Source organism: Lynx rufus, unplaced genomic scaffold (genome assembly GCF_022079265.1).
Source record: "Lynx rufus isolate CCGP_SWC_20201006 ecotype Redwood Valley unplaced genomic scaffold, mLynRuf1.p SCAF_1, whole genome shotgun sequence".
Taxonomy (NCBI): Eukaryota; Metazoa; Chordata; class Mammalia; order Carnivora; family Felidae; genus Lynx; species Lynx rufus.
This window is the reverse complement of record NW_025814823.1, coordinates 195,379,984-195,451,306: the sequence shown is the minus strand read 5'-3', so window position 1 is coordinate 195,451,306 and position 71,323 is coordinate 195,379,984. Positions and strand designations below refer to the sequence as shown.

The 71,323-nt window shown below is 41.9% G+C and overlaps 2 protein-coding genes across 5 annotated transcripts in view; one reads left to right on the top strand and one right to left on the bottom strand.

Annotated features, from left to right (window-relative positions):
* ATOX1 (antioxidant 1 copper chaperone) overlaps positions 1-7,879 on the bottom strand; it is a 13,864-nt gene extending 5,985 nt beyond the window's left edge. Inside the window, exons 1-2 of the mRNA XM_047092248.1 lie at positions 7,803-7,879; positions 800-875 (exon numbers count right to left, since the gene is read on the bottom strand). Of these exons, the coding sequence (XP_046948204.1) occupies positions 800-875; positions 7,803-7,808 (82 nt within the window). The 5' untranslated portion in view covers positions 7,809-7,879. The remainder of the gene's footprint in view (positions 1-799; positions 876-7,802) is intronic.
* Positions 7,880-22,821: 14,942 nt separating this feature from the next.
* G3BP1 (G3BP stress granule assembly factor 1) lies at positions 22,822-58,871 on the top strand. Of its 4 annotated transcripts, XM_047092241.1 has the most exons (13): positions 23,201-23,566; positions 26,216-26,328; positions 33,903-34,015; positions 39,303-39,384; positions 39,848-40,021; positions 41,787-41,877; positions 43,290-43,383; positions 45,235-45,436; positions 46,686-46,787; positions 47,416-47,527; positions 47,733-47,861; positions 48,543-48,652; positions 51,769-58,871. In XM_047092241.1, exons 3-13 carry the CDS (start codon positions 33,921-33,923, stop codon positions 51,973-51,975), a joined length of 1,398 nt encoding a protein of 465 aa, XP_046948197.1. In that variant the 5' UTR covers positions 23,201-23,566; positions 26,216-26,328; positions 33,903-33,920; the 3' UTR covers positions 51,976-58,871. The 4 variants fall into 4 exon arrangements, with proteins under 4 accessions (XP_046948193.1, XP_046948197.1, XP_046948194.1 ...); XM_047092237.1 differs by lacking the exons at positions 23,201-23,566; positions 26,216-26,328 and adding an exon at positions 22,822-22,921; XM_047092238.1 differs by lacking the exon at positions 26,216-26,328.
* The last annotated feature ends 12,452 nt before the right edge of the window (positions 58,872-71,323 follow it).

The following is a 71,323-nucleotide window of genomic DNA, read 5'->3' as shown; positions in this document are numbered from 1 at the left end:
AGCCCTCTCTGGGCTTCAGTTTCCCCAGCTGAGAACTGAGGACGCTGGACGAGAATAATCGTTTTCTTTTTTATTTATTTTTTAACATTTGTTTATTTTGAGACAGAGATAGAGCATGAGTGGGGGAGGGGCAGAGAGCGAGGGAGACACAGAATTCAAAGCAGGCCCCAGGCTCTGAGCTGTCAGTGCTGAGCCCCACGCAGGGCTCGAACTCACGGACCGCGAGACCATGGCCTGAGCCAAAGTCGGACGCTTGACTGACTGAGCCACCCAGGCGCCCCAAGAGTAATCACTTTCTAAATACGTCCAAAAGGGGTGTGTTAGGAGTTCTGCACATGACTTGAGCCAAAGTTTATTTTTTTTTAATATTACAATCTTAAAAACGTTAATAGAAAATGACACTCAAATGTATCATCAAAAGTTACCACACTGAAGATCACCAACGTATTAACTAGTTCTGCCAGGACTCTGAGCTAGATTGTGGGGCCAAATCCCAGCTGTGCCACTTACTGTGTGATCTCAGCCACATTGCTTAACCTCTCTGAACTTCAGTTCCTCCTGCTTATAATGGAGATAGTCCAAGAAGCTACCGAAACGGTTGTGGTGACAGGTAGATGACTTGATCCTCAGAAGCCACTAAGCAGAATATTTGACACATGCTAAGTACTCACTACATCGTAGTTTTACTGTTGCTATCAGCTTCAACTCAAGCTTCTGCCCCACCTCTGCATGCACTTGAGCATGACAGAAGTGCCTCGGTCTCCCCCACCTCGCTCCTAACCCTGGGCCGCTCACTCACCTCCCAGCTTGTTGAGCACCCGACTGACCGCATTGGAGCAGCCTTCACAGGTCATGTCCACAGAGAACTCGTGTTTCTAAAACAGACAAAGGGGACCATGAGCTAAGTCGTGCAGAGCGACCCAGATACCCCAGCGGTGCGCAGGTCCACCCAGAGACCAAGACAAAGGGCAGAGAGGGCAAGATCTGTCATCAGACTCACCAGTGGCCTGGTTCTGAGCCCTTCTAGTAAACTGTAAAGTGGAGGAAGGAAGAGTTTCTCCATCTTACAGGTTGTTGTATTAAATGAGGTAATCCATATAAATCCGTTAGGAGTGTCTAGCACACGATGAGTAGAACCACGTGAGAAGCTAGTTTCAAATGTTGGTTTCTAGTCTTACCTTCAAAATCTTGATTCTTGAGTTATGGGGTTGTCTCAAGACATTGATAAGTCTGATATGGGGTGGGCCCACGCACTCTGAGCAATGCTGATCTGGTGGTCTTATCTACGCATCGGAAGATCACCTTCTGCATTAGAATCCCTTGAGAACTTCCAAAAACCACCAGTTCTGATCAACAAGTCTGGGCTGGGGCGTCTGTTGTGGCTAATAAGCTTCCCTGGTGTTCGGATACACAGAGCTCACTGTTGTCATCCACATGCCTCACTGCCAGAGGCAGCCCCTGAGTCCTGGGGAGGGAAGGGATTTGCCTGGGCTCCCAGTGAGTTGGAGGCCGGGCCAGTAAGGGGACCCAGACTCCTGGACTCTTCATACAGGCTCAACATCCTATAGTCTCCAGGGTATCTGACAAACCAAGTGCATGAAGGCAAGCTTTGTTCAGTTCATTGCCGCAATCCAATACTTGAACAGTGAGTGCCTGGCACAGAGTAGGTGCTTGAGTTGAGTGAATGGATGATTGACACAGCTGGTTGACGGTCTCTGGGTCCTTCCTTTGCTTTCAGACAAGGATTACTTATACCAATACATCCTTTATTTTAAAATCTCTGAAAATAAGATGAGCTTCAGTTCCCAGGTCTAGCACTTACAAGCTGTATGACTAAGTTACTGAACTCCTCTTGCCTTGGTTTCTACATCTGCAAAATGGGGATGAGAGTCCCTTTCCAGGTTAGTGAATGGGACAAACATTTTAAGTGTGCTGGCCAGCATCCAAGATGGCCCCAGTGATCTCCAAGTCCTGAGTATTTATGCCCTTGAGAAGTCCCATTCCACTATGTCTCAGGGCTGGGTGTCCAGTAGAATATGGTTGAAGTGATGTTATGTGACTTCTGAGACTAGGTCATAAAAGACATTGTGGCTACTTCCTTGCTCTCTCTCTGGGATCATTCGCTCTGGAGGAAGCTGGCTACGACATCTTTTTTTTTTAATTTTAGGTGTGGGGAGGGGAAGAGAGACAGAAAGTAGGAGAGAGAATCCTAAGCAGGCTACACACACAGTGCGGAGCCCGACACGGGGTTCGATCTCACTACGGTGAGACCATGACCTGAGCCGAAATCAAGAGTCGGATGCTTAACCCAGGTGCCTCTGGCTGCAAAATCTTAAAGACCCTCAAGCAACCCTATAGAGAGGTGCTCATGTTGAGGAACTAAGTCTCCAGCCAACAGCTAGGTGAGGGAGCCATCGTGGAAGCAGATGCTCCTTAAGATGAGTACAGTCTGGGGGCACCTGGGTGGCTCAGTCGGTTGGGCGTCTGACTTTGGCTCAGGTCATGATCTCACAGTCCGTGAGTTCGAGCCCCGCATTGGGCTCTGTGCTGACAGCTCAAAGCCTGGAGCCTGCTTCGGATTCTGTCTCCCTCTCTCTCTGCTCCTCCCCTGCTCATGCTGTCTCTGTCTCAAAAAATAAATAAAAACATTAAAAAAAAAAAAAAAAAGATGAGTACAGTCTGGGCCAACATCTTCATTACAGCTTCACCAGAGACCCTGGGCCAGGAACACCCCACTGAGCTGCTTCCAGATTCCTGACTCTCAGAAACCATGAATTAATGAACATTTATTGTTTTAAACTACCAAGGTTTGAGATAATTACTCAGGAGCAACATATAACTAAAACGTGAAGTAAAGAGGTTGGAGCCTACCAGTAGTTTCCACGGGTGAAAAATTCGTTGTTGGATTATTATTTTTAGTTTGTTCCAATCTTTTTTTTTTTTAACTTCAAAAAAAATGGCTACATTTTTCATAGAGCACTTCAAAATATTTCAAATTTGTTATCTCAGTTGGAATTCTGGACACAGCAATGTTTCTTGCTGGAAGACCCCAGGCAAAAATCCCTGTGCCTTACTGGCCCCAGTCAGGGGTATATAATACCTTATCCATACCAAAAAGGTATTAGCCAACTCAAGTTTTCTCAACCTCCGTGCACACAGGAATCACCTGGGGGCTTGAGAACATGGGACTCTGCAGGTGGCTGCCTCAATCTGCATTGAGGCTCCGGGGTGGACCCTGGGCCCCTCCATTTTTAACTCACTGGGGGGACACCAGGAGGCAAGACCACACCCCTGCAAAAAATTAGACTAATGGCGGTGCCTAGATGGCTCAGTCTGTTGAGTCTCTGACTTCAGTTCAGGTCATGATGTCACGGTTTGTGGGTTTGAGCCCTGCATTGGGCTCTGTGCTGACAGCTCAGAGCCTGGAGCCTGCTTCAGATTCTGTGTGTGTCTCTCTCTGCCCCTCCTCTGCTTGTGCCTTCTCTCGATCAAAAATAAATAAATTTAAAAAAATTGGACTGGGGCGCCTGGGTGGCTGTCGGTTAAGCGTCCGACATCGGCTCAGGTCATGATCTCGCGGTCCGTGAGTTCGAGCCCCGTGTCGGGCCCTGTGCTGACGGCTCAGAGCCTGGAGCCTGTTTCAGATTCTGTGTCTTCCTCTCTCTGACCCTCCCCCGTTCATGCTCTGTCTCTCTCTGTCTCAAAAATCAATAAACGTTAAAAAAAAATTAAAAAAAAAATTGGACCAATGGCTTCTCAAGCTCTTTCCAAGTCTCAGAACATCTTTGGGTCTGGCTTATCATCACGGGGTCCACGGGAAACTAAGACCAAGAGTTAGGAGTTTGGTTTTCAACTATTTTATTGAGGCCAGATCTGCAAAAACTGCCTTAAAGAAAATGGTCAGTTTTTCTTTTCTTCTAGTTAAACCCCACTCATTCCTTCAGCTTGTTGGAGGACACTATCAGCATGACCTGGGAGCTTGCAAAAATGCAAAATCTTAGGTCCCACCGCAGGCCTCCTGTATCAGAATCTTCATTTTAACAAGACATCCAGGGGGCACCTGGCTGGCTCAGTCAGTGGAATATGTGACTCTTGATCCCGGGGCGGTGAGTTTTGAGCCCCATGTTGGGTTTCACTTTAAAAATAAAAATAAATAGGGGCGCCTGGGTGGCTCAGTCGGTTGAGCATCCGACTTCAGCTCAGGTCACAATCTCCCAGTGGGTGAGTTCCAGCCCTGCGTCGGGCTCTGGGCTGATGGCCCAGAGCCTGGAGCCTGCTTCCGATTCTGTGTCTCCCTCTCTCTCTGCGCCTCCCCCGTTCATGCTCTGTCTCTCTCTGTCTCAAAAATAAATAAACATTAAAAAAAATAATAATAATAATTTAAAAATAAAAATAAATAAAAATTAAAAAGACACCCAGTTTATTTCTACCCACATTACAGTTTGAGATGCTGTTCTAGAAGGTGAATTGGCAAACTACAGCCTGCCTGTGACCTGGTCTTATGAGGTTTTACTGAAACACAGCTAAGCTCGTTGGTGCACTTTCACATTGGAATGGCAGAGCTGAGTAGTTGTAATGGACCACGTGGTTCATGAAGCCTAAGGCATTTTTTTTTTATTTAAAAAAATTTGTTTTAACATTTATTTATTTTTTAGAGACAGAGAGAGGCAGAACATGAGCAGGGGAGGGGGAAAGAGAGAGAGAGATACAGAATCTGAAGGAAGCTCCAGGCTCTGAGCTGTTAGCACAGAGCCCGACGCGGGGCCCAAATTCACGAACTCCAAGACCACGACCTGAGCCGAAGTCAGACGCTCAACCGACTGAGCCACCCAGGTGCCCCAAGCCTAAAGCATTTTTAAGTATTTACCTGGCCCTTTAAGAAAAAGTGTGCTGACCCCTGCTCTAGAATAACCATCAGACAATCGATTTATCGATTGGGTATTTATCAATACCCAATCAAAGCTTTAAAGGGTTCACAAGACCAAGATAATACCTAAATCTATTTATTGAGTGCCCATATGTGCCAAATGCTCTTTGTACGGTATCTTGAGTTAGTCCTCGCTCAGCTTGGAAAAGGAGCTAGTCACCCTGTTTTTCTCCTGAAATTCCCAGGGGTTCACTGAGCTGCCCATGGTCACGTGGTAAGTCTGTGCTGAGGCTTGGGATGTGAACCCAGGCCCTCCTGGCTTCAGGGCCATTTTAGCTGTGGAGCAGCCAACACACTGCCAGGTGCCAGTCCATGACCGTGACTCTCAGCAGGAGCTCTGGGAGTGGGACACCTTGCGAAAAAGCACAAGTTTATGCTGCCCAAGAACCTAAAGTCAACAAACACGGGCAGCTTTCTGCTGCTGACTACAGAGAGCATGCCCCCTTTCAGCCTCCACAGTACAGAGGTCAGAAGCCAGAAGGCGGCTTCTGGGTGGCAAATGTTACAATTCAGTGCTCTTCTCCTCTAGTCGGAGTTGCAAAAGTCGATTTGGGGGTGGGAGAAAAATCTACTTAATGGGCAGAATATCTATTCTTTACAGAGAAGCCCAAGGCCGGCTGGCCCCCTGTTGCCTCAGTCCCTCAGAGCCTCCCCACATCACCTCTAAGACGGGTCCTTGAAAGCAATGAAAAAAAGTCTAGTAAACTGTACAACTCCTTAATTGAATCTCAGAACTGGAAGGGCAGGAAAGCAGTGGGGTCACATTGTCCAGCCCCCTCCCAGGGAAGGGACTCTTTCTCGAAAATCCAGGCTATTCAGTCTTTAAGCACAATGTCGATAAGGAGTTTACTAACGCTAATATTTGAGTGCAAACTACATGTTGGGCATTGCTCAAAACCCTCTGTGTGCATTACTGTGTTTAATCACCACAATGTTCCCAGGAGATGGCCTCATTATCCCTTCTTGACAGAAGAGGGAGCTTAAGTTCAGACGTTAGGTCACTCACTCAGGATGACACAGCTAGTGAGTAGCAGGGCCTAGACTGAAAATGTCTCTTCCAAGCATAACCTCTCAACCACTGTGGTCCTTGTTAAAGTGGGGTTAACACTTGCCCACCTCTAGGTCCTACCCTATTTGTCCGATGTCTACACAAGAGCTACCATTTCTTGGGGACTAGCTATGTCAGTGGCTATGCTACATATTTTATATTTTACCTGGCATTTTCCCAGGTAATACTAACAATAGTCCTCTGAGATCACGGTTTTTATTCCCATTTTACAGATGAGGAAATCAAGGCACAGAGAGGCAAAGCAACTTGCCTGAGGTCACCCAGTTGACAGGTGAGGGCACAGATTTTTCAGAGGCTTCTGAGATTCCAAGTTTTTGTTGGAGAATCCTCTCGTGTGACACGCTCTTCCCCTCTCAGTTTTGACCACGGTCCCCTGAACTAATACCGCCTTCCTTCAGCTGCTCTTCTTGTGATATGGTGCCTTCATTCTGATCATCCGCTCTGGAGGGTCTTTCGCTTGTCAAAATCCCCAGAAGCGAACCCAGAATAGAGTGATTCTCAAGCTGGCCTTTCCTTCACTGCCACCCCCTACAAAAACCATCACTATCCCAGTCCCAGGGGGATTAATGCTGTCCTCTTAACATTGCTAAAGGCAGATCTGCTCAAGTAGGAGGGCTGATTCTGTCAGGTTCTTTGTCCATACTTTGTGTTGTCTGAGGATTTGTCTCAAGGCACTTGGCAAAACCCTAGGGAAATGACACCTGAGATGTTTGTGGCTTGGCCCAGGGAACTTCTTGCTTACCTGTCAGCTCCCCAAAGCTAGGCTGCTAAGACACAGGGTATCTGTGGGACACATCTGCGTATACTCTTGAAGCAGAGCCATTAACTAGGCACCCTGGAGGAAATTGGTAAACACCACATGACCCCAACCAGGATCTACAGGATGTAACTGACATCACAGTTTATTCCCAAGCCGGTGTGACCACTTTTGTCTGGCACTTCCCAAGTGATCAGGCCAGGAGAGACTGGGAGACTAAAGATAAGGGGCTTAATCCTGGCTCCACCCAACGCCTCCGAGACCTCCCTCCAGTAAATTACTGGGCTTTTTCTTTTTCTTATCTGTGAAAGTCCTTAATTCCTTATCTACAAAATGAGGCCTTGGGCAACCACGTATGTGCTTTAAGACTGAGTGAACTTCAAAGGCGGCTAAGACCGGCTCATTCCTCCCCCAAACTCTGTCATTGAGCAACTGGCAACTTTGAGCAGGTCCCTTAACCTCTCTAGGGCTTAGGGGTTCAGTTTCAAAAAGTGATCTGTAGGAAAGGTTAAAAGCACGGTCTCCATTCAGCGCTGAACTGAAAATCGGCCAGAGTCGGCAGGGGAAGGGAAGGAAACCACGGACCTCTGAAAACCTGCCGCGTCCCGGAGGCCACAGCCACCCTCCCCCTCCCCCCCATCTTCCCCCCTCCCCCATTCCCCCTTTCAGGCCAGGTCCGCCGACCGGCACAAGCAGGGTGAAGGCGCAGGGACTAGACGTCCCAGTTCCAGCTCGCCACCCGCTCGGCGACTGTGCCCTTCCCTGGGTCTCAGTTTCCCCATCTATGCAAGGAAGGGCTGGGCTTGTAACCACTGGAGGCCCGCAGCTCCAATGTCCTGAAGCCTGACTCCTACATAAAACCCCTTTCGGATCGGATTTTCTGGAAGGTCGCAGAAGCTGGGAGTAGATGGGAAGAGAGTGAGAAGAGAGACAATAACTCCGGCTGCGGCCTGAGCCCTTGAAGAGCGACGTGTGGCCGATCGGCGGTGCAGCGGAGGCGCAAGCCGGGGGCCCGGGTCTGCGCGGGGCGGGAGCTAGCAGGCACTTACCGGCATGACTGTGGATGTGGTGGTAGCGACGCCTGGGCTGGCTCTGAGCTCTAGCGCCGCTGTGCTTCCGGGGCTGGGTGCCGAGAAGCGCCGCCCCTCACGCGAAACCCCGCCCCCTTCGCCGCGGCCGGCAGTTAGGCCCCGCCTCCCTGGCCGCGCGGCCGGGAAGCCGCGGGACCGCCGTTGGCCGCCACTCACCCTTTGAGCGGGCGGGGCTCTGGGATTCCGCACGCTTCTGCAGCCCCCGGGGCCAGCCTGCAACGCCTACAGACCACGTTTAGACCACCTGCTCAGTGTCAGGCCTGTATTAGGGGCTGGGAATACAAGGACCCGGCAGTGAACACGACAAACCCCACACCTCCCTAAAAAGGACAAACATTTCTTGACTCAGTCAATATTGAGTTGAGTCCCATCCGTGAGCCAGCACTGTGTGCTAGGTATCCAAGGCGCAGTAGTGAAAGAGACAGCCTGGCAGGGAGCGGAGGAAGCAGGCGATGAAAATGCAGTGTTAAAGGGATGGACGGTATCACGGGTGCAGAGAAAGGATCTCGAACTGGAGCCTGTTGGGGGGCGGGAGAGGGGTTCTGGCTGACAGTAGGTTTCAGGAGGAGCTAATCTGAGTCACGGACGGAGAGTACACGTTTATCTGATGAAGGAAGATGAGCTACTTGGGAAGGAGGGAGGCAGAGGGGACAGCAAGTACAAAAGTTGGAAGACAAGAGTGGGCAGGGCTTGAGAGGCAGTTATTCAGACTGAGAGGCAGGGACAAAGAGAGGTGGAGAAATGAAGCGACAAGGATATGAGACCCACAGCCATGGGTGAAGACAGATGGAGGCAGAGATGCTCTAGGACACTAACAGAGAAACAGGCATGGCAAGACTCAGAACTTCGGTCACACACACCCCTCTGCACACACACACACAAGCATCGGGGAGGACTTCTTCTTGGAATATCCAAGGAATTTGCCAGAGGAGCCCAGTCTGAGTTACTAGTTTCAATGTTTGTTTTGAGAGAGAGCGAGAGAGAAAGAGAGCAAGCCACACAGGTGCACATAAGCAGGGGAGAGGTAGACAGAGAGGGAGAGAGAGAATCCCAAGCAGGCTCTATGCTGTCATTGCAGAGCCCAACTGGGGCTCAATCCCAGAGAGATCATGACCTGAGCTGAAACCAAGAGTCACGTGCTTAACCGACTGAGTCACCCAGCCTCCCCCGGAGTTAGTAGTTTCAAAGCCGTCTCATCAACAGAACTGCTTGGACAGCCTACTAATAACCCAGATTTCTAGGCTTCATCCTAGATTCACTGCCCCTTAATTTCAAGGTATACTTTTAGTACCCCTCCCCCTTTTGGTTTGGGGAACCACTGGTTGAGGAAAACTAAAGTCTTAATACATGAAACGTTTTTGAGAAGGTGTGCTCATAATTTAGTGTCTCACCTCCAATTCATCGTTTTTGGGCTTGCTTTATGAAAATGGATCTGGACCCTTTAAATATTTTTTTCCTTTCCCCACTGGCAGGATGTTAAACCTTGTCAGTGAAGGCTCTGGAGAGGCACTGGAAGGGGAAAGGTTTTCCTTCCTGGTTCCAGTGTGTTCACTCACCAGGTCCTTGCAGTGTGTGTGGTTGCCTCATGGCCAGCTTCTGAGGACAGCTTCCTCAGCACCGGACTCCTGCTGTGTAACAGGAATGGGCCAGCAGCTTCCCTCAGAATCTGCCCCCCTACAGTGAAGTGCCTCTCTTTGAATAGCTTTTTCCGGTACCCTCGAGGGAAATTTTCCAGCCTAGAGTGTGGCTTTCTAGCAAGTTCCACCTGCATGACATCATAACTACTACTCTGCCATTCAGTGGGCCACGAGGCCTGGGATCTCAGCCTAGCATGGGGATTGGGGGATTCTCCCTTGGATGCTCTATGTTACTGTCTTGGCCCTACCAGCAGTGTTTGCTCCTTGTACCTGCTGTTTCTATATTCTTCAGAGTTCTCTTTCCTTCTTACAAGCCAATGCCTCATTATCACAGACTCATTATAATCTTTAAACTCTCCTTGTTCAAATTATGGTGTGGTTTCTCTCTCCTGATTAGACTCACGCTGATACAGGGAGTGGCAACAACCTGCCTACTTTGGTTTAGGAAAGAGGATAATGGATCTATCCTTGGTCTAGGTTCAAGAACATGAAATGGAAGGGATAAATCTAGGCCACTGACTCACGCCAGCTCTGAATGAGGAGGTCCACTTCCAGCATGGTGAGTGGTAAAGCATGGAAATTGGAGCCTATGTTAGTCTGCTCAGGCTGCTATAACAAAATATCACAGACTGGGTGGCTTAGACAACACTGATTTCTCAAATCTCATGGCTCTGGAGGCTGGAAAATCCAAGATCAAAGTGCTGGCTGGTTCGGTTCTCAGTGAGATCTCTCTTCCTGGCTTGCAGTGGTTGCATTCTTGCTATGTCCTCGCATGGCAGACAGAGTGAGCTCTGGTGTCTCTTCCTCCTTTTATTATTTTTTAAATGTTTATTTATTTTTATTTAGAAAGAGCAAGAGGGCAAGGGGCAGAGAGAGAGGGAGAGAGACCAAGCAGTCTCCATGCTCAGTGTAGAGGCCACAGGGCTCGATCCCATGACTGTGAGATCATGACCTGAGCCAAAATTAAGAGCGGGGTGCTTGACCAGCTAAGCCACCCAGGTGCCCCTCTTCCTCCTTTCATAAGGGCACCAGCCCTATTGGATTAGTGCTCCATGCTTAGGAGCCCATCTAACCTTTATCAGCTTCTCAAAGGCCCATCTCCAAACACAGTCATTTTGGGGGTTAGGGCCTCTACATGTGAATTTTGGGGGAAGAAATTTCAGTCTACGCAGACCATACAAAGCCATATAGACCAGAGTTTGAATTTAAGCCCTTTCATTTGCAGCTGTATAACCTTGGGCAGATTTCTTTACCTCTCTAAGCCTTAATACCCTCATTTATAAAACAGGGATAGTTAAGGTGACTTTACAATTTAAGTTTATTTATTTAGAGAAAGAGCATGAGAGCAGGGGAGGAGCAGAGAGAGAGGGAGAGAGAAAATCCCAAGCAGGTTCCGTACTGTCAGTGGAGAGCCCGAAGGGGGACTTGAACTCACCAACCCTGAGATCATGACTTGAGCTGAAACCAAGAGTCAGACATTCAACTGACTGAGCCATCCAGATGCCCCAAGTGACTACACAATTTTTTATCCAAACCTTCTGAGAGCGAAAGGGGATACCAGGACTATAGGGCACATACCATGACTGTTCCAGGCAAACCGGGACGTATGGGTTCCTCAAAGCAACCTATTTGTGGTATTCTTGGGAAGAATAGGTAGGATTCTGTATGCAAACCCCTAGCACATTACTTGGCACAGGATAGGCGTCAAAAACATTAGAATTCTTCTTATAATTGCTGGAATTTCTCCTTGCTTCCCTGGCACTGTCTCTTCCCCTATGGGCAAAATGCTCACCCCTTAGCCCTTCATCTCCTTCCCACCTGCCAGGCATTTCCTTAGGTCCAGTGAAGGCAAGGCTTAAAATCTTGGTAACACTGGGGTCAACTGTGCACTGGGGCTGGGAAAGCAAGATCACTGCAGAGGGGGGAGGGGTGGAGGATATTAAAGGAAAGGCAGAGGAAGACTGAACAGGTTAGAGAATTGAGGAAGAGGGAGGTTAAACAGAGAGAGCACAATTTAATGACAGGCAACATTATGGAAACTCATTAGATAGGACAAATGAAGGTTGATCAGTGAAGAGGGGAAATGTATAGGATTATAGTTCTTATATGCAAATATCTGCATAAATTCCATTTATTTACATACAAATAAGCCTGAAATGCACTGCAGCAAATGTTAATAGAAGTTATCTGGCATGCATGTAGGATTACAGGCAAAATCCCAAAATTTGAAAAATTTCAATAGGTGTGCCCGGGTGGCTCAGTCGGTTGAGCGTCCAGCTTCAGCTCAGGTCATGATCTCATGGTTTGTAAGTTCAAGCCCTGTGTCGGGCTCTGTGCTGACAGCTCGGAGCCTGGAGCCTGCTTCTGATTCTGTGTCTCCTTCTCTCTCTGCTCCTCCCCCGTGCTCTGTCTCTGTCTCTGTCAAAAATAAATAAACATTTTTTTAAAAATTAAAAAAAAAAGAAATTAAGTCCTCAAACACTAAATTCCCTTAAAAAGATGAATACATAAAAATTTCAAATAGCAAAAAAGGGTATTTTTTTTCCCTCGTCTACCCTATTTACCCCTTTTTAATTTTGGGGGGGTTCATTTCTTTATTTTTGAGAGGGGGGACAGAGAGAAAGGAGACAATCCTAAGCAGGCTCCATACATCAGCACAGAGCCTGATGAGGGGCTTGGACTCACGAACTGAGAGATCACAACCTGAGCTGAAATGAAGGATCAGCTGCTTAACGGACTGAGAAACCCAGATGCCCCTGACTACCCCTTTTTAAACAGAAGGCATACTATACACAATTTTGCAACTTGCTTTTCTCACTTTACAAAATATCAGAGTTTATTCTTGTACATATTCCCTTTGTTCTGTTCAGTGATACATAATGTTATATTATTCAGTTGTACTATAATTTATTCCACCAGTCCCTGTGGCAGAAACCATTGGTTGGCTAATCCAATACTCATTCCCAGTCTTTTCACTCTTGCTCCTGTAGAGGTCAGATCCCAGCATCCCCTAAATATTTTGCTTTCCCATCCTCCCTTGCAGCCAAGTGTGCCCTGGCCAATGAGTCAGAAGCAGAAGTCTGCTACAAGGTTTCTGGAAAGCTCTTGCTTTCTTCACAAGGGGAACAGATACCACTCCTTTCCCCTTCCTGACCAGAATATTGATGTGATATCTAGACTGTAACCATGAAAGAAATGCCAAGAGAATCACAGAGACGCTTGTTCTGACTGTGTGCTCACTCAACCAATGCCCACTGCAGCTTGCCTCCAGACTTGGTATGTGAGAAATGTAATTCCTTCTTTATTTCAGTTACTGCTACTCAGACTTCCTGGTACTTGCCCCTGACACATTCTTTTTCTTTCTCTTTTTTTTTAATGTGTCTTTTTTTTTTTTTTAAATGTTTTACTATTTTAGAGAGAGAGAGAAACAGAGCCTGAGCGTGGGAGGGGCAGAGAGAGAGAGGGAGACCCAGAATCCGAAGCAGGCTCCAGGCTCTGAGCTGTCAGCACAGAGCCCATCACGGGGCTTGAACTCACGGACCGAGAGATGGTGCTGATAATGATTACATAACAATCCATATACCTAGGTCGTTGCTTAAAATTTTATGCAGGATAGGGGTGCCGAGGTGGCTCAGTTGGTTGAATAGTCTGACTCTTGATTTCGGCTCAGGTCATGCATGATCTCAGGGTCATGGGGTGGAGCACCTTGTACTGAGTGTGGAGCCTACTTAGGATTCTCTGTCTGTCTGTCTGTCTCTCTCTCTTCCTCAGCCCCTCTCCCCAGGTTGTGCACGGTCTCTCTCTCAAATTAAAAAAAAAAAGTAAAATAAATGCCTAATGTGAAATTGCTATTCATTTTCAATTTTGATAGAGTCAGATTGCCTGTTAAGGAAGGTTTTCTTGGGGGCACCTGGGTGACTCAGTTAGTTAAGCATCTGACTTCAGCTCAGGTCATGATCTGATGGTTCATGAGTTCTGATCTGATGGTTTGTAAGTTTGAGCCCCACATCGGGGCTTGGGATTCTCTCTCCCCCCTCTCTCTTCCCACCCCCCAACTTACATGATCTCTCTCTCTCAAAAATAAACTAAAAAAAAAAAAAAACTTTTTTGCCTCTCAAAGCTTTATTAACTACATTTTTATATCTTCAGATCTATGTGTACTACCATTACCAGTTCCAATATTATAGGTGATTTTTCTTTCCATTTTTTTCTACCTTTGCCACTTTTTCTATAATAAGTATGTATTAAGAATCACAGTGAAAAATATTTTTTAAAAAGCAGAATTTAGGAATTCTGAGTTCTAGACTACCCAGCAGTCTTACTAGCCTTGCAAACTTGGATAAGTCACTTTATCATTAAACCAGCAGGTTTGAGAAATGGGCCCTCTCTGGCCAACAGTGTTGTGAGGATAGGAATGTGTAGGTGACAGGTTCACAGATAGTGGTTAGGTAGCTTCGTCCCGGCAGACCTTACGCCTGGACGCCACCTACGCGAATATTCGGCCCTTCAGCAGATTCTGGGGTTAAGCTTTGCATAGAAAGGCCGTTGTAGCTGTTGTCTACTGCCTCCGGAATATTGAGTGTCTGGTTTTTTGTGTTATAACACAGGTATGTGTTAGCTGCCTCACTGCTTTATCCACCAAGAAATCCTTAGCCTAGGTCAAATGTTCTGAGATGCAAGGGTCCACAGAGAAGCCCAGGCAAGAGAAGAGAGAGGCCGCAAAGCACAGGAGGCTTAGGGTGCAGGCTTGGGAGTGGTAGCATGGCATCAGGCAGAGTTGCAAATTGCCTGAAGCTGGCCTACAGCCATATTTTATTTAGTTCCTAAAGTGCTCAAAATATTTTTTGATTAGTTGACATTTATAAACATTGAGTTCGGTTGCATGACAGTATGAATGAACATTTAATGCCACTGAATTGGACATTTTAAAACGGTTAAAATGGTAAATTTTATGTTCTTTAAAATCCATTTGTGGGGCGTGTGAGTGGCTCGGTTGGTTGAGCACCTGATCATCCGACTTTGGCTAAGGTCATGATCTCACGGGTTGTGAGTTCGAGCCCCGCGTTGGGCTCTCAGCTGTCAGTGCAGAGCCTGCTTCTGATCCTTTGTCCCTCTCTCTGCCCTAGCAGGGAGGGGCAGAGAGAGAGAGGGGGGGAGATAGAGGATCCAAAGCTGGCTCTGCGCTGACAGCAGTGAGCCCGATGTGGGGCTTGAACTCACAAACCATGAGATTATGACTTGAGCCAAAGTCGGATGCTCAATTGACTGAGCCACCCAGGTGCCCCTCAAAAAATAAACAGTAAAAAAAAAAAAATCCATTTGTAGATTGACATGTAAATGTAGTTATTTCTTTGTTACAAGACCAAGAAAAGCATTTTAAAAAATAACAATTCCAAACAAAGTTTCAAAAAGGAATACATTCAACTATAGTCCTCTTAGAAAGAATATTTTCATTGTATTTTTAAAAGTGAGAGCCAAACACTTTTATACTGTTAATAAAATGTTAAAAAAAGAACAGTGGGTGATCCAGAGTTTGAATGTCTGCTGAAAAACTGGAAGATCTAGAAACTTATCTGTAACTGGTAAGACAGGCCAGGTTAATGCTATTGCAACAAATAATCACAAAACCTCAATGGTTTAAAACAACAGATTTACTTCTTGTTCCTGTCATATGACCATTGCCTGTTGGGCAGTTTGGAGGAATGGCTCTATGCAAATAGTTTTGCTCAGAGACCCAGGTTGAGGGACCCCAAATGGGGTCCCAAATGGATCTTGAATATGGGGGCTAGTGTGCAGAGGGAAGACCTGAGCAAATAATCACAAGCTCCAAAGACTTCTCTTCCTGGAAGAGATATATGTCATTTCTCCTCACGTTGTTTTGGCCAAAGCAGGGCCTGTGGTCACGCTGGTCTTTAAAGGGGGCAGGAAAGTACAATCCTGCCGGGCACCTGGAAGGAGGGGAAACAGCTATGTCAGAAAACAACACAATAAAATAAATCATACAAATGAAAAGTACAACATAGGGAATACAGTCAATAATATTGTAATAGTGTTATATGGTAAGTATTTATCGTGATGAGCACTGAGTAATGCATGGAATTGTCGAATCACTGTGTGATATGCCTGAAACAAACATAACATTGCATGTCAACCCTACTTCAATTAAAAAAAAGAACAAAACATACATGGGGCACCTGGCTGGCTCAGTCAGTAGAGCATGCAACTCCTGTTGTGAGTTAAAGCCCCACGTTGAGTGTAGAGGTTACTTAAGAAAATAAATAAAATCTTAAAACAAAAACATAGTCAAACGACCACTAAGGACTCTTTAGATAAGGCATGAGCTCTTTGGGCCACCACGGTCCTCCGTACTCCTTAGTGAACTCCTAGCACTGCAGCCAAAGGTCAGAGGACAACTGTCATGCTGTTCCCTGGTGCCTTTATTCTATGCCAGACTTCTCTGGGGATCAAGGAGTTGAAGTTGTATTTAGTGACATAATCTAGACAAACCTGTGTTCAATGCCTGGCTGTTGAGGGCAATAAACCTCTCTGAACCTCGCTTTCTTTCCCTGTAAGATAAAGATAATAATTAGACCAATCTCATAGCATTATTGTGAGAAATAAGGCAATGTTCATAAAACATTCAGTTCAGTGCCTGGTATATAATAAGCACTCAGAAGCCACTCTTAGGATTATGCCAAGTTAGTTTTTATTTTTTATTTTTTTTTTATTAAAAAACTTGCCAATGCAATGAATTTTATTTTTTTTTTAATTTTTTTTTCAACGTTTATTTATTTTTGGGACAGAGAGAGACAGAGCATGAACGGAGGAGGGGCAGAGAGAGAGGGAGACACAGAATCGGAAACAGGTTCCAGGCTCTGAGCCTGATCAGCCCAGAGCCTGACGCGGGGCTCGAACTCACAGACCGCGAGATCGTGACCTGGCTGAAGTCGGACGCTCAACCGACTGCGCCACCCAGGCGCCCCGCCAAGTTAGTTTTTAAATCACATAATACATAGAAAGTTTCTTAATGTAAACATTCAAAAAAATTTGTTTTAATGTTTTTATTTATTTTTGAGACAGAGAGAGACAGAGCATGAGCAGGGGAGGGGCAGAGAGAGAGGGAGACACAGAATCTGAAGCAGGCTCCAGGCTCTGAGCTGTCAGCACAGAGCCCGACATGGGGCTGGAACTCGCAAACCATGAGATCATGACCAGAGCCTAAGTCAGATGCTTAGCCGACTGAGCTACCCAGGTGCCCCTATGTAAACATTTTTAAACAATCCAGAAAAAGTGAAAGTTTCCTTCAAATCTTTATATTATTGTCTTCCACAGAGGCAGTAACTACTATCAGATTGCTGTGCATTCTTTCTAGACCTTGTTCTGTGGTTTCACAAATGCTGATAAACACATATGCATATATAGGTTTTGGTATATTTTTAAGCATATATACTGTATGTAATTTGCAAGATGCTCTTTTTTTTTTAACTTTTTAACGTTTATTTATTCTTTAGAGAGAGAGAGAGAGAGAGACAGAGAATCTAAAGCAGGCCCACGTTGTCAGTGCAGAGACCAATGCAGGGCTTGAACTTATAAACCACGAACCATGAGATTGTGACCTGAGCTGAAGTCAGAGGCTCAACCAACTTAAGCCACCCAGGTGACCCTGCAAGATGCTCTTTTTAATGAACAACATGCTCTGGGGATTTCTGTTATATATGTGTAGTCTTGTAATATATATTTAAAAAAAAAATTTAAATCCTGCAGATTACTAGGATTTCCCATGGACCCCAGAACTCTCAAACCACCTGGAAAACTGTCTCTGTTGCATTACCTGGTGGCTTGCTTAAGGGCATGAAAGAATATTCCAGCCCTTCAGGGGTGTCTGAGGAGGCCAAACCCCTTTTCCTACTGGGGGCTATATTCTTCTTCCCTGGGCAGTAATGACAAGTAGGTAAATGAACAAGGACTTGAAGTCAGAGTCCTAGTTTCCAGTCCTAGCTGTGAGACCTTGGGCCACTTGCTTACCCTCTCTGAGCCTGTTTCTGAGAAGTGAGAACCGTGGTTGTTGTGAATATTAAATGAGATCATCTTTATAGAGAATATTAGTAAGGTTGCCTGGCTCATGGGCAGCATTCTGTAGAGTTTCAGGAGGTGATATGTTTGCAGAAAGTCAATGTCAGAGAAGGGAGGCATGCATTTCTAAGCCAGTAAGGGTCTCTTTAGACTTTTATATGGTAAGGAGCAAAAAGAAAAGATGTTAGCAGTCTGGCAGGCAGGCCAATTAAAACATTCAGGCTGGCTTTTCTTTTTCTTTTTTTTTTTTTAATGTTATTTACTTATTTTGAGAGAGGGAGGTGTGAACGCTGGGGGAGGAACAGAGAAAAGGGGGAAGGAGAGAATCCCAAGCTCCAACTCATGAAGATCGTGACCTGAGCCAAAATCAAGAGTCAGATGCTTAACCAACTGAGCCACCCAGGTGCCGCAGTGACTAATTTTCAAAATCCCTCAAATACCTAAAGGGATAATGTGTAGTATTCTATCCTGTTTTATTTATTTATTTATTATTTATTTATTTTAAAGATTTTATTTACTTTTTAAAGAGGTATCATTAGTGTACTAGGTTTTTTATTTTTAATGCTTATCTATTTTTGAGAGAGAGAGAGAGAAGAGAGAAGATAGAGAGAGAGAGAGAGACAGAGAGAGAACATGAGTGGGGAGGGGCAGACAGAGAAGGAGACAGAATCCAAAGCAGGCTCCAGGCTCTGAGCTGTCAGCACAGAGCCCGGGTTCAGGGCTCAAACTCACAAACGGTGAGATCATGACCTGAGCTGAAGTCAGACGCCTAACCGACTGAGCCACCCAGGCGCCCCTAAAGATTTTATTTTTAAGTAATCTCCACACTCAACGTGGGGCTCAAACTCACAACTCCAAGATCAAGAGTCACATGCACCATCCACTGAACCACCTGGGCACTCCTATTTTATTTTAATTCCAGTGTAATTAACATACAGTGTTATATTAGTTTTGGGTATACAATACAGTGATTCAACAAATCCATATATTACTCAGTGCTCCTCAAGAAAAGTGTACTCTCTTTCCCTGGTTTTCCTTTTCTTTTTTCTTTTTAAAAAGGTTTCACACCCAGCCTGGGGCCCAATGTGGGGTTTGAACTCATGACCCTGAGATCAAGACCTGAACTGAGATCAAGAGTCGGACGCTTAACCAACTGAGCCACCCAGGTGCCCCAGTAATCTCTGTTTTTTTTTTTTTTTTTTTCAACGTTTATTTTTGGGACAGAGAGAGACAGAGCATGAACGGGGTAGGGGCAGAGAGAGAGGGAGACACAGAATCGGAAACAGGCTCCAGGCTCTGAGCAGTCAGCACAGAGCCTGACGCGGGGCTCAAACTCACGGACTGCGAGATCGTGACCTGGCTGAAGTCGGACGCTTAACCGACTGTGCCACCCAGGCGCCCCCCCAGTAATCTCTGTTTTAAAGATCAAAGTTTCCATAATTGTATTATGGAAAATGTATATGTATTAAAATCTATCCTTAACACTGAATTTCTTTTAAAAAATAATACATGTACATGTTTAAAAAATTGTCAGTTCCAAAGGGTACTCTGGATGAATGAAAACTAAGCTGTTCTCCCACCCTGGCCCAAGTTCACCCCGTTAACAATCATTAACAGTTTCTTATGACTCCTTCCAGACATAGACATAACCTGTGTATGTACAGCAAAACCATCCAGATATGTGTAGAGGTAACTAGAGCAATAGAATATACCTTAATAGAAGTAATCGCCCCATGGCATTGGTTCCCCTTCTTTACTCTTTCCATTTTCTGCACTTTGCTTTCTCCATCTACTGGTATCTCTTGGAAATTGCTCTGTGACTGTGCACATAGATCTGCCTCATTTTCTCTATGGCTGCATGACAGTCCACTGTAAAGAGTGCATTGTACTGCAGTCCTATATCTAACCAGTTCCATACAGCTCTAGATTTGGGTTGTTTCCTCTCTTTCTAGTAGGAGCAGTGTTGCAATCCATGTTATTACATTAGAGCTTTGTTCGCAGGTGAGAATTTAACAGTGAAAGATACACACAGGCATGTATTTTTAATTGCCCTTCATAAGTGATTAGCTATGTTTGGGAAAAACTGATCCACTTGATATTCCTAGGATCATTCCTTTCCTAATATTCCCTGTTCCCCAATTTCCTCCACCACCACCAGGCTGAGTTTTCTGGGATTTTGCCCATGTTTCTTCCTTCCCTGTTTCTCATAGCTTTGGGGAGAATTGGCAGGAAGAAAGGGTGAGGTAGTGTAGAAGAGGGGTATCCAGCTTTTGCTTGGCAGTGGAAAGAGAAGCAGGAGGCTGGGGACTCTCCCCTCGCTGACTCAGATAGCCAGATCAGGGTCTCTCAGCCTTAGCACTATTGACTTTTTGGTCAGAAAGTCCTTTGTCATGGCAGGGGCGTGGTGGTGGTGGTGGGGTCTCTCTCTTCTGCGTCTGTGAATCCCTGGCCTTTGCCCACCGGATGCCAGCCATCCCTCTACTCGGTTGTAACTAAACCTGTTAAGTCCCCTGGGGGGAAATCTCCTCGGACTCCCCTGCCTTGACAGTTCACTGGTGGTAAATCATTCACTGAACATTTACTAAGTATCCAGCACCTGGGGCCTGAGGGTTTCATGATCTGAGTGGGGAGGCTAGCACAGGAGAGTGCCAACTTGCTCTCTCCTTTGGAAGACAGTAACAGCCACTTGAGGGTTCTTGTCTACATTCACCCTCTGGTAATCCGTTTCCTCTTCCTTCCTTCCTACCTCCCGTTACACAACACAGTACATAAATACGGTCTCGTAAAACTTTCACATAATACATTGTCCTCATCGCTCCCAAGCTCGGAGATTCTCTAGGGGCAATAACTATTGTTTTAAATTTAGAACCCTTCCTATGCACTTACATACTGATTTTCACATACAGAAATCAGGAGTTTTGTTTTTTGCTTTGTTTGTTGAACTTGATTTTCTTTTTTTTTTTTTTTCAATTAACAGTCCAAATAACAAATGGAGACTCATCCGTATCTGTGTAATTCTACCTCATTACTTTTTAAACTACTGCATGGTATTCTATATTATGTGCATATCACTAATCACTTTGCCAATTGATGAGCAATTACATTTTTAGTTTTTAAATATTTTAACAAAGTTGACAATGCTGCAGTTGAACACCGTGGTATAGGCTTCTTTGTTAAAAAAAAAGTGGCTATCAACCAAGAAGTGCTATTATTGTTTTGGGTGATACACAATTTTAATAGTGATTGCCAAATAGCCTTACGCAAAGAGCCGTTTCACTTAAAATTCCCTCCAAACGTGATTAAGAATCGCCAAGACTGTTATCATAGGCCATCTGGGTTCAATTACAATCTGTAAATTTAAAGTTTTGCGAATCTGCTCTCATTAGCATTTCAATTTGGAGAGTCAATTTGTAAAAGGCAAATCTCTCAGTCCACCCTTTAAGAACTCTTCCAGGGGCTCTTCATTGCCAACAGAATAAACTCCAAACCCTTAGCATAGCTGGCACGATCCGGGCAGAGGGGTGCGGGGGTGGGATGGAATGGGTGGGGTGTTGGAATAGGTGGGTGGGTGTCCTTACTGTAGAAAATTTTAGCAGCTTTTCTCTCTGGGTTAAATTTCATCCGAAGCTTTCTTAGTCCCAGATGCCTGGTTGGGGGCTCCGGGGCCAGCAAAGTGCCCCAGTCTGTTGGATGGGTGACGGAGAACAGAGACGGCATCCAGATCATCTCTGATCCCAGCCCTTAATAGGAACCTCATAAATGCTGAATGAGCTAGGCCGATGCGGCAGTGGGCCCTGGAGGGGGGCAGAGGGACGCTCTCACTTGGCTCCTGGGGCGGCCGCGAGTCTCCAGTCTGGGGCCAGACCCTGCTCAGGGAGCGACAGGGGACGCGCCCGGGTCTCAGCAGGCTGCTGCCGGTCTCCCCTCCACGGAGACGCTCCAGGTGCTCCTTTACCAAATTCTCTGCAAAACTTAACGGGAGACCTCATGCCTGGAATGAGAACTGACCGAGGCGTCTGTGTATTGCCTTACAGAATGCTCATGGTGACCAACAGAGGGCCCAATAACACACCGAGGGACGTGGACAGGACCGGGCTGGAGCACCACTTAGCCCCTGAAGTGCTTCGGGCAATCTTTGGGGGGTCCGTGTAGGAGTTTGACAAATTACCTTTTAAAGTAGTAACGACACGAAAGGGGCCCCCACACCCCCAGCAATTCGAACACTGAATGGCAATGGGGGTGACGCACAGGATGTTGCACTAAAGGACCAAGCCGAGCGGAGACTTTACGGTTCCTTGGCAGCAAGAGAGAGGGAAGACCTCAGCGAACTCCCACGAGCCCGCCATGGGGCCGGCCTGCCGCAGCACTTGCCACGAACAGCAGGGTGGACATCTGTGTCCTCAAACTCGGCAGCAGTTTTCACGGGCGACCTTTTTACACGATCTTTTAGGTACGCGACGGCCGCTACTTTCCCCTTCGGTGTTCCCTTCACTGTGGTCCAACAATAGTGCTGACTAATGGTGAGAGCCAGCAAGTGCCCTTAGGCGGCCGTATGGAAATAAAAAAGTTGCTATAAGAAGAAAAAACCCAAACAACGGGAACTTTACCACTTGGCTTCCCTAGTACCAAACTGCAGAACAGGCAGGAGAGGGGGCGGAAGAGGGGCCTCAGGGCCAGACCCAACAAGTGGGGGAGAGAAAGGAAAGAGGACGGAAGCCGGGGCCAGAAAGAGCCTCAGGATCTCCCCAGAGGGCACGGAGGCCCTGGGGCTCGGTCTCCTTGGCACAGTCCAACCCCCGCGTCAATCAGCTCCTTCTCGCTTTGTGATTGGCCAGGGGCTCCCTTGGCTTCCCTGGCGCCCACCTCCTAGTTGCTTGGGGTTTACTTCCCCAAAGTACACGGGCCCCACCTTGTGGAGCAACCGCTCCTGCATGGAAAACCGATCTCCGCCCAGGGGAACACATTTTATCGAATGGGAGCGGCCCCACGCACTTATTGGCTACTATGGGTATCGGTTAAAGAACTCCCCACCCTCTTTTCGACGTATCTTTAAGTAATTGGTCTCTCTCAATGCCAATCCGTTACTAGGGAAACGAGATCCTCACAGTCTCATAGGCATGAGTCTAAGCCAATCAAGAGCCACGCCTTCATCCTGCGGCAGTACCCAATTGCTGCTCGAAGAGCCCGGAGGACGCAGTCGGGATTGGTCACCAGCCTGCTCGACCTGGCCGCAACAAGTTAGGCTGAGTCGCGGTTATATAGACCGGCGACGGAGCACGCGTGTGTGCGGACGCAGTTGCGTGAGGGGTTTTTGCCTTCTGCCGTGCTGTGGAGCAAAGCTTGTTCCTCTCCCGCTCAGCCGCGCAGGTACTCTGGGGTGTGGGCGGGGCGGGGCGGCCCAGGGACGAAGACGAGCTGGGACGGTTGTGAGAGGGAGGAGAAGTCCGAGCGACGGCGGCGGCCGCGCGAGGCGTGCACACCACCCCCCCAAACGGCCGCAGGCGGGCGCACGGGCGCGCGGAGTTTCCCCGCCCCCTCTTCGCCGCGCTCCCACCGGTCGGCGCGCGTGGCCGTGTCCGCGGCCGCCTCGTGCGCGTGCCACGCCCAACGGCCGCGCGGGGCGAGAGCGAGCCGCGGCCGCCGCCCGGGCTCCAGAGCGATCTCGGGGGCCTGGGGCCTCGCGCGGCGGTCTCGTCGGCCTTTCCCGCCCGCCGCCTCCCTCCCGCGCGCCCGCAGAGCCTTCCCTCCCCTGGCGAGGGGCTCCAGTTTGGCCCGGACCCGAGGAGGCTTTTATTTTGGGGCGGGGCGACACGAAAGCGCGATGAGGGTTTTTCGACTCGGGAAGCAGAAGTGCAGCGCTTCGGCTTCGCAGGGAGTTAAAGGGGGAGCAGCGAATGCATGGATAGTGAGAGGAGATAATAACCCTTGTGTTTTCTAAGCCCCCACTGTGTGCCAGGCACTGTGCTGAGCAACTTGTGTGGCTCTCATGCGCTCCCACGAGGATCCGAGGAGGTAGGTGCGGGGATTTGCCCTATGGCAGTGGATTCGGTGGGCCCGCGGTGGAGAGGCGTGCTCAAAGGCACACAGACGGTAAGAGGCAGGTGCTGGTTGGAACCCGCGGGCCGTCTGACTCCTAGTCCCGCAGCCTCCTTTCGTCCTTGTGCCAGCGCCCTGCGCGGCTCCAGGGCGCCGCTGTCCCCGGAGCCCTGGTCCCTGGGGGCAGCAGCATCAGCCTGGCGAGGCCAACTGCTGCGAAGAGTGCATTGGCGTTTGTACTGGAGCCACTTGTGGGCTTCAGGGAGACGCGGGTTGGAAGTGGGATTATGACAAAGGACACGAGAGGCTTTGGGCTTTCCTTTCTACGTGTATTCGCGCGGAGGGACGTGCCGCCCTCCACGCTTCCGGAAAAAGCATAGAATCGAATGAATACGTGCGAATGAACGTGGACGGTGTTCCTCCTCGGATTTGATACTGGTGGTGGGAAAGTCCCGCCAGCAGCCAGTTAGGCTCCGAAATTGGTCTAGACCTTGAAACCTTTTTCTTGTCTTCACCGGGGCAGGCTTTTGAGAAGGACCTTCGGGAGGATCGCTTAACTTCCTCGTTTTGTAGTTGGAGAAGATGCGAGTCAGAGCGATGAGTTTCACATCTCGCCCGCCTGCGTGGGTTGAGATGCGAAGTTGGGACGGAAAGGATGGTGCCCAGTTACAACGTAAATTTAACCACTGGAGCTTATGCTAGGTGAATTACGGGTGATTGAGAGGTGTTGGAAGTCTTGCCCTTACGCCAGTCGGGACCTGGCAGTCGGGATCTTCTGCGGATGAAAGCCTCTCTGCATTCAGTTCATGTGTTGAGCGTTTCCTGTTAGGTTCCTGTCTGTATGCTGCAAATACAGAAGACACCTTTAAAGACGAGTATAGGTTTGCGATATTTGAAAGGCAGTATGCTCCTTGGCTTAATAAAATAGTTGTAGGTCCAGGGGCGCCTGGATGGCTGTTGGTTAAGTGCCCGACTGGACTTGGGCTCAGGTCACGATCTGTTGGTGAGTTGGAGTTCCCCCTCGGCCTCTCTGTGCTGATGGTGCAGAGCCTGCTTGGGATTCTCTCTCTCCCTCTCTGCCCCTCCCCTGCTCGTCCTCACTTTCTCTCTAACTAAACTTAAAAAATATAGTTGTAGGTTCACATCATTACTTGACATCACAAATATCTCTACTTGAGAGAAAAAAACTACAATAAAAGTTTTGGGACTAGCTCTTGTGAATTAATTTTGCTTGGGATGGCTTTCAGCCTTCCTTCAGAGCTTTTAGGATTGGTCTTTAAAGAATTTTTTTGTAGTAGGAGGGAATACATAATTTACATCCTTGTTAGGAAATTAAAAAACTACAAAGAATCAATATTTGTGTTTCCATTTCCCAGTACTTTCCATGTTTGTTAACAGAAAGTAGCAATAGATAAATCAAAATACTATATGGCCAAGTTTTTTGTTGATGTTGCCATAAATAACAGATTGCTTTGGAATGTAACATTGTTTTACTTAGAACTGGCCTTCTCATGTAGCCATTTTAGTTACCTTTATTTAGTTGGGGTTGCCTATTGAGTTAGCATTAGGTTTCAAATGTTAAAACATGACATAGAAACTGTTAATTTTTTAAATCCAGCTGATGGTATCACTGCTCGGAGTAGAATGTATCAGAATGAAATATCCTTATGCATTAAGAGAAACTTTTGTTTCTCTTTCAAGTATTTCTTAACCTGTTCTTTGCCTCAGGCGAATGGTTATCAGTTGGTCAGGAATATGAAAACCGAGGTATTTTACAGATTGGTAGCCTGGTTGATCTCTTGTGCGTGCGTTTATTAGGAACAAACGAAGCAAATTGTGATAATACAAGGCTGATGAGCCTCCCTTCTTCCCAGCCAAGTCACGTTACTTTTGTTATTAAATCCTGTGTGTCTAAGCTCTTGTGCTTCTAACTGATAGAAAAGTAGGCACTTCTTTGTTCTTTAACTCACATTCAGTTGGCTGTTCTCAGCTGACAGTCCGCTAAGGGTGCATCAGAAGATTTGGTAATGTTTGTTGCTGACCTACTTGCGGTCGTTTTTTCTTTTTTCTTTCCTTGTAATTTACATTATTATTTTGTTCTTTTAGTACTTTGCAGAGAAAGTAAAGGGTAGAGGTTAGTTTTAAATTTTTATAGGTTCATGCCTTAAACTTAAATTTTTATAGGTTTATGAATTGTATGTGGTTCTTAGGATGGTTGGGGCAATGTTAAAAGATGAAATTTAATATAAAGCTTGAATTTGTGACCAAAACCAATTTTTTCTTTTTGCCAGTTTAATTACCTCCTTGATCGTTCAACATTTTGTAATTAGATTGGGGTTTTTTTTTTTTAATGATATTTCAGAATTCACACATGCATTGTGTGTTCTTTTGCAAAGAGAATTGTCAGAGTAAGTAGGTTTAAAAACTGCTTTCCCCCCCTCCCCTGGCTAGTCAGTTCATAGCTAGTAGGAAAAACCTTTAGTTGCAACACTGCCCTTCCAGCCATGGAGTTAAATTTAGATTCAGCAACTGTAATCTCACTTGTAGTTGCTGATCACACTGGTGGTTAACTAGGTTTATTATGTTTTTCAAATCTTAAAAATCACCTGTTTATTTTTTTTTAAGTATCCTTGGACACCCTGTTTGGCCTGGGTGGGGAAAGCTGAATTGCAAGCCAGGTGATAATGGTGAAGAGCCAGGAATAATCTGCACATGAAGAGTGGCCTTTATAAAACAAAGTAATTAAAACATTTTTCTCACAGATTGTGGCCTTAGTGTCTTTAGATGAATTGATTTCCCCTTTCATCCTCTGGCAGTTTGTCATGTTGTACTATTGTTCAGCTGCTCAGCTTGTTGTGTTTCCCGTATTTAAAAAAGTAAATGCTAGAGATGGCTCAGAGAAAGTGGCTTCCTACATGGGGCACGCTGCAACTCTGGGGATGTTAAATGGCTACTTAACAGCATCATTGTGTATTTGTATAGCCCTTTATATGTTCTAAACGTGCTTTTACATGTCTTAGTAGTCTTATGTTTTTACTTACAAAGGGAATTGAGGCTCTGAAACCCAAAAAGTTGTCTGTTTTGTAAAGCTTATATGTCTAGCAGTGAACTGTAGAGTGTAGCTATTTCCTTATTCAAAAAAGTTTGTAGGATTCAGAATCTGGAGTCCAAAACCTTTCCAGGCTTTTTTAGGCTGTGACTCAAGTATACCCTGTGTTCATGGACTCTCTGAGCCTGCTCTGTGATTTGTGAAATCTAAAGGATGGGAAATTCATGTTTTCAGGAATTTCATAGATGAGGCAGTAGTATTAACCATAAAGTGTTTTTTCACCTCACTGAGAAGGAACATAGATTGTTGCCCAATTATAAGTCCAGCCGATTAGCTTTTAACTTTGGAGTGGGGAATGGATGGATGTTAAAAAACCAAGAAAAGCTAGTAAATTGTTAGGTTTTTTCAGTTCCTTTTGAAGTTTTTTTCTTTTGAGAAAACTTGAGTTTGAGATAGCTAGAAATTGATGTTGAATAAAATACTATTAATGAAATGATTGCCCTTAGATTTCCTTAGTTTTTCCACTAACGTCCTTTATCTGTTCCAGGATCCAATCTAAGATAACACATTGCAGTCTCTTGAGTCTCTCTCTCTGATCTGTCACAGTTTCTTTTCTTTCTTTGTCTTTTATGACCTTGACACTTGATCTCAATTTGGGTACACTTGGTGTTATAGGTAGACTGAGTTTATGGATTTGGGGGAAGAATACAGAGGTGACTTAGCCTTCTTATCACATCAAGGGGTACATAATGTACTGGTTGAATTTAACCTTGGTCGATTAAGTGGTGTCTATCAGGTTAGGATTTTTCCCCTTGTTTTCTTTGTTAAAAACCAGTCCCCAAGGAAGAGAATCAGAATTTGTGGACATAAATTAGCTATGTATTAAAGCTATTATTGTAATTACTAAATATTTGGGGGGGAGACACTTCAAAGTTATGCTAATATATGTTAGCTCTGTTTCTTAAAGGTTTCTTAAGCATATGTTAATTTGTGTCTATGTTTCTTAGCATATGTTAATATGTTTCTTTAAAGGTTCCTTATAGCATTTATTACTGGATCTTGCTTGTGGCTATTATCTTAGTGTAATGGTGATTCTTTATTTCCTTTGTTCCCTCTGTTTGAAATTCTGTAAGGCAGCTTTGTCTCCTTCCCCCTTTATTTTTTTATTGACTTTATTTTCTTACTCATTAAATTTTTTATTTAGGCATTTATTTTTGTTACTATGGAGCCATGGATATTTTATTCTTTGGTTTGTAATCCAATGTTATCTAAGTTATTTTTGCTTTTTTACTTACTGCTCAAATTGGTGCAGTTTTGGCTCTTGTGTCCTTTTAACATTGCCCTGAGGTTTTTTTTTTAAACACTTTCATTTTTTAAAAAAAAAATTTTAATTGTTTTTGAGAGAGGGAGAGACAGAGCTCAAGCAGGGGAGGGGCAGAGAGAGGGAGACACAGAATCTGAAGCAGGCTCCAGGCTCTGAGCTGTCAGCACAGAGCCCCGAGAGGGGCTCGAACTCACGAACCGAGAGATCATCACCTGAGCCGAAGTCGGATGCTTAACTGACTGAGCCACCCCTTAAAGCATTTTCTTTATTTACCGGGTAGTTCAGGCTCACCTTGTATTTTGCCTTTCCCAGCCCTAAAGTCAACCATTTCTCCAAGGAACTATCAGGAAGAATTAAAGGGAGGTGCAGGTGGTAAACGTGTAGAGTTTAGAAAACAGATTGAACAGTAGATCCCGTGATGGTGATACTGCTCTTGCTATGAGTACAGACAGTGGCTTTTGTATTAAAGTTTCTCTGGTTTTGGGAAAACATTTTGGTTTCTCTTACTGCCTTAATTTCAAATGTTTGAATACATAGCATAACCTTGCTACAAAATTTATGATAATTTAATATATATTCATATTAGTGCACACAAACCCTTGGTGTTTTTTTTCTTAGTGTTTTTGATAAATTATTAAGATAGGGCAAAAAGACGACTTAAACGTCCTAGTACTTAGAATTGACAGTTAACAATTTGCATCACTTTTTTAAGTAGGACTCCTTGTTTTTTCTTTCTTTCTTTCCTTTCTTTCTCTCTCTCTCTCTCTTTTTCTCTCTTTCTTTCCTTATTTAGAGAGAGCTTGGGGGTGGAGGGGCAAGGAGAGGGGGAGAGAGAATCCCAAGCAGGCATGGAGCTCCATACCATGAACTGTAGATCATGACCTGAGCTGAAATCAAAGAGATGGAAGCTTTACCAACTGAGCCCCCCCAGGTGCCCCCTATGTTTTCTAGAATTTTTATGTAAGCTGTATCATACAATATGTGCTTGTGAAAAAAGTTATATTCTGTAAATACACTGAAATGTTATCCATTCACCTGTTGATGGATGTTTGGTTGGTTTTCAGCTTTAGGGTGTTACAAATAAAGCTTTCTAAGAAACTGACTAAATTTTCTTAAGTGGTTGCACCACTTGACGCTCCCACCAGCAGAATTTTGAGTATATCCTGAGAGTTTCTGTATATCCTGGCCAACCTCGGTCAGCATTTATTTTGGTCGTTCTGACAGGTGTAGTGGTACCTTACTGTGGTTTTAATTTGCATTTCTTTGATTACTAAGGATGTTTAGCATTTTTCATGGGCTCATTTGGCATTCAAATAATTTCTTTGGTGGAGTGTTTTTTCATATCTTTTGCTCATATTTTATGGGATTGTTATTCGGTTATGAGAGTTCTTATAGATAACAAGTTTTCCTATCAGATATATGCTTTGAAATATTTATCCCCCAGTCTAGCTCGTGTTTTCATTCTCTTAAAAGTGTCTTGCAGGGCAGAAAGTTTTACAGAATCTACAGTATCAGTGTTCATATAGATTATGTTTTCAGTGTAACTAGAATCTTTGCTCAACCCAAGGTCATGCAGATTTTAATAGTTCTAGATTTTACATAAAACCATTTCTAGTAAACTTAATGTGGTGCATGAAGTGAGGTTCATTTTTTCCAATGTATGGATATGCAATTCTTCCACCATTTGTTGAACAGAATATCCTTTTTCTACCGAATTATCTGCATTTATGTTAAAAATCCCAGTTGTCCCTTTATATGTGGGTATATTTCTTAGCTATTTTGTTCTATGGATCTATTTGTCTGTTTTTACTTCCAGACTATTTTAAAAATAAATATACCAATGCTCTATTCTTTCCATGTCCTTGCAAATGGCAAGATTTCATTCCTTTTGATGGCTGATAATGTTCCATTTTGTGTGTGTGTGTATGTGTATGCACACACCACATCCTTATCCATTCATTAGTCGATGGACATTTGGGCTCTTTCCATAATTTTTTTTATTTTTTTTTTATTTTGAAAAAGTTTATTGTATATGTTTTTTGAGAGAGCATGTGTGTGCCCACGCAAGTAAGGGAAGGGCAGAGGGAGAGGGAGGGAGAGAACGCTAAGCAGGCTCCACGCTCAGTGCAGGCCCCACAAGGAGCTTAACCAGCTGAGCCACCCACGTACCCTGGCTCTTTCCCTTATTCTGAGTGAAATAAGTCAGTCAAAGACAAATATCGTATGATTTCGTTCAAATGTGAAATTTAAGAAACAAAACAGATGAACATAGGGGAAGGAAAAATAAGATGAAAGCAGAGGGAAGCAAACCATAAGAGACTTTTAACTATAGAGAACAAACTGAGGATTGATGGAGGGAGGTGGGTGGGGGATGGTCTAAATGGGTGATGGGCATTAAGGAGGGCACTTGTTGGGATGAGTACTGGGTGTTATGTAAGTGATGAATCATGAAAATACACTTCTGAAACTAATACTACACTATATGTTAACTAACTTGAATTTAAATTAAATCTTGGAAGAAAAAAACTGGAAATAGCTGCAGAATACAAATCATGATAAAAACAAAAACAGATGAAGGAAACCAAAAGGGTAGATTGGAGTAAGAGTTATCATAGGTGATGAAGTTATTCCAAAGTACCTCATTTGCAGTCAAACTATAGTTTAAAGCATAAATTAGATAATCAGTTATGCTCCTATGGGTGTATTTTTAAAATTAATTCTACCAAGTAAAAGCATCTGTTTACATAAACTAAGTATCACAGTTGATGACATATAGTAAGATTTTTACATATAAGCAGAATAATTTGAATGGTTTTCTTGTCCAAATGGAATTTCTGCTGGGATACTCCATGTATCAGGCTAATTTTTAGGCCTTAAATATTAAAAGAAGAAAATCTGATCCAATGGAAGTAACAAATACTTCAAAGTTAGGACTAAAGTATTTATTGTGTACTGTATATGACAGCATAATGTTAATAAAGCTTTTCATAAGTAGAAAAGTACTATGAACAATATCTAATGTTTTGTGTATACTAAAAACACTTTTAAAAGTTTAAAAGCTATTATACAGTACATACTCAGCAACTGACTTTTCATTTTAACATTGTTTTTGAGATCTATTTCATGCTGACTTTGACCACTATAAATAGGATGACTTTATGTCTTGGTTTCCTAGGGACAGCCCTAATTCACTCCAGTTAACCTGGCATAATTATAAATAGTACTGCTTTTCAATCTTGTCAGTGCCCCATGTGATTATCTTAGATACAGTGTTTGAATGATCTGTATAAACTGCACCCTAATCCATTTCCTGTTTGACAGATAGCATAGGTTATTTGTGTTATGTTTCAGAAATAGGGTGGCAGTTAATTTCTCGCTTTATCTCTTGTGCCTATGGGTGTTTCTCTTGTGTATGTGTCTAGAAAAGATTGCTGGATTCATTGGAGCATTGTTGATTTTATTAGATAACTTCTCCACTGTGGTGGCAGCAGTTGGCATTTCTTCAGCTTTGCCGGTTCTCTTTTCCCAGCTTCTTGACAGTGTTGAACATTGACTGATATTTTAATATTTCAGGGGATCTTCTGTGAGAAGTGATAGGTTTTAGTTTGCATTTTATTGGTTACTTAGTTTATCATTTCTTGCCCATTTACTTTCCTGAGAATTGGCTCTTCCATTTCCTTTGCCTGTTTTTCTCTTGGGTTATTCTTTATTTTAGTGATTTGTATGAGAGTTCCATATGCATTCTTACGCAGATCATAAGATATTTTCCTCTTTTGACTTTGCCTAGAGTAAGCCCTTCCATTAAAAATTCAGGTGGAAGGGTGCTTGGGTGGCTCAGTCAGATAAGCATCTGACTTCAGCTCAGGTCATGGTCTCACAGCTCATGAGTTCAAGCCCCCGCATTGGGCTCTATGCTGACAGCTCAGAGCCTGGAGCCTGCTTTGGATTCTGTGTCTCCCTCTCTCTGACTCTGTCTCTCTCCTCTCTGTCTCTGTCTCAAAAAGAAATAAAAACATTAAAAAAATTTTTTTTAAGTGTAGTTGATCTGGTTTACATCAGATCATAGTAATAGTACCATAGTAATGGGAAATCTTAAAACTTGAAAACCACAAGTTATATGACGTGATCTCACATCCAGCTGTAACTTTGAAGTTCTGAAGAATTTAGGATCAGTAAGAACATCTGAAATTATCTTCTTTTTTTTTTCTTTTTTTTTTTTTTTGTTTGACTATGATCCAGGGAAAAATATAGCAATTTCTCATTCTGGTTTAGTCTAAGTATATTTGTTTAAGACCTAGTATCCAAATTCTTTTTACTGATACTCTAGTAACCATGCCTACAGGTAAACTACTCTCCAGTATGACTAGGAAGGTATTCTGTATTGATCTAGTGCCTGTAATCTGGGGAAAATGTGGACTGGCCTTGAACTAATTTCTTAGGTTTCAGTGAAACAGGTAGTAAATTGGGCAGATATTCAAGAATAATGCAGGGGTGCCTGTGTGACTGAGTTGAGTGTCTGGCTCTAGGTTTTGGCTCAGTTCATGATCTCACATTCTGCGAGTTCGAGCCCCATGCCCAGCTCTGTGTAGACAGCTTTGGAACCTGCTTGGGATTCTCTCTCTGCCCCTTCCCTGCTCGTGTGCCCATGTGCACATGCTCGCTCTCGCGCGCACGCGCTCTCTCTCTCAAACTTTTTAAGATAAAAGGATAATGGCAGATGCACTAGATGAAGATAAATATATGTCCACAAATTGTTCAGGAATTAACCAATCAAATTGTTTTGCCTGTCCTTTGAGAAAACTGAAATAAAATGTCTTGCCTTTTTTACTGTACTTGATCTGTACATATGTGTTTGCCTGTATGTTTAATTTGAGGATGATTTTATTCCTCAAATGAAAAGTTGGATTATCTCCTACCAGATATTTTTCCCAAAAAGTTTTATTTTGATAATAACAATAATTGAGGACTTAGTGTTTGCTGCCTTTCTTAATACTCAAAAGATACTTTGTCATTGTGAGGACTTTGAGGTGGTAGATAATTTTTTTGAGTAAAAAAACCATTTTGTTAGCTCACCCTTTTTCAGATTGTATTTGGTTTCATCAAGAAATGAACTAAGCATAGCATTTTTAGATTTTTATGGTTTCTCTTAAAGATATTAGAAGTTTTCCCTGATACTGACTAAAAATGTGATCACATGTGCCTCCTGTATGTCAGAGCTATATTTATCACCCTTGAATCTAGTATTGCAACAAATAAGAATGTGCTTGTAATCTTAGTAGTGGAACACTCTTAATTGGGTTTAGAAATTTAGAGAGGGGTGCCTGGGTGGCTCAGTCGGTTAAGGGTCCGACTTTGGCTCAGGTCATGATCTCACAGTTCATGAGTTCGAGCCCTTCGTCGGGCTCTGTGCTTACCGCGCGGAGCCTGGAGCCCAGTTTGAGTTCTAGGTCTCCCTGTCTCACTGCCCCTCCTCTGCTCACACTCTGTCTGTCTCTCTCTCAGAAATAAACATTAATTCGTCAGGCTCTGACAACTCAGAGCCTGGAGCCTGCTTCGGATTCTGTGTCTCCCTCTCTCTGCCTCTACCCCACTTGCACTTTGTCTCTCTCTCAAAACATCAAAAATAAACATTAAAAAAAATTCAGAGAAATTATGATAAGGTACATGCTGGAAATATGTACCTTTGAAGTTCTTATAATCATTTTAAAGAAATTAATTTTTGAGAATAATAATGAATTCATCAGATTACAATAAACTTGAATAAAAATCTAACCTGGTCTGTGGGGGTTTTATTCTTATGCTTATTTTTTAAAACCAAGAATTGCTAAAGTGTCTTGTCTTTGAGTTGGTTTTAGCTAAATAATTCAGTTTTTTCCCCTGCCATTTTTCCCCTGTGTACTTGATCTTTCAAGTTGAACATCTTCAACATTTTTTTCCAGGTTGAATTGACCAAAGCAATGGTTATGGAGAAGCCTAGTCCCCTGCTGGTCGGGCGGGAATTTGTGAGGCAGTATTACACGCTGCTGAACCAGGCCCCAGACATGCTACACAGGTAAAACTTTTTTTTTTTTTTTTTTTAACCATGCATGATCTAATGTTTTTTAGTATGTAGCTACTTATCCTTCAGAGTCTCTTGTCATGCACTTTGTAGACTTGTTGCATATATGTGCTTTGTACATAAGAGCCAATAAATGATGGCTATTAAAATTAAATTTTTAAGTAGAATATACAAGTATAAAGAAATTAGACTAAGTCACCTAAACTTACACATTATCAGAAAAATCATGGCTGAAAATGTAAAAATATGGTATTTATGCTTTTGTTTCTGTTTTTTATGGTGTTTTTTGGTGAATCATGAATATTTTGTAAGAATGTATTGAAGACTATTCCTACAGTAACATTTTTGTGTCCATGTGCTTTTAAAAATTAGGGTAACTTGGAAATGTGGTATAGGCTTGTAAATTAACAGTTTATGAAATAAACACAAAAAGCTCTAGTAAAACCATGTTTACAATTTTTCTTTGTATATGCAAACATTTTTAACATACTGTCTTTTAGTTTTTTCACTTGATAATTTGGGGTCATCTCATAAGGGTAGTACATGTATCATATTAATTTTAGTATTCACGTATTTTTTATTTTATAGAGATATATAGCATCTTTTAATCCCCGGTGGTGAATTTGTTGGTTGCTTCCATTATTTCTTCTTACAAACAGTCCAGCATTATACAAAGCTATAAATATACAGGTTGATTTATAGACTTGTTAGAATAATTTCTTAGAGATGCCAAAATGTGTGTTTGCTGGACCAGACTATTTCCCTCGTTACTTTGACCAGCTTGCATATTGGATATCACGTCCTTATTGGGTGAAAAAGAAGATTTATAAATTTGAGTCCTTGTTGTGAAAATGGAAAATATATATATTTTTGAGAATTTACAATTTTCTGCTTTCACCTGTTTCCTATTGATCTTTACTAAAACCTTTTAGTAAGACATTATTAGGTAGTTAACTTTATTTTGCAGGTAAGGATGTAAGCTGTTAAAAATTTGCTGGTGTTGGGGTGCCTGGGTGGCTCATTCGGTTAAGCACCTTTGGCTCAGGTCATGATCTTGTGGTTCATGAGTTCCAGGCCAGCGTCAGGCCCTGTGCTGACAACTCAGAGCCTGGAGCCTGCTTCACAGATTGTGTATCTCCCCTCTCTGCCCCTCCCCCCTCATTCATTCTCTCTCTCTCTCTCTCTCTCTCTCTCTCTCTGTTTCTCTCTCTCAAAAATAAATAGAAAATTAAAAACAAATCTGGTGTTGACATGACTTAAGTGATTGAACAGGTTTTCACATGTTTTTTTTCCCTTTTTTCTTTTTGTGTTTTATGTCAAAATTTGTTTCTATGTCCTCAGAGATTAGGTAACTGGACTTTGAAAAGGAGCAAGGGGTGCCTGGGTGGCTCAGTCAGTTAAGCATCCTACTCTTGATTTCAGCTCAGGTCATGATCTCACAGTTCATCAGTGTCAGCGGGGAGCCTGTTTGGGATTTTTTGCTCTCCCTGTCTGCCTCTCCCCTGCTCTTGCTTGCTCTCACTCTCTCAAATTAATACATAAAACTTAGGAGAACTAAGTGAAATTAATATAGTCCTTGTCGATACATTTATTGACTCAAGACCTTTTTTTTTTTCACATTTTATCTCGAAGTACAACATACATACAAGCGTATCTCATTTTATTGTGTTTCACTTTATGGTGCTTTGCAAATACTGTGTTTTTTGGCAGTTATAAGTTTGTGGCAATCTTCAGTCTAGCAAGTTTATTGGTGCCATTTTTCCAGTATTTGCTCATTTTGTGTCTTTGTCAACATTTTGCTAATTCTCACAATATTTCAAACTTTTTCATTATTATATTTTTTAATGGTAATCTGTGATCAGTGACCTTTGTTGGTACTATTATAATTGTTTTATGGCATATGCCTACGCATGTAAGACCATGAACTTAATGTTCAATAAATGCTGTATGTCTTCTGACTCTTACACTGACTCGTTCCCCATCTCTCTTCCTCTTTTTGGGCCTTCTATTCTCTGAGACTTAGTGGTATTCAAATTAGGCCAGTTAACTTAACCCTACAATGGCTTTAATTAGGTATTAAGTGGAAGGAAGAGTCACTTGTCTGTCCCTTCACATCAAAAGCCGTAAGTAGCTTGGTAGGGAATGTTGAAAGCTGAGATAGGCCAAAAGCTAGGCCTCTTGGCCTATTAGCTAAATTGTGAGTAAAAAGGAAACGTTTTGAAATGAAAAGTGCTACTCCAGTGAACACATGCATGATAAGAAAGCAGAGCAGCCTTATTGTGGATATGAGGAACTTTGAGTAGTGGGATGGAAGGTCAAATAAGCCACAACATTCCTTTAATCCAAAGCCTGATCAGAGTAAGGACCTAACTCTTCAATTCTATGAAAGCTGAGAGAGGTGAGGAAACCACAGAAGAAGAGTTTGAAGCTAGTACAAGTCAGTTGATGAGGTTTCAGGAAAGAAGCTGTTTCCGTAACATCAAAGTACAAGGTGAAGCAGCAAGTGCTGATGTAGAAGCTGCAGCAAGCCATCCAGAAAATCTAGATAAGGTAGGTGGTGAAGGTGGCTACACTGACAATAATAGATTTTCAGTGGAGATGAAACAGCTTTATATTGGACGTGATTCATGGGAAGATGTCAAAATATCAAGGTGAACAGGAGTTGAGAAGGAGATCCCAGCCCTCGTGGATGACTTTGAGGGGTTCAGGACTTCAGAGGAGGAAGTCACTGCAGGTGTGGTGGAAATACAAAGAGAACTAGAATTAGAAGTGGAGGCTGAAGATGTGACTGAGTTGCTGCAGTCTCATGATAAAATGTTAACAGATAAGGAGTTGCTTCTTAAAGATGAGCAAAGATAGTGTTTTTTAAAATGTTTTAATTAAAAAATTTCTTTTATGTTTATTCATTATTGAGAGATAGAGCATGAGCATGGGGGGGGGGGCGGGCAGAGAGAGGAGGAGACACAGAATCCGAAGCAGGCTCCAGGTTCCGAGCTGTCAGCACAGAGCCCGATGTGGGGCTTGAACTCACCAGCTGTGAGATCATGACCTGAGCTGAAGTCGGACGCTTAACTGACTGAGCCACCCAGGTGCCCCAGAAGTGTTTTTTTTTTTAAGATGGAATCTACTGCTGAAGATGCTGTGAAGATTGTTGGGAGTAACAACAAAAAAGAATATTACATAGACTTGAGTTGATGAAGCAGTGGCTCTCAGGATTTGAGAGGATTGACTCCAATTTCGAAAGTAGTTCCGCTGTGGGTAAAATGCTGTCAAACAGTATCACACACTACAGAAAATCCTTAGTGAAAGGAAAAGTTAATTGGTGGAAGAAACTTCATTGTTGTCTTAACTTGAAGAAATTGGCACAGCCACCCCAGTTTTCTGCAACCACCACCCTGGTCAGCAGCCATCCATCGAGGCAAGACCCTCCACCAATAGACAGATTAGGACTCCCTGAAAGTGCAGATGACGGTTAGCATTTTTTTTTTTTTAAGCAACAAAGTGTTTTTTAATTAAGGTATGTACATTGCTTGCATTGCTTACATTGTAGTAGAAATACTGTTGCACGTTTAATAGACAAAGGTGTAGTGTAAACATAATTTTTATATGTACTGGAAAACCAAAAAGCCTATTTGACTCCATTTATTGCAATGTTCTCTTTATTGCACTGATCTGGAACCAAACTCTGATATCTCTGATGTTTACCTGTAATGAAAAGTGGATTAGCCAGCATTGAACTGATGCACTGGCAGATGTGTAGCCTTTTAATAACTTTAAAATTTGCAGGGTAGACTTAGGGTACCTGTGGGCCCCAAACTGTCCTATTTGAGGGGCCAGAGAGGGACAGAATCAGGATGTAGAATGATATGTATGGGTTCATTTGTGACAAATTGCATATCGTAGGTAGTATAGGTAGCAAGAAATTCTTTTTCATTTGAAAAAAATTTTTTTAATATTTATTAATTTTGAGAGAGAAAGCACAAGCAGGGGAGGGGCAGAGAAAGACAGACAGAATCCCAAGCAGGCTTGGTACCATCAGTGCAGAGCCCGATGGGGGCTCAAACGCAAGAATTGTGAGATCTGACCTGAGCAGAGATCAAGAGTCAGATGCTTAACTGACTGAGCCACCCAGGCGCCCTGAAATTCTTTTTTTTTTTTTTTAAGTTTATTTATTTTGAGAAAGAAGATGTGAGTGAGCAGGGGAAGGGCAGAGAGAGAGAAATCCCAAGGAAGCCCTAGACTATCCGTGCAGATGTGGGGCTCAAACCCATGAACCGTGAGATCATGATCTGAGCCGAAATCAAGAGTCCGATGCTCAACTGACTGAGCCACCCAGGCGCCCCAGTTATCAAGAAATTCTAATAGCAGTTATTTCTGGGTTGGGGCACTTTTTGGGGTATCTTTGTGTCTGCATCTGGCTTTCCTGATCCAGTATTTTTTTTTTCCCCCTGATCCAGTGTTACAATGAAAAAACAAAGCAATTGAGGATATAAGTGAATTCAAGCTATGGGGAATTAAAGTCTGAAGCTCTTAATGCATCAGCAAGAATTGTTAAAAATTACTCTTAAACCTCACCTGCAGGAGTTATTGGTTTTGTTTTTGTTGTTAAATTACTGATTTTTTTTTTTTTTCAACGTTTATTTATTTTTGGGACAGAGAGAGACAGAGCATGAACGGGGGAAGGGCAGAGAGAGAGGGAGACACAGAATCGGAAACAGGCTCCAGGCTCTGAGCCATCAGCCCAGAGCCCGACGCGGGGCTCGAACTCACGGACCGCGAGATCGTGACCTGGCTGAAGTCGGACGCTTAACCGACTGCGCCACCCAGGCGCCCCTAAATTACTGATTTTTTAATGGAATCCCCTCACATGCATTCTCAGATATAAAAGGTTTAGACTTTGTAAGCTTACGGGATAGTGTAGATGTCCTCATCTGTATTAAAGCTGCCTGTTTTCTTCTTGAGTGAAAACAGGAACTTGTTTTATTCTAAGTAGCCTTCCTGACATGAACTACAAGATCTTTCCCAACACAATCATCCTACTCTGAAATCTGGAGCTTATGACTTGTAAAGTGTTCTGCCTCATTGACCAAATCTATTTCTATTCAGCAAATGTTGAGTGACATGTAGGGAGTAGATCTATGATTGTATACAAAAATGGAAAAGAAAAACACCTTGTTTCCAAGATTCTGCCAGTGAGGCAAATAGATACCAAACATGAAAAATAAATATCAAGGCTTAGGATGCTTGCACCTGACAAGTCAATTATCTCTCTGTTTTACAGATTTTATGGAAAGAACTCTTCTTATGTCCACGGGGGATTGGATTCAAATGGAAAGCCAGCAGATGCGGTTTATGGACAGAAAGTAAGCATCCCAAGCTTTGTGTAGGCTGTTACACAGCTAGAAAATAACCCATATTGAGGCAGGTACATACGTAACAGATTTGCTGATATTTAAAGACGAAGTTTTTCAATTTCTTTTTAGCAGTTTTGGTGTTCAGTATCTATTTGGTAAAGCCATTGAAAAGCTTAGGGTGTCAGATTTCCTTATTTTGAATAATTTGTTCTGAAAATTTTCTGTTAGGAGGTAATTGGTTTTAGCACAGGGATCATTCTCATTTACTGTAAACCTTTTTTAGGTATGTCAATTCAGGACAGTTTTAAAAAGCTCAAGGCGGTCACTGGGGATATCCTGTTCTAAGGCAAATTAGGGTCTGTGTAGTTTGTAATTTAAACATGCAGATTATCTCTACTTGTGTTGTATTAAAAACTTGTTTTTGTTGGAGATTGTAAATTTTAAGTCATTAACTCTTCCCTTGATTCTTTAGGAAATCCATAGGAAAGTCATGTCACAAAACTTTACCAATTGCCACACTAAGATTCGCCATGTTGATGCTCATGCCACTCTGAATGATGGGGTGGTGGTCCAGGTGATGGGGTTGCTCTCCAATAACAACCAGGCTTTGAGGAGATTCATGCAGACATTTGTCCTTGCTCCTGAGGTATGAAGAAACAAACCACGAAAGGTTGTACAAATCTTTTTAGAAAGTATTTATTTTGAAATTTCAAGCTTACAGAAAAGTTGTAATAATAGTACAATACCTCATACATACTCCTTACCTAGAGCCATTGCCAACACTTGCCTGTACATTAGTAATGCTTTTTCTATTTACCTGTCATTTTAATTCAAAACCATTTATAAGTAGGTTGGAGACATCATGCCTAGTCATCCTCAGATACTTCAGTGAGCATTTTTCCTAAGCGTAAGGAATACTCTTTCTTAACTACAGTACCATTATCTATTTGTTTGTTTTTGGCAGGGGGGCACTTTATAACTTTTGTGGCACAAGATGTTTCAGGCTCATTTGATACTCTCCTTGCTCCAGCCCTAGTCCTAGCCCCAGCCCCAGCCCCAGTTCTAGAATCTGCTGTTTCTTCAGGGAGCCCTGTTTCTTTTCCTGCTTATCATGAAAGGAGCCACGGGTTTATGTTGAAGAGTTTGCACTTGTACTGTCTTCCTGACTGGTGCACATTGAACAAAGTCAGGAAGCCTATCTGCATACGCATGTGGAAGTGGCTCAATAGGGACCTGCTGATTAGATGTTTTCTTTAGCATTACCCTTAAGATAGTTTTCTGTTCAGGGAGCCTGGGTAGCTCAGTTGGTTAAGTTCCGACTCTTGATTTTGGCTTAGGTCATGATCTCATGGTTCGTGGGTTTGAGCCCTGTGTTGGGCTTCCACGTTCAGTGTGGAGGCTGCTTGGAATATTCTCTCTTTCTCTCTCTCTCTCCCCCATAAATAAATGAATGAATGAATGAATGAATGAATGAATGAATAAAAGATAATTTTCTGTTCAGAAATAATGAATCTAAAACCCCTGTCATCTTACTGTTTGAATAATAACTCAGTTGTCTTTTTGAGAAATTAACGTGTTTCATTTTAGTCATGAGTTTTAGAGGATGGCTTAGATTATCTGTAGTATAAAACTTGATGAATTTCTAACTATACAGAGTCATATGGGATATGATTAAGAATTATTTTAAGTTTGCTTAAATTTCCTTTTCCTATTAAAGAGGAAGAATCTAACGTTACCTTATATAATGCATTGTTATATGAACTGTCTCATTTAATATCCAAAGCTCCTACGTAGATAGGAGATGTGATATCCCCCCTCCCCCTCTTTTTTTTAAATGTAGATGAAGAGACAGTGTTGGAGCTTGAATAGTTAACGACATAGTTGGATTTATACTCTGGTGTGGTCTTCTAGGCAGACCTTTTCAGCTGTAGCACTGTTGAGTGTTTATATCAATATTCTTGGATACAGATTTAAGGAATTTTAAGTACGTGCTGCAGTTGGTAAAAGTAGTTACTGTTCAGATTTGAGGTGGTGACATGTTACGTACTTTACCAGTATTTGGCTGTCCATCTGGGGGTATTTTAAGGGAGCAATATATTTGAGTGTAGTTTTTAATGGCTATAATGCAGAGCAGGGTTTTTCATTCTCGGTGTTAGTAACATTTTGGACCAGATAATTCTTCATTGTGGCTGGCCGTTCTGTGCATTGTAGGATGTTCAGCAGCATCCCTGCCCTCTACTCAAGCAATAGCTTTCAGTTGCGCTCTCCCATGTGAAAACTGAAGTATCTTCAGACATTGCCAGATGTGTCTGGGTGGTGCAATATTGCTCTTAGTAGAGAACCATTGGTGTAGGGTGATTGGGCTTTTGGTGAAAATCTGAATAAATGAAAAGTTTTTGTTGGCATTGCAGGGCTCTGTTGCAAATAAGTTCTACGTTCACAATGATATCTTCAGATACCAAGATGAGGTTTTTGGTGGCTTTGTCACTGAGCCTCAGGAGGGTAAGTTACTTGTCTAAATTTTTTTTTTTGATGGCATCAGGTTGACCTGAAGAGAGTATGGTTTTCTTGAGTGTGTTTATTATACTCTGTATTCTTTATTAATAACTTCTAATTGTCAAGACAGGGGAATGTCTGAGTTTTTAACCTACTCGAATCTAACAGGTCAACCTGCTTCACGGAAGACCTAAAACTCCAAAGTCAGTAGTAGGTAATTACTCACTGCAACAATGGTAGATCTCATGAACTGCACGACACCTGCATTGTAGCAGGGTGCATTGCAAGAGTAGAACCTTAAGTTCAAGGATCAAAATCTTTTACAGTAGGGAGTAAGTGCCTACCCTTTGCTCTGGAGGGAGACGCTTTTCTGAGGCTGCTGTATAAATATTTCTAAAGGATAGTCTGGAGCAAAAGGTAGCCATTGCCTTAGTTGTAAGATGTGCAGAAGAAACATGAGAGACACCTGAAGAATGGTCTCTAAACACTAATAATAATTAGTACATCAGTACTTCTTATATGGCTGAAATAAAATTTTAAGTACTGTATATTTATTGTATAATACGACTGCCTTATAGATAAGTACTTTAAGTACTGTTCTCATTTTATAGATGAGGCCACTGAGACACAGAGCAGTAATTTGCCTGATGTTGTATATAGCTAGTTACGTGGTAGAGCCTGCATTGGATTATGGGCCTCAAAATGACCTCAGATTCCATGTTCTTATTCTTAACCCAGCCACTACATTAGCCTTAATTCTGTCCTTACAGCTTTTCCTGTGATTTTACCAAATTTCTGTGTTTTATTTACTTTCTATATATATGTTTTTATTTCATTTTTTTCTCTTAAAGTTTTTATTTAAATTCCAGTTAACATGCAGTGTAATATTAATTTCATGTGTACACTGTAGTGATTCCACACTTCCATATAACGTTAGGTGCTCAGTACAAGTGTACCCCTTAATCCCCATCACCTATTTAACTCATCCCCCCACTCACTACTTTTTTGATGGTGATGAACACTGTAAAAATGAGTATAATGTTGACCTTTGAACAATATGAGTGTTGGGGTGCTAACCCCCCCCCCCCAGTCAAAAATCTGCATAGAACTTTAGACTCTCTATAAACTTGTTAACTACTAATAGCCTACTGTTGACTGGAAACTACTGATAACATAAGTCGATTAACATGTATTTTGTATGTTAAATGTATTATGTGCTGTATTCTTAAAGTAAGCTAGAGAAAAGGAAATGTTATTAAAATCATAAGGAAGAGAAAATTCATTTACAGTACTGTACTGTATTTAATGTGAAAAATCTACATATAAGTGGACCCACACAGTTGAAACCTGTCTTGTTTAAGGGTCAGTTGTATTTGAGAATTAAGCACAAATTACTTTAAGTTTCTTTACTCATTTAGAATCTGAGGAAGAGGTAGAGGAACCTGAAGAAAGACAGCAGACACCTGAGGTAGTACCTGATGAATCTGGAACTTTCTATGATCAGACTGTCAGGTAAGAAAAACTTTATCTGTCCAGAGCTGCATGAGAATTTGGGTTGTCTAGTCTTTCCCTTTGTTGGAGGGCAGTCGTATATTCTCAGAATTATCTCTGAAAATAACTAATTTCCTAAAAGAAAGGTTTTGCTTTTGGTATCTCTGAGCTAACAAAAATGTTATAACTTGTTTTAATTCCTATTGCACAATGAGAACTTACTTAAATAGTATCCATCAGTTGCTTTTTGGTTTCATTTTTTTCTTGGCCATAAGTGAAAAATAGATTTTGGGATTATTTTTTTCCTCCAAGATTTTATTTTATTTTTTTAAAATGTTTATTTATTTATTTATTTATTTTTTGAGAGGGAGAGAGAGAGCATAAGCTCAGGGGTCAGGGTGCAGAGAGAGAGGGAGAGAATCCCAAGCAGGTTCCATGCTGTCCGCACAGAGCCCAATGTGGGGCTTGAACCCAGGAACCCTGAGATCATGACCTGAGTTGAAGTCAAGTTGGACGTTTAACTAACTGAGCCACCCAGGTGCCCCTCAAAGATTTTATTTTTAAGTAAATCTCCATACCCATCATGGGGCTGGAACTCACAACCTCTGTCAGGAATCTCATGCTTTACCAACTGAGACAGGTGCCCCTGATTTGGGGGATTTCTTATCAAGTATTTAACACATCAAGGCATTGCATTAAGTGCTTTGTGGAGAATAAATATATTCAAGGACTTATTTAGAGATCAAGCATAAATTGATAGAAATTCAGACATGAATTAAATAATTTCATTAACTCAGACACTAAATGTGTGACTATATCTTAAACTTTTTTTTAATCTGCAACGGAACAGAAATATGATAGGAATAGAAATATTTACTTGTCATCTGATATGAAACTCTTAGTACTTAGTGCTTAAAGGATGTTTTCGTGTTTCTCCAGGTGTGGTGACAAACTAACCACATTACTCACCTGGGCTGCAAGTTGAAAAAGATCTGTTGTCCCACCACAAACCTGCCAAATTAGAATTTCAGGGGGAAATCATTTGCAGCATTAACATACATTCCTTGTGATTTTTCTGGAAGGTTTAAGAAGAAGTCTTCTGAATCATAACTTCTTTCTCGAGAATTACTGGTGTGATTTTTTTTTTTTTAAAGTTCTGAGAGGTTTTTTTTATGTTAAAAACCGTGTAATACAAATTTTACGTTGTTAACCATTTTTAAGTGCACTGTGTAGTAATATTTGTTTTTTCCTTTTTAAAGTTTGTTTGTTTTGACAGTGCAAGCCAGGTAGGGACAGAGAGAGAGAGAGAGAGAGAGAGAGAGAATGAGAATGAATCCCAAGCAGGCTCCACTCTGAACACGGAGCCCCATGCCGGGCTCAAACCCACAAAGCCATGAGATCATGACCTGAGCTGAAATCAAGAGTGGGACGCTTAACTGACTGAGCCACCCAGGCGCCGCCCCAGAGTAGTAATGTTAACTATATGCAAATATTTGTACAACAGGTCTCTAGAACTTTTCATCTTGCAAAAGTAAAACTGTAACCTTTGAACAACTCTTTTCCCCTTCCCCACAAGCTGTTAGTCTTTTTGTATGTGTGGTTAGCTAAGTGAATTGTGATAGTTTCAGGATTGTAACAGAAACCACGATTTGGTTCATTTTGATCTGTTTTTGATGTATTTGCTTAGGAGAATTTAGCAAATCTGATTTGCTCATTGAATGCTTTTCTAAGGAGTTGTCTTGTTTTAATACTCAGATCTTTTTTTGGAGACAGGGAGCTATTTTTTGGTTCAGGTCTCTATAGTTAATAAATACTTGGGAGTTTCTTGCTAAATCAGTGGAGGCAGAATGATGTTTCTCAAATTTTCCAAAGCAATGATTTGGAAGAACATTTAGAGGAACCTGTTGCTGAACCAGAGCCTGATCCTGAACCAGAACCGGAACAAGAACCTGTTTCTGAAATCCAAGAGGAAAAGTCTGAGCCAGTGTTGGAAGAAGCTGCTCCTGAGGATGCCCAGAAGAGTTCTTCCCCAGCACCTGCAGACATAGCACAGACAGTACAGGAAGACCTGAGGGTATGTAGTATGTCTTCCTTCTTCCTGTTTCTAGGTGATTTTTAAAAACCTCTCTTCCTTTATAGTACTGTTTGGTGGACTTTATGGGTATGTTTTCATTTGTTCAGGGAAACTTACTACCTAATGAGCCATACCTCAGATAGGAATTAAGACGCATATTGTTTTCTGAAAGTAATTCTCCTCTCCACCCAAGGAAACTTGAATACTTTTAGACCAGAAATTTCAGGTGCTCTTTTGTCACCATATCAACAACCTCACATTTTTTAAATATTTTGTTTCAAAATAATGCTTGTTAAAAACAAGTGATAATGTACCTTTTAAAAATATATCATGGCACAACAGACTTTTTCCTGCTTTTTTTCTGACTCTAATTGAGGATAACTTTACAGTAGAAGTAGAAACAAATTGCCAAACTACAGCTACTTTTCTAATTAGAATACTTGATTTCAAAGTTCAAAGCTTTTCTGTTACTCCTGAGCCATTTCAGGGTGATGTGAACTGGGATCACAGAACATTTACATTTGGTGTTCTGTGAAGGAATGTTTTGTGCTGTATTTATGGGGTCAGGATTCTTAAGGTTCTTTCTTATATCATTTATTTAATAGTTCAAGCATCTCTGCTGGTCATTGTTTTGGGTGTGGGAGATATTGGTAAAACAGGTAGGGTTCTTGGTCTCTCTCTAGAGGGCAGTGATTAGGTGAGTAGGAAATGACTTGAGCTTGCAGGGAGAAAAGTAGGTTGGCTGGATTGAGAAGGAATGACTAGTTAGGTGACTGCTATTGTAGCCCTGGAGAGAAATCTTGACACCTGGGATTAAGGTTGTGGCAGTGAAGGTAGTTAAGCCGTAAATAGTAAGAATTGGGAAGTTTGATACGGATTGAAAAGGTGTTCAAGGGAATTCTAAAGTTGATGTAACAGGGTTGATGTTTGTACCATTAATTGGGAGAATCCTAGAAGGAAGCTGGTTTTGAAGGAGAGAGAATTTTCTTTGATTCACAAACCTGAAATTGAGTGAAAGTAGCTTCTTAGACCTTAAACCTTTTCTTACTTTGCTGATACTTGATGACTAGTCCTAGGGGATTTTAAAACTAAATTTGTAAGTAGGGGAAGAAAAGGAATCTCAAGATACTTAACGAACAACATCCTACCTAGTATGAAAATGTGACGCATATATTATGTACAAGAAATTAAGGACTAATAGCTTTTATATTATTTTGAAAGGGGTAATCAAGTAATGTTATTCTCTTAGACATTTTCTTGGGCATCTGTGACCAGTAAGAACCTTCCACCCAGTGGAGCTGTTCCGGTTACTGGGATACCACCTCACGTTGTTAAAGTACCAGCTTCGCAGGTGGGTTTCTAAGCTTGTATATTGGGCACATTTGCTTGTATTTCCTGTAATGTGGTTCACATAGGTTTGGAGAATGTGGGAACTGGTACACAGAGCAGAGAAGAGTACAGGGTGGTTTTTAATAATTTCCTTTTTTGGAGAGTTGTCAGTTTTTATTTTTATTTTTATTAAAACAATTTTTTTTTTTAATGTTTAATTAGTTTCAAGAGAGAAAGAGAGGGAGACACAGAATCTGAAGTAGGCCCAGGCTCTGAGCTGTCAGCACAGAGCCCGATGCAGGGCTTGAACTCACGAACTGCGAGATCATGATCTGAGCCAAAGTTGGACGCTGAAAGTTTATTTTGAGAGAGACAGAGATAGTACAAGTTGGGGAGAGGCAGAGAGAGAGGGTGAGAGAGAGAATCTCAAGCAGGCTCCACATTGCCAGCACAGAGCCCAATGTGGGGCTCAAACCCACAAAGCCGTGAGATCATGACCTGAAACCAAGAGTCGGACGCTTAACCGACTCAGCCACCCAGGCACCCCTGTCATTTTCTCTTTAAACCTTATTGTTAGCTAAGAAACTTTACAGGAAAAAAGGTAAGCTTGCTTTCTTTTTACACAGAGGTTAACTTACAATTTTTTTCAGCCTCGTCCGGAGTCTAAGCCTGAATCTCAGATTCCACCGCAGAGGCCTCAGAGGGATCAAAGAGTGCGAGAACAACGAATAAATATTCCTCCCCAGAGGGGACCTAGACCAAGTAAGAGCTCAGAAGGGTGACTTCTCTGGTTTGGGGGATTTTGAGGTGAGAGCTTGTTCTTTAGGGGTGGTTGATATTTTCTACTTTAAAAATAAATTATGGGGCTGATGGAATTACCTGTGTTTGGGGGTGGAGAAAAAAATCATTGAAATAGCCACTGAAAATGTCTTTCTCTTTCATTGCTGCTGTTTTTTGTTTTCTTAAGTCCGTGAGGCTGGTGAGCAAGGTGACGTTGAACCCCGAAGAATTGTGAGACACCCTGATAGTCACCAACTTTTCATTGGCAATCTGCCACATGAAGTGGATAAATCGGAACTTAAAGATTTTTTTCAAAGTAAGTTCCTGAGTTTTTAAAAAAAAATTTTTTTTTTTTAACGTTTATTCATTTTTGAGACAGAGAGAGACAGAGCATGAATGGGGGAAGGTCAGAGAGAGAGGGAGACACAGAATCCGAAACAGGCTCCAGGCTCTGAGCTGTCAGCACAGAGCCTGACGCGGGGCTCGAACTCACGGATCGCGAGATCATGACCTGAGCTGAAGTTGGATGCCCAACCGACTGAGCCACCCAGGTGCCCCTAAGTTCCTGAGTTTTAAGTGCTAGATTTACCTAATACATCTATCTGTTGAGATTTAAACACTAGATTCATTCATCTAAGTGAATTACATATGTAATTTTAAGTTTTCTAGTGGTTATTTTATTTAATTAATTTTTTTTACTGGTTACATTTTAAAAGGTAAAAAGAAACTGGATAATTTAATTTTAATATTTGATTTAACCCAGTGTGTCAAAAACATCATTGCAACGTGTAAAAATAAGAGCTGTTTTACATTTTTCCGTATTAAGTCTTTGAAGTCCAGTGTGTGTTACACTTACGGCACTTCTTATTTTGGACTAGCCACATTACAAGCGGTCTGTAGCCCCATGTTGACTAGCGGCTGTCATTGATTAGTGTGTGTATAATATTTAAAGGAAATGTTCTAAGATGCTACTTGAGAGTCTTTGTTTCCTTTGCAGGTTATGGGAATGTGGTGGAGCTACGCATTAACAGTGGCGGGAAATTACCCAATTTTGGTTTTGTTGTGTTTGATGATTCTGAGCCTGTTCAGAAGGTCCTTAGCAACAGGGTAAGCAGTTTTTCATCCTTTTTTTTTTTTTTTTATAAGTATAACTTGGATCTTTGAATATATTCGTTTTACAAATATCTCTTACATGGAAAGTACAATTTATTCCAACATGTTTTGGTAGTATGTTCCATTGTGATGGGCCATTATTGTTAAAAGACTTGCCTGGGAGTTGAGAGTAACAAAACTTCTGTCTAAATAACTTTATTTTTGAGTCGAATGATGAGAATGAGATAACTAATAGTTACCAGTGCACTGAAATTTATGCAGATTTCTTTCCTTGGTGATTTTTGGTTTAGGAGATGAAATACAGTGTTGCTTTTAACTAAGATAACTTAAGAGCCAATTTTCCCGGGGCAGGTGTGTAGGTTCGGAGTCACCCAGCCTGGACCAATTTTATTAACAGTACTTCTTCCTACAGGTACTTTCTAATAATATAGAGGGATTTGGTAGATTTGGAATCTTACTACTGTGTGGTTCTTAAGAAACCCTTCCCTTCCTCCACATCTTTCATTAGCACAAAACACTTTCTGTAATAGTAGTAGAGAACAAAAGTATAAATACTGTTAATTTATTGTGATGGGTGTGGGATTTAAAAAAATCTCACTTAAAAAAAAATTGAGGTGAAATTCATATAACATAAAGTTAATCATTTTAAGTTTGAGAGAGCGCCGGAGGGAGAGGGGCAGAGAGAAAGGGGGAGAGAGCATCCCAAGCAGGGTACCTGGTGTCAGCGCAGAGCTCGAAGCCATGAACCCTGAGAGATCATGACCTGAGCCTAAGTCAAGAGTCGGACACTTATCTGACTGAGCCACCCAGGCCTCCCATTATTGTAAAGCATAAAAATTAATGGCTTGTAATACATGATGCGCAGTCATCACCTGTCTTGTCTACAAAGCATTTGCATCAAAAGTTGCCCACAACAACTCATCTTTCAGTCTCTGCAGATTAAAACTACACATTGTCTTAACCATGTAATAAAAATCTTGTAGGTCATTATTTTCCAGAGGTTCTGTAGAACTTCTGATGTTCTTCAGAATGTTGATTGTTATACTGTCCAGTTTACTGTTGTGGTCATAACATTAAGTGAGCCTTAATCTGCAAATATGTATTTAATCTTTCAAACTATTTCACCAGTATTTTTATGATGCATCTCCTGCAAAAACACTTAGAAGTAAGGAGAGAACAGTGGCTTTTCTTAGCATAGGCACAGAATACTGAACCTAGAAATGTCCCAGAGGTCTTGTGCAGAAATCCATAATTCAGCATGCAAAAGGTCCAGTGCACCTTTGTGGTGCAGCCTTGAATTCATCCTTAGAGGGTAGGATACTCCCAGTGGGTCAAAAGAGGTCAGACCTGATAACTGGCTTTTTAGTTAATTGTCCAAGGTAAGGGGGGTTTGTTTCATTGAATGCACATGGATAAGCCATGGCATCTTTATGCATAAGAACTTTTGGAAATTTTCTCAGAGGCTGTATGTCTGAGACCTTTTTCTCATTCAAATTGCTTCTACCCTTGTGATAACTACCCAGAGATGTCTTCAGTCACTGCCTTTTAAAACCTCTCCAACTTCTCTTACCTTTTAGACTTTAGTATGGTTTTATTTTCCCCATTGTATGTAGAATATTGCCTGGAACAGTGCATCAAATTCATGTGTGTGAAGTGATGTAATATAGTGTGAATATTAAAACATTACATAAATATTTTAGTGTTAAATATATTTATGAATGTACAAATACAAATTTATGTATTTAATCAGAATTTTAAATATAAATCAACTCAAAGGGGCCTCCCCTCCCCACCCTACCCTTTACGTAGCTTTCCTCATGTGTACTTTCACATCACCCCTGTGTACTTTGGGAGCTTCAAGTGTAGCTTGTCTTTTGCCTCCTTCTTACTGTATTGGCAGACCTCTGCCATACTCCCTTCAGTAATTTTTTATGAGTACAGAAATAGCTTATGTAAGACTGACCATGGTGTTTGACACGCTGTAGTTTAGCCTCATGGTTCAAAGCTTTTACTTGCCTGTCAGGATCCCTTCATTTCCTCCTCCTTCCATTGCTCTTTATGTTGTGACCCATTAAGTTCCTGAACATTCCTGGCCCTTAGTTGGCTGGCCTCTAAAGTAGTGTAATGACAGCCCTTGAAGGGTGGTTGTGAGCATTAAATAAATGTGAGGCATATAGAACACTTCTTATCAGAGTCAGTACTTTTAGGTATTTGTTTAAAAAAAAATGTCACTGGGGTGTCTGGGTGGCTTAGTTTGTTAAACGTTCGACTCTTATAGCTCAGGTCATGATCTCATGGATGGAGAGTTCAAGCCCCATGTTGGGCTCCGTGCTGATAGCGTGGAAGCCTACTTGGGATTCTCCCTCTCTCCTTTTGCCCCTTCCCCATCTCTCCCTCCCTCTCTTTCTCCCTCTGCCCCCCTCTCAAAAATAAGTAAAAAAAGAAAAAGTCACTTAGAAAACCAGTGTGTGCCAATGAGGAGCATAAATTGAATTTGTTGAAATCTCGAGTAACCCTTTGTTTTCTGCTTCAGATCTATTGGGCTAAAAGCAAGGCCCAAGATTTAGTGTGGATGTATCTTTTTATTCTTCACTAAGGTCCTCTTTATTATCTTCAGTATTGTCCCAAATTTTGTTAAGGTAAATAGCATTTTGTTACAGTTTTATTTAGATGAAATTAATAATGTTTTTGAGATGTATATGTACTTTGCAGAAGTATGTGTAGCCCCATCTTTCCACATTAGGTGATGATATGGGTTTATTCTAAGCCTTCAAATCCATGGTGAAGGTGGCAATTTTTTTTTTTTTGGCCGTTCTTACTTATATTGTTCTATTTATATAATTCTATGGGAAAATACGTTTTGTTCATAGAAGTACAATGAGAGTTACTTGCACTGCTGTGTTGTTTAAATTGTCCTTTTTTTGAACCAGTTTGCATGCCTAGCTCCACCTTTCCATGTTATTTAATGATGTGTTCTGAGCTTGAAATAAAAACTGAGAATGTAGCTGATGTGTAAGTTGCTGCTTCTTTATGATAGCTTTGTTGGTTTTATCTTTGGTAGTTGGTATCCCATAAGCACTCTTTAAGTCTGCTCCCCTTTGTTTCTGCAGCCCATCATGTTCAGAGGTGAGGTTCGTCTGAATGTGGAAGAGAAGAAGACTCGAGCTGCCAGGGAAGGGGACCGTCGAGATAACCGCCTGAGGGGACCTGGAGGTCCTCGAGGTGGGCTGGGTGGTGGAATGAGAGGCCCGCCCCGTGGAGGCATGGTGCAGAAACCAGGATTTGGAGTAGGAAGGGGAATTGCCCCAAGGCAGTGAATTGCTCTCGTTGATCTTCACGCAGCAGTACAAATCTTCTAGCTCCTGCAGAATGGTGAATTTCTTATACCAGCGTTTGGTATCCTGGAGTATGACCCTAGTCTATTATAAACTGCTTAAGTTTGTACAATTTTACTTTTTGTGTTAATGATGTGTGCTCCCTCTCCCTCCCTTCCCTCTCCTCACCTTTTAGTCCTTCACTTCCAATTTTGTGGAATGATATTTTAGGAAAAACAGATTTTTAAAGAAGAGAAAAAGACTGAATTTCCTTGCTTTACTTTTGCATATACAGACTGGATTTTTTTTAACAGCCGTTTCCCCAAAGGAATGTGTCTTACCTTATTACTGACATTTGGTATGTTTCATTCATTGGAATATTTCTTATTTTCTATGTGTTTCAAAAGCCTGTGAGAAACACAGGATTTGATAAACATTTTGAAGGCAGGAAAAATCTAAATTGTTTCTTCTTTGAGAGTCATGACTACCTTCTGGTGTGTAGAAATTGCCATTGGAAAAATTGACAGTTTGATTCTTGCTGGTATGGTTAAAAACTGAATAAAAGGTGTTAGTAGAGTTTTTTTTTTCCTTTGGATATGTGATCACAAAACAATTATAAACCTACTGTTTTTATCATTTAAATTTGTGAGATAGGTTTTAAATGTCTAGGATGCAACTAATTTAGATTTCTTTTGAAGTAGGGTCTTTTATGTTTAATTTGTATTTAAAAAAAAAAAAAAACCAAAAAAACGACAAAAAAAGAAACCCCAAAATCCGAAGAACACAAAACCCAGAGCAAAACTGTTGTGCCTTCTATTTATCTTTGATTCCAGCCTTGGCAATTGTTTAAAGAAAAATAAAAAAGAAAAAAAAGTCTAGATTTGTTTTACCAGGTGTAGAGTATGTTGGGAATTGAAGAATCCCTCTTTCACCTTGTATGTCTTCTGTTCATTTGTTTTATGCCTTATTCTTAAATTGAGTCTCAAACTGGAATGCCTTTGAGGACAGACATGCTTCTTTAGAGGTCCTTTGACCTAAATAGTCCAGCATTTGTATTTTATTTCGGTATCTATTCAGAATCCTAATCATAGCCCGTAAGAAGGAATATGACTTTAATATTGGACTTTGTGCTTGAGTGTCTGCCAGTTTTTTTCTTAAATCATAGGCATATGGTAAATTTTCTATTTTGTTATGGTTCTCTTTTATTGATGGGCATGCAGTGGGTGTTCCTTGGAAATGGCCAATTTTTATTAAAATATTTCTGGAAGAAAAATTAATCTGGCAATATAGACTAATATTCGTTTTACATAGTATGTTAATTTCTTGAGTGCTGGGTGTGAGGTGGGTGAAGATTTTGTGTGCACATTTGTGAAGCAAGCCTTTGTGTGGTAACTTGTCCTACTAATCTGAAGGGCAACGAGGTTGTCAAATTTAACTTATTTATTTTCTTAACAGTGTTCAATCCTTTGGACTGTTTGAGGACAGTATATGAGTAGGTATAGGAATGTTTGTTTTGTTGTTACTGGGAAACTCTAGGTTTGCTGAAGGGTGTAGTCTTAAACTAAAATGAAGTTTGATATTATCGGTCCTCAGTACCTCAAATATTTGAAAATTGGGAACATCTCCTTCACATAAAGAAAATTATATAACTGAGTCACATGACTGTTTTTTGGGTTAGTTTAAATAACTATTTGGTAACCACTTCATTTGGGCCAGGCCAGTGATAATTGGAAGACATTCAGCTTGTACTTTTGTAGCTTATATTAAGCCTGTGGTGGAAAGAAAAAAACTTAGCTGGAGATATTTTTGAAAAAAATTTTTAAGTTGTAGTAACTGTAAAGTCATAAATTATGGATAACCTAGAAATCCTTTTTCACAAATAAATGCTAAACCATACATTTCACAATAGGTGTTTTTCCTACTCCATGGTTTAAGGGCACTAACTGGATGCAGTGATTCTCAACTGGGGCTGTTAATACCTCCTAGAGGACATTTGGAAATGGGCGAGATTTGGCGGGGAGGGGAGAAGAGACACCACACACATCTGGCATTTAGTGGGTGGGGCTGACAACGCTAAATGTTCCATAAAAATGAAGCAACCCCCCCATTGAGATCATGGATATTCCTCATTCCCTATAATGCATGGAGGATGGAGGGTGGGGTGGATGAGGACAACTTGAAGACTCCTTCATTTGAAAACTAGCCTTAGATGAATTAAATGAATTATGAAACAGATCTCTTTCAGGAATTACATCTGCAGGTAATTAATAATCTCACTTTTCCTTTACCCATGTGTGGGTTTAAAGAAACATTTGGACAGGTAGTAATATGCTAGGTGCTTTTTGTAACTTGTTGCATAAGTTTAGGAAGAGAAGGGTTTGCTTTAGTAATTTCAAGTCCTCAGAATTGGGATGATTGTGGCGTTTTAAATAGCATTGGACTTTATGTATCAGATTTAGGATCATGGTTAACACTATGAAGAATCCCAATATCATTGTTTACATTATTGCCAATAGAATAAGCACGATACCCTAGATACACATATATTCCCACAGGTAGAAAGTGAAACTAGGTTAGGGCAAGATTGTCTCTAGGCAAGCACCAACTCGTCAAATTTAAGCTTTTCGGGTTTTAAAGTACTTTTCTCATCTGTAAGAATGCCCCAATGTACAGTTCTTTTCTATTGAGCTTTAAACCCTTTACCCATGAGTATTTTAGTTAAGTAAGATTAGTTTGGGTCAGTGAGTCTTAGTCTTGTAAGACCTTTTGAAAGCAAGCACATCTTGGGCCTTACAAAAGTACATTGTTTTCTTTTGCTCTTGTATTCCTGTGTTGTCAACTTTGTGAGCTTTTGCTGGGAGCAGTGAAATGGAGAACCCAAAAATCATTGTTTGGCTTTGGATGGGTAGGTTACTTACCGCAGTATTAGTTGAACTGCACTTTAGTTTCAGATTAGAAAACTAATTTTCACAATTACCCTGTGGATTAGGTGCTATTTTTCCCAAAGTAATAGATGAAGAAGAAATCACGTAGAGCAGTTAAATGACTAGGCCTCTAAGTCATCCAAGTAGCAGGAAGCAGCTTGGCCTCCAAAACTGATGCTTTTTCTCTAGAACCCTAATGCCTACCTATTTTACATTTGAGTGACATATTAAATAAGACATGACCATAATACGTTACCACAGTACAGAGACCTGAGTCTGTAAAACATTCAGAGAAAGGTTAGCATTACTCTTCTCCATTTCCTTTAAGGTAAACAAGATAAGGAAACATTGATTTTGTAGAGCTACTTTGGTTTATAGACTGTGGTAACAGTAATCATGATTTGTTCTTGGGTTATTTTCTCACCTGAATTTTTGATGCATGTAGTATAACCTTGAACCTACATGTGGAAGGTAACAATAATTTTGTAGTACCTTAATCCAGGTGGGTTTATAGCAGTTGTGTTTTGTGCTTGTAACTGCCATCCTTGGATACTTTTCTTCATCCTTTTATTTGAAAATCCTTGTAGAGTTTAATAATTTAGTGGGAAAACGTGGCACTTTATAGAAAGCAATTTGTTAGAATCTATATGGTTGCATTTGTCAAATCTACTGATCTAAAGATAACTTTATATTGAAGTTTTATTTTTGTGCTACTTAAGAGAAATCTCTGCAGGAACTGCGTACAGAGAAGACCTTTGGTTCAGTCGTTATGAACCTTTTTAAAAAAGCAACTTCAACTTTTCTTCGAATATGAGGTTTTAGTGAACTGCCTAATATGCCACGGATGGGCAGTGAACAGTTAGAGATAGTCTTCCACAAATGTTTTAGAAACCCTAATGTTTTTAGAGTTTTAGAAACTTAGCAACATTTTGTGTGGGAAGTTGCTGATCAAGTAATGGCCATGTGGCACTAGATAAGTAAGGATTTATGGTTTTAAGATAGTAATATGTTTTAGGATTTGTACTGTGATACTGAGGTTCTGGGGACCATAGTTGGGCTTGTGAACTCTTATGAGACTATGTTAAAGGAGAAATGGTAGCACATGTGAGCTGAAACTTATTTACTTCTTAGTGGTTATGTAGCTATTTCAGGATAATGCTGAAATTCATGTGCTTTGCTAATGTTTTCATGAAACGGTCTCATAATGACCTGAATAAAAAGTAAGAAGTTGGTTAGCAGTGGTCTAAAAAAGTCCATAACCAGCTTTGGTTTGATTATACTTCTGTCTTGGCTTAGAATTAAAGTTGTTCACTTTTTGATTATATGACTTGTTTTGAAAACTTCGGACGGTCTCTGCTTCTCCAGTTTCCACTTGAACCCGGTAGCTTTTCTTAGCTCTCTACGAGAGGAAAATAGTATTGGAAATCAATTTCACGGTTACTTCCATAGACCACGTGACCTGGCCAGTTACAGAAATCCATATGAGTACCTTGGAATGTGGCCAGTGTCACAGATTCATAAGGGACTTGCAGTCATCCGGTGTGTCTTTGTCTTTTAAAAAAGCAAATGTTTACCAAAAATTCACTATTGAATTACTTTAACGAGTATTTACTTTTTAGAAACCTGCTTATGGGAAGTTTGCATACATTTCTGGTCGTAAGTTAGAGATGATTATATCTTGTTTAATCTGGATATAAACACTTTCAACTATATGATGTAATTAACTACTTTGGTTACTGATTTTCTCCCCAAGCTTTGATATCACCTGTTTGAGTTTGGATTTGGTTTAAATTCTTAAATAGTTTTAGGAAATTTTTATGATATCTTATCCCTGATTTTGCCCTTTTAAATGAAGTCGTTATACCAAAAAGCTGGCATACGGAAGTAGCGGAGAAGAACAGGTCTTCCTTTCTCTGAAGATTCAGTGCATGCTTAAGTAGATTACGTAGAACACATCATGTTGAAAATAAATTCATGTAGTTAGATGTTAGTTTATGAAGAATGGGTGGAGGTAGAAGTTAGCTGGTGGGATAAGGATCATTGTGATTTGTACGAAAAAAACATAATTTTAAGTGAGACACATCAGAATATTTAAAGTGTTTCTTCCCATTCTGATTATTGCCATAAGAGACAGGAGAGACTCCTAGAATTCTCTGAATCATAGAATGTTAGTGCTGGAAAGGACTAAAGTTTGTACAACCTCTTCATTTTTCAAAAGCTAAATGGCTCAGAGGATAGATTATCAGCGCAGAGTCCTACATTGGCTTGTAGAAGTAACATGGATCACCTTGAGGGTCACCACTCTGCCCTAGGTTCACTGAAGGAAGCCAGAGCTGTTAAAGGTCAGGATGTGGGGAGAAAAGGGAAGGAGCCACATTTTATGTGCATACTCGGTTGCTTCTGTAGCTCAGTTTTCATACCCACTTGTTCTCAGTTTTCTTCGAACTGTCTTAATGCCCACTTCTACCAGGGCCTGTTGTCTAAGGACATTATTACCTTGTGCTCCCCTCAGGGATGGGTTTACTACTAGCTGTCAGAAAGCTATTGGGTATCCTAATGTTAATAGCTGAAACTCAGCTGTAATTTTCTCCTGAATCCTTCGGCAGTTTGCGTTCTGTACATTGTGGTGCTTTTCCCACCTTGTAATGTTATAACTGTAAGCTCCTAAGGGGCAGCAATTTGGTCTTAGGCATGTACCCTGTTCAGTGCCTGGCAACGCCACGTACCTGTCAGGGTCCTAATCTTCCTTTGCGGTGATTTCTCCCATTCTTCATGGAGGTGATGCGCCAGCCGTGCTAAACTACTTACGGTTTTTCTAATAAGCCTGGCATTGCTGATTTTCGTGGCTTCAAGTGCCTTCTTTCTTCCCTGAAGATAAGATTTGTATCCACATCCCCCTGTCCCCAAAGCTCTTGCCATCGAAATTGCTTTTTTCAAAACCCAGTTCAAGACCATTTTCCTTTTCCCTAAGAGAAAAGATTTGCAACAGGAGTGAGGAACCCCTTTTTTGGGGTCTGGTTTGGCCAGAATTTGAAGTGGGGAGCAAATTCATTCTCATCTCCTTCCCTCCTACGTCGTCCTTCCTGTGTGAGATTCTGTCCCAACCTTCATTTTTAAAAATGTGTGTTCATAGAGCACTTTTAACCTTTCGCCTCGCTCATATAACTTACCCTTCAACCTACAATTAGAATGACCTGTATGAGTTTTACTACCATCAGCTCCTCCTTTACTAGACCATAAGCTCCTCGAGGACAAGGACTGGTTCATTATCCCTGTATTTCACCAGAAGGTACAGTGACCTCCATGAAAAGAGTCCTTAAAAGAGGACTCATTGAGTTGCATAAATTAATGTATTTGTTGTTTTTTATTCTCACAAGTAAGGACGTGCCTAGAGATAGGACTTAAATTTTTAGGCACTATCACAATTCATAGTGGAGGGGATTGTTGGGAAATTTTGAGGGGTGGGCACAGGAGGGAGGAAGTCACTGGGGACACTCAGAGGTACTTCCATCCTTGGTCTGGGTGATTAGCCATTTCTTTCTGATTGTGCCCAGTATATCCCAGACACTTTGTTCCTGTGCAGAAGAATTTTATGTGCCAACTTTCATTTCTTTTCCCAGACCTAGTCCATTGTTCTCTCTGTGTCCTCACCCATGCCAGAAGTCTAAGTCCTCTGCTTTTTTTTCTCATTCTAGCTAAGTCCTGTCAGTGCTACCTCAAGGCTTTCACACCTCTTTCCTCCCCACTTAGATGATTTCAGTGGCCTCTCAGCTTCCTTTACCTGTTCTTACCCCCAGCCTACCTTATACACAATATTAGATTCATCTTACTGAAACGTAGCTCTGACCATGTATCCCGTGGATGTGTTCTGTCTCCCCTACTAGACTGTAAGCTCCTTACGGGCAGGGTCTGTGTTGGAGTCATCTTTGTATCTCCCGTAGTACCTATCAATAAATGTTTCTTGAATGAACAACACACAGCCTTGTCTTAGTGAAATGATGTTTTCTAGATTATATGTAGGTTCCTCTCTGGGATAATCACAGTACTTCAAAAGTTTTTTCACAGATAAAGTTGGTTAAATAGTGACAACTATGAGTTGACCACAGAGAAAATTTCAGAAAACTTTAATTTTTTTCCATTGGAATCAGCGTGGATATGTGTATATGGATGGTTCAATAAATATATTTTTATATACATGTATCACAGAAATTTTACATTACATCTTCAAACTGCAGAAATAGATTTTTTTATAAGCCAAAAAATAACTGCCATAACTTTTATGATTCCATGCAAAAAAGGGCGAAGAGTAAGGGGCAAAAGGGAATTGGTTGTTTCAGGTTAAGAGTCCAGTAAGAAGTAAAAATGTTACATTAAGGAAGCGATTGCTTAACACGCTGCTTAAGGTGGTAGCCAGACAAATCCTTAACTGCAGCATTAAGGCCATACCAAGTTTATACATATATACAAAGAAATTTCCATATAAAAGACATACTATCACATTTTCTTCTGGGAAAGGATGAGGAGCTTTGTGAGTAATTCTGACCCAATTTTCCAGGCCAATTAATTGTTTAAGATGCCCCCAGGCTCCTGAAATCTCTTCTACTTTGGCTGTCAGTTGCTTTTATGTGGGCTTGTGACTTTTGTAGTCTTACGTGGAAGTATGAATCATCTTGAACCAATTCCATTATGGGTGATGAAGCACTTTGTAGCTTAACTAACTCACACTGCCCAGCCCAGCATATTTTACATCTCCCAAAAGTATTGGAATCACAGTCAGAATTGTAAGTTGTAGTCATCTTACCTGTATCAAACTCCACAGCCAGTGTTGGCATTGTGACCTGAAGAAATACACGGTGCCTGTCTGTTCTTTGGGGTTAAAATAACTTTGAGTAGTTAAAGTGTAATGAACCAAATTGTGAGGTGTCAAGGTAACATACCCTGGACCTGTTGCAAGTTAACGCTTTTATCCCCTGTATGTCGTGACATCCGTAAGTCGGTAGCTACCTTTTTGGAAAAAAAAAAAAAAAAAAAAGGAAATGCAAAATCACTTGCAGAAGAATAACATGGGGTTTGCTCTTCTGTCTAAACATCAAATCAGGCAACTTTTAAGACAAAGGGTACATCTGTTGTGCAAATATCTTAAGTGCGTGAAATGGGGAAAATATAAGGGCAAGTCCTTTGGAGATGACTTCCAGTTAGGCAGAAGTCCTTTGCTTTGGCAAGGTTGGGGTGAGACTCTCGAGAGTGCGCACTCTGGTTCTATTGGCAGAAACTGGCCCACCTTGGTGGATGAATCTTGAGTTAAAGTTACTAAGTCTAAGATAAATTATGTCAATAAAATATGCTTTTCCCCAGTGACTGAGCCTTTATTTGATAATAAGTCCCGTGGAATGTTTTCAATCAATCTAATACTGCTTTTTCATTAATGTTGACGTAGCTATGAATTGAAAATCCCTAGTGGTCCTGTTTGTCCCCGTTTCTCTGTAGACCATTTTCCAACTATGGCTCCAGCATGTTTACAACAATTATGGCTGCAAGGTAATTGGGTCTCCTCCCATGGGTTCCCTGGGCCAGTCGAGTTTGAGGTGTCTGGAAATGGCTTGTCTTGGGAGAAGACCAAAGAATTGTGATTTGGAAGCACTGGAGTATGTTTGCACACTTAGAAAGTAAGCCCTCACTGTTCTTCCCAATCATGCCTCAACTGCTCCTGACTGAAAATGCTAGCAATTTCCAACTGATACTTTGCATCAGTTCTAGACAAAGTGATTTTAGCCAACTGGTCAGTTATGATGCCGACCTACACACTGAGACATGGACATCCTTTGTCACTCTTACCTAGAGGGCTTAAAAGTATTAAGCGTCTTGTCTTGGTCACTTTGTGGTTCATTTTGTACATTTCAGGTCTAATTACAGCAGTTGAAGACCTGTATCGTGTCCAGTTTTTAAAACTTACTTGGAGGCTGCTGAGGTACCTGGTGTATTTGTCTTGAAAGTAAAACTTGGCTGTTTAGCCTTTTTTTTTTTTTTTCTTCAGGTAGGCATTTTATCTGTATTCAATAGACTAATTAAGCAAGATGCACCCATTGGGGTTTAATTCACTCATCTCACTTTAACTACCATTAGTGCTGAGAATAATGGATTAAGTATTGGAAGGTTGAACCGTGAAAGTATGAAATAATATGAATTTTAAATGTTCTGAGATTAATTGTGGGAACATCAATGTTTCAGCTTTTTACATACCATTCAGGCATGTTGAGCATGATACACTTTTAAATGAGGTAGAAATACACCTAATGTGGAAAAAATTTAGTTTAGCAAACTACTTACTTGATAGTAATACTTTTGAAGACTTAGAGGGTAGTCTTTGATTTACTAGGGTAGGTTATACTAATCTATTTGCCCACAATATTTTTTCTAATGAATTTGCCTAAGAAAAATTGTTCTGAAAAAAAAAAAATCCCACAAACTATTCTTTTTGCATACTTCCCGTAGCAATGACTTGATTAAAAACCAGTTACTTTTTTTTTTTTTTTCTTTCTGTTCATATTTGGCTTTCCCCACCTCTATACCCTTTTTTCTTTATGGACGTGATCTCATGGTTTGAATAGAGAAGTGCTCTCCAGGTTAGAAGTCATTTCAGGTGCAGCTGAGAATAAAAAGGATACGCTAGACTATATTTTCCTTCTAGGTCAGCTCTTTAATATTTCAGACCAACATAAAGGTTATAATATTTGGACCACAAGCACTCCTTTAGAAATATCTGCACTGGATTAAGTAACTTTTTCAGAATCACTGTAGAATAGTGAGCTCATTGTAGAACCATGACTTTACTATACCTTTGTTATCCCCCTTCTAGTGCCTACCCAGCACAACTAAATGCTTAATACTTGTTGGGTTGAATTGATGCCCTTGAAGATGTGGATTTCTAGTGGGTACAATAACTGCTTCTGAGATGGAGGAAAAGGTAAGTTCTCCCGAAATAAGTACAGGAAAATCTGACTTAGGCTGGAAATGTCAGCTAATGGAAAGGAGACAGAATGAGCTGTTCTGCCCATGAAGGAATGAATACCTTATTGATTGGTCTTTGAGAATTGCCATACTCAAGAGTCCCGATCCCTTATTCTATATTTAAGGTGGTTATGATATACTCCAAATCATCTTTCCAAACATGTCTCCATTCATTACACTTCAGCCAAACAGATAATCGCTATACCTCGTATATGCCCTTTGGTTTTTACCTCCATATTTTTACTCATGTTGTTCCTTTTGCTGAAAGATTCTCCCCATCCGTCAAAATCTCATCTTTAAGGTACCACTGTTCAAATGGCCTGTAAGCCTGGAAACATTTTATGGTTTATTCTCTGCCTGCTCTGCGGCACCCTCCTTTCTCCGTTAACATATTTTCTGCATTCCACATTAGTGATTATTTTGGCACTTGTAGCATCCCCTCCTATATTGTAAGAAAAGGGGCCGTAGTTCATTCTGATGCCCTGCTCTCAAGGTACACTGCCCTTGCCATAATAGATTTAATAAACAGGTGGATGGATGACAGGCAAATGCAAGGGAGGTTAAAAACAAAGCTGATAGAAAAGTGAAAGAGCGTACATTTCCTAGTCCTGACTGACAGTTTTTGAGACCTGTTCCCTGACCTTCCATGTGTAACTCAAACTTTGAAAGGCTGAACTGCTTCCTCCAGGCTGGGACATTGCAAAAAATCATCTAAAGGCAAGTCTGTTGCAGTTGGCCTGCACACCCGCTGAATCTGACTTGATGTCACTAGGGTCCATTCAGAATGTTCCTATCCTCACCAGCATTCAGAGCTGCACAGAGGGAGCTGTCCTAGTCCGCAGAGCACTAAGACATTCCTGGCATCACTGCCCTATAGCTCATGGTTCTGTTATGCCAAAGCCCAAGCTTCTGGATACAACTGAAGAGATGTGGATGACGCAAGTGCAACCTAGGAAATGTAAGCAGAGGCCTTGTCCCATGAACTGGTCTGGCTAATTCCTACACATCACCCAGGGGATTCTTAAGTCAGGAACAAAAGGACTTGGAGACAAACTGTGGCTTCTAAGAGTACTTTGTGTGTGTGTGGGGGGGGGGGGGTAGGGGGGCGGGGGGCAGGGTATGTTCATGTATTTCCCTGTAATTCCATTGTCACACTTTATTTCCAGAGCCTGGATGGGGGTAAAGGACCATTAGGAGGCCCTCCTTGACTGGGACATTGGTCAGCCTGCCATTTTTAATACATTTGTTGCAATGGTATCTCATATGGAGAGATGCTCCCACTTTACCTGAATACCTGCCTGGAGGAAATGGTTACCTGTGTTAACCCTTTGAAAGGTGGATGAGACCACAATTACATAAATCCAGTTAGTAAACTGCTGTGGAAAATATTCTTTTGCTTTAGAGTCTGAGCTCAAATGTTCTGTTCTCCAGGAGACCTTGGACTGTCCCTGTGAGGTACCATTTCTCTGAATTCTGTCTCTGCCTCCTTCGTCACCATATCATCCTTTGAAAATTATGTATTCATATCCATATCACATCTCACTGCTCTGAATTGTAAGTTCTGTAGTTAGGGATGGTGTTTACCTTTCGTTCCTATGCCTTGGCAATGTTTGTAGTAGGCTCTTAGTTGAGTGAATATTTTAGAGGGATTCTAGACTTAGGAAAGACTTCCAGAATAAGTCTAGTCCTTAACTCGATGCTGGCCAAATCCAGTCCATTCCAGCACACAAGTGGTCTCTCATGCAGGACTACAAACGAGGGTGTTTTCACTCTCTTCCAAATGTCATATATTCCCACCCTGCCTTGGTGCTTACTCATTTTATTCTATTCCACAATGCTATACCCAGAAAATGGTACCATATGAAGTCTAAATCCCTCATATGCCCCAAACTGGATTGATTAGTAGACTCTCAACCTCTTAAGGTGGGCTGATAGATTTATATTGTTTCTACCCAAGTTCTGAAAAGAAGGTGGCCAAGGATTGTCTGGTTGGTTCTTAATCAAGATGTTTGATTTCTAGCCTAGTAAAGGTAGTATTCCTTGGCATTCAACACGTTACAGGAGCTTAAATTTTTGTGTAGTAGAATGTTACCAAAGTAAAAGGGTCCATACTTTTTTAGCAGCAGTTATAAGATTCATTTAAGTTAAAATGAACTAATAAACACCTGTATACTTTTTTTTTTTAATGACAAAGTAAGTTACCACATCAATGTCTTGATTTTATATTCAATAATTTGGGAAGATAGAGTGTTTTATGGGGAGGGGTGGTGGGGACTAAGGTCATCAATAAGGCAAAATAATTTCTTGAAGGTCAAAAACAGGTAAGTGGAAGAGGTAAACACATCATGCCTGTTTCCAAAACTTAGCTTCCTGTTGTCTATAGAATCAGGTCCAAACTTTGGCAAGACTTTGACTTGGGCTAATATGATAAACTTTCCAAGCCTCGGTTTCCTCATGTACAAATTGAGAAGATCAGGGCCATCGCTGAAACTAGATCATGTAATTTAAAGAGACTGACCTAGAGTAGGTGCTCAGTAGCAGTATTGGGATTTGCAGGGTTCATTCAATCTTACTAGTTTACATGAGTGACAGCTATTTGCAGAGCTATGGTGTGCTTTCTATTTAGGTAATATTCAAATGATACTTGGGCAAAAGGGATGCAGATTCTTGATAAGTGAGATCAGCACTAGAGTGTAGGTCCCTTCAGTGGGTGTATAAGCTAGAGGAAGCACAGAGGGGCCAGTCTGGAAGGGTCATAGGCTGCTCTGTTAGGGCAGGTGGATTTGGCCTTTTGGGAGCCAGCTTCAATTCTAAAAGGAAGCTCTTGGCTGGCCTCTTCTGGCAAAGAGGAAGAAACAGGAATTTGGGAGAGACGGAGATAGTGACAGTGCTTTACATTGTTTACAGTGGGGGTGGAGTTAATGTGTACTATCTCATTTTATCTAGAAGATGGACGTGTGAGGGGGGCATTATTGTCTCCAAATACATAAAGGAGCTGAGGGTCAGAGAGAGAATGGTCTTGCTCAAGATCAGGTGCCTGTGGTAGTTGGCATCTCAGCCTTCTTGGAAGCGAGTACCCTTTCCCCTGCACTAGAAAATCACAAATGGGTATAGAGAGGAAAACTGAGAGGGTAAGATGAAGAGTGGGAAATTCAGTACTCCTGTTGTACAGATAGGAAAACTGAGGGTCGGAGGGGAAAACATGTAAGAATTTTATAGGGACTATATATTAACCACCTAGACTATACAATTACCATTTCCCTGTATTTGTGCTATCACACTTCCATTTTAGAGGTCTTTTAAAATCCCTTATTTGAGTCTTTCAGGGGCAAAGAAGGAAGTGGCTATATGGTGATGGGGGCCAAGGGTAGGAAGTGATTGGGTTACCATATGGTTTCTATTTTATTATGGGAAATCTAAAATTATCTTTTTTAAAAAGCCTGTTAACTCAACCTTGGGAACAAGGAAAACGTTTCAGTCTGCAATATTCCCATTAATTCCAGGGCCAGATGAAGACAGAGTAGAGATCATTTGTTATAATGTCAACCTATAAATGTTTTGAAGTGATTCCACTGATAGAAAGCATAAATATGTCCTTGCTGGGAAAGATAGGGGCAGTGTTTTCTGATTATAAGCAGTGTTTGTTGGAGCTATGGGAGTGTGGAAGCAATTTCAGAAACATCATTGCCAGGGTGAGGTTTTGTTTGGCGGGGGGGGGGGGGCGGGGAGGATGTGCAGTGAGCTCGCCCAACTTCAGCCACACCTGCTGTAATATTTTTTATTTTTTTGTTAGGGTAGCCTAGCTAATGGTATGAATTTAGATGAATGTCTCTAGTGGCCTGGAACAATCCCACTTTTTTCTGCCTGTAACTGCGGCTAGCATAATGTACAAATGGGAAAATATTCTTAAATCTTGCTGGAAGTTTCTCGTTATGATTAAATTGTGTGTGCGGGGAACAGGCTGAGAGGGGACTTGGAGTCATTGCAGTATTTCCCTTGGGGTATTTCACGAGTTCTGCTCTGATTGTGTTTCTCTTTGATTCTTCCAGAGGCTCTGGCGGACAGAGCTCACCTGCCATGGGAAATGGGTTACAGCCTTCATAGGACACACATGCTAAAATACCAGAGTAGAATGTTGTCCTGGCATTTGATGGGATTCTCCGGTGAGAAGCCAGTCTTAGAGGCAAGTCCATCAGTGCCGTGAAATACCTTCACTTTCGTGGCAAACAACAACCACCACCACAACGAGCCACCAAAAAACTAAGATTGCAACCTCCTTGAGGGCCAAGACTCTCCTCTTTCTTAACCTCTCCCCACCTGTCCACCAAAAGGCCTGGGATGGGATTCCAAGCCTGACCGAAAAGGGGGGAATAATGAAATCTTCTCTAACACATGGTATACCCTTTCTTCTTTTCTTTAACCCATGAAAGTATCCAGGGTTTGCCTTTGAGCAATCTCCTTCAACTCCCTCTTTTTACAGGGTAGTGAGCAGGCCTAGAAAGATGAAGTAGCTTACCTGCAGTTTCCATGGTGAGCCTGAGGTGATGCCAGAACAAGGACCCACTTCCTACCGGCCTCTGTCCGCCTCAGAAGGCAGGTGTGTTTAAAGAGGGTACAGGGTTTCTGAAGTTGCTTAAGAAAACAGTGGAATCTGAAGAAAGGCAAGCCAGACACAAGGCAACGCAGGGAAGCGTGGAGCAGGGCAAGTGTGGGAACGGGAGACCCACTGTCTTTGCATCCATGTGCATCCAGCAAATGTCTTTCCTCCCCACATCAGTTACCTGGTGCTGCTCTGTAGCCGGTTAATGGCCTTATGTAGAACATAATTTTCATCACTGGGTATATTTTTGGCTCGCCATTCTCTAGACTCTGACTTCTCGACCCAATGTTCCAATGGAAATTTTCCAGAGCAGTGAAATTTCAAAACGCACAGGGAAGAGGAAGAATAGAAATCGCAGCCTTAAAACAAACGAGACAGGAGCTGCTACGTCCATTCTAGTCCTCCCCACCCCCCACCCCCTCAGAAATAAACCAGCATCTTCTAGAAGAGTTTGGTTTCACCAAATGAGAGGCACAGATGATGAAGCAGAGGAGATGCTGACAGGGAGGCTGTGGGAGGAGGCAGAGAGAGAGTGCGAGAGGGAGAAGTAATGGTCCGGATGCTAACTGAAGAAGCCTTAATGATCCTAGAAATTATTGGGCAATAATATCTACTTCGGAACTCATTTTGCTTTTCTAAAGAATGATAAAGCACCTTAATTATTGCTTTAAATAACCACACAGCTCCATCAAAACAGCATGTAATAGCACCCACGTATGAACAAACCTGTCTCCTGCCGTTGCTGTCTTTACAGCTTGAGAAATCCCAAAGGAAGCAACGGGATAATAATTTGGTAGTGGCATCATCTAGTCTGGGCCCCCAAGACTCTAGATTACTTAGGTGGGGACGGCAGCATTTCAGGATTTTTCCAAGTTCTTTATTTGAATTTCAACCTATCTAACGATATTCCTTATTCATTGGGATTTCAGGATACTGTGAAACCAAAGCCTTTCCAACATGTACTGTTCCTTACACAGATACAAGTCGTTGGGCAAGCCAGCTCAAACAAAACAAGGCACGTTTCTTTTAATCCTTCCTTTGGTCAGCGTGAGCTCCTATTTCTGGCTTTGTAGAGCTACAGGAAAACAGAAGGGTTCTCAATTCAAATGTCTGAAGCTGGTTTCTCAGAGAAAGGGCTTAGTGGAGGAAAAAAAGATAAATTATATTTTAAGAACATGGTTTCTACTTGCTTGTTTATAGTAAGCTTGTTTTGGTGTCACCGGTTCCTGAATTAAGGATGCTTTATCTTGGAGGGTAGAGGGCCATTCAGCCTTCCTCAGCAGATCTTACCAGCCCCTCAATGCAAGCTTTCTAGTCAATCTGGGAAACCTAGCCTGTAGAGAAAACCCCATCTTGCCCACCTCTTCAGAGTTGGGGCAGAGGGCAGGCAGAATGTGCAGAAGGTACTTGTTTTTGAATAAACCCGATAGCTTCCAGAGTGGTATTCATTGTCCCCGGGCCGGGATTCCAGCCAGAATGGGGACAAGTAGACCTCAGCTCTCGACCCCAGTCCTCCAGCTGACACAAATGGTACCACCACCAAGCCCTTTGCCTACGAGCTTCTTCTACTAAGGAGGCAGTTGCTGCAGACAGAAGGATGGCTCCCTTCAATTTCAGTGTGTTGCAATTAACTAAGGAATGTAATTTTCACAAAAGACTGATTTATCAGTGATGGTAACAGCTTAGCTGGGACACTAATCTGCTCTGCAATCTAATATCATGGAGGCTCACAAAACACAATCTCTTTTTAATGATGCCCATAAAAATGTGTACTTTGAAGGAAAGTAACCAACTCCTGTCATATTCATTTGTTTTCTCCCTAGTATGAAAACATAGTCTATGAAAAATATTGATAGGCTTCTTAGAGGGATACATTTCTTATGTATTGACAGTTTAGAAGAAGAAATAATCTGGATTAAATGACTGTCTTTTATCTCTCTCTCTCTCTCTCTTTCTCTCTCTCTGTCTCTCTCCCTCTCTCACGCACACACACACACACACACCCTACCACATCTTTATATTCACTCCTGCGCTTGGGTTACTCTCTATAGCCTTAGCCCAGCACGGACTCTTGAAAGTTTGAAAAGACCAGAGGTTGGCAGAGATGAGCCATTTCTTTTGGCTGCTCTTGAAACTAATCAAGGTAAGTTGTAGACTAAGGTGAGAAGTTATTGGCATTATCTGTCTGCTTAATTGATATTTTTCAAATTGGATTCCTAGGAATAGCTGCAGTTTTGGAGGTGCGGGAAATCACCATCCGCTCTATGCCCTGTCTAGTTCTACCTCCATGCATAAATACTGGTCTAACCATGTAGCGGTTGAAAGACCAGTAAGCCACCCATTGTACCTTAGTCAGTTTTCTCCCTACCATAGCATTTGGTGTATGTAGTCCCAAGGTATGATATCCTCTGTGTACAGACTGAAGAGGAAATTGAGAAAGTATTGTCCTATTTCTTGGAGCCACCTACAAAACGTTTTTGGCTTAAATTATCTAGTTTGATTTTTTTATAATGATGAAATCCATGTAGTTTATTGCTAAATCCTCACTACATTATACATTAATGACAATGCCTTCTCTTTGAGCATGCTCCATTCTAATTCATGATGGTATTTTTGACTTTACAATGATGGATGTTCTTTTCCCGCCACTGCTCATCTTTGATAAAGTGGAGCGAAAGGAAAAACGATTCCACAAATTTCCCAAAGAAAGGCCATGAGGATTTAGATCTATTGAGAGGGTTTGGAAATAAAAGCGGCATTAAGCCTTTCGTTGTGTAAACCTCCCATAGATTGGTTCAAGCACACAGAACAGTTAGAGCTAGAAGGGGTTAGAGGTTTATGCCCCTTTCCCCACTGTGTTTGTAGAGGAACTAAAGCTAAAGCATTTATCCAAGTTTCCCCAACATATTAGTGCTAGGACTAAAATTCAGGTTCTTCCTTTCACTGCTGTAATGCATTCACTCACATTTATTCTCTATGAGGGATACCAAATTTGGAACAGTCGGAGAGAAGATTTCAGCGACATTCCCCCTCTGTGTCTCAAAAGGATGATTCTATTGTCTGCTAGATCTTGTCAGCTAGACCTGGCCATTCCCAGTGGGGCCACTGGTTGAATATGGTGGCAGAAGTTCAAGGACCCAGCAGAGGTTGGGCAAACAGCCCAGTGATGTCTTTGTTTCGGAGAGATTCCAGACACCTCATACAAGGAGCCCAGTTTGAAATCTGTAGATATTGCCATTCAAGCAGAGGCAGAATGCCTTGGAACAATTGATACTGTCTTCAGTCCCTGATAGAGGCCTGATGCCTTCGCTGCCCGATCACCTAGACTTCAAGACGTTCTGAATTTAGTCCCGTCATGAGCGAACTAGGGAAAAGGGCTTCTTAAATTTTTTCTTATGAAAAAAATGATTTTCCCCTTAAATAAAGTGAGTAAAATGCTAGTAAAAGGGGCAAATAGCCTCTCCAGCGACTCACGCATCACTGCAGGGCTGAGGATTCCCTCCCTTAAATAAAGTGAACATAGTGCCGATAGTAGTTCAAACACTGATATTCCAGTCTTGAACTGGTTGTACTTGTTCAAATCCCTCTGGTTCCCTTTTCCTCCTTTAGACAGTTTGTGGTTGGGAAAAGGATAGCAGGATAGTCTTAGAAGAGAGATTCCTACCCACATGGCTCCCATCCCTCAGGAGCCGGGTTCCATCCCACATCATCCAAGGCTAGAATACAATTTAACTTCCTGGTCTACACAGCCAAGAGAAAGGAAGGCAATGACTTACAAACCTTGAACCTGGATGTAAACAGTTTGATCATTCAAGCCTCAAAGCCAGATCCTTTTTTGGCTGCTTAGTGCATTTTCTTTACCTAAACACCTTAGATCATTGTCTTGACTTGCTTTTCTGGGGTGGGGGGGGGGGCGGGGAGGGCTTCTAGAGGTATTAGCAATTGTGCCACAGGAAATGGGAGAAGTTTCTCCGGAAGAAGGGGCTTTAGGGAAGAGTTAGGCTCCCAACGTCTCCCCTCTCTCCTGCCCCACACTGGGGATACTTGAAAGACATATGTAAAACCCCAAGCCTCAGGGCAAACGGATTGGCCACTGTGTCCCACCATCTACCGCTACTTTGATTCAAAGCCAAGACACTGAAGTGCAAAGGAAGAAATGTACCCCAGGACCCTGGTCACAGGCCACAGCGGGAAGCATGCCCCAGAGAGTCGTGCCATCATTACAGGCGTGGCGTTGTTGGGAGAGAGGACAGAGGCTACTGGAGGCAACTCCCGTCTTTAATCCCATGGTCCACATTGCAGACTTCCCAACTGTGAGCCTCTGTGTCCTTCAGCAGGGTCCCCCACCCTTCACAATTCATTTCCTAATCCCTCTCCTTTTTTTTTTTCCTGGAGTGCCCTAGCCAACCTGGGATAGTTCTGGCACATCAGAGTTAGAGGGAAAGAAATATTTGTCTAACTTGCCTAAATGTTAAAGCTAAGCAAAGCACCAAAAAGGAAAACAAACAAAAGACTTATAAAAATATAATGGGCTCATCTCCCCATGCTTCCCACATTCGTTGTGGCATAGGAAATGTCAAAATATAATGAACAGACTTTCTGAACATACCATCTCTTTCCACCCGTATATATCTCAGCTGTGGCAGCCTCATTACTACCCTTTCACCTCTTAAAACTTCACTCTGTAGAACCACTCTGTAAGAAGTCCATTTCATCCCACTGACCCCACCTTCCCAAATATATACCCACTTGCAATTCCAAAGAGACTCTCCAAAAAAATAGACATTTGAAAAAAGTGCATCGGTTTATACTCAGTCTA

What these genes read in the sequence shown, in the direction of transcription:
- G3BP1 (XM_047092237.1), top strand. Translation starts at nt 33,921, where the DNA reads ATGGTTATGGAGAAGCCTAGTCCCCTGCTGGTCGGGCGGGAATTTGTG. An exon ending in ATGCGGTTTATGGACAGAAA is followed by an intron (nt 39,385 to 39,847) that starts GTAAGCATCCCA and finishes TTGATTCTTTAG; the next exon opens with GAAATCCATAGGAAAGTCAT. An exon ending in TGTCACTGAGCCTCAGGAGG is followed by an intron (nt 41,878 to 43,289) that starts GTAAGTTACTTG and finishes TTACTCATTTAG; the next exon opens with AATCTGAGGAAGAGGTAGAG.